We start from the raw sequence: 72,089 nt of genomic DNA, 5'->3' as shown, positions 1-72,089 counted from the left end.
TCAACTAAGGCTGCGTTTAAGCAATTGTGCCTTTGTATAAATTGTTAAAATTCTATTAAATGTACATTCAAGGTTAAACATGGTTCTACTTATCAGGGAATTTGTTTGACAATAGGGTCATGTTGATAACGCTTTCTGCAGAATATGGTGACTAGTCTAGCAGCCTGTGGAATCGATCAAATTGAATAATGCAAACTAAAAACTATCATCTTGTGTTGTTTTAATTTTTATTTTTCTTGAAGTATCAGTGTTTAACACATTCTCGAACATGGGTATAGCATATGACTCTCCAAATACATGAAAATGTTATGTTACTTGGACTTCGGTGTAAGTGTTGGACATAGGCATCTGACTTGAGTATTTTTAGTTTTTTTACTAGAATTGCATGTATTGGGAGGACTCTTGGAGGACCATATCTCGATGCCCATGTTCGAGCATGTGTTGGAGATGAATTGAGACACAGTAGTACAGATGCAGTAGTTATTTAGGCAAAATGAAGAGTTAGGTTAATATAGTGAAAAACTTACCCAAAAAAAAGTCAAATATACCCATATAAGATGCGTGCCTCTACTCACACCAACTTGGGTCCAAGTAACATATCTATAATCTATTTGCCCATGCTTTTGATGTCACATGTACTGAGTGTTGGTACACTCATAGTCTTCTGACTGTCTTTTTCGCTCCAAACTATCAAACTAGATGAATTCTAATGTTTGTTAGTCAGTTGTTTCAACTTAGTTTTTCCCTTTTATTTTTATTTGATTAATATGGACTATGCCTAACAAGAAATCTGGAGGAACCTTCACATATTTTATCCATGTTTGACTATTTATGGTCTAAAACTATTGCTACAATATTATGGCCATTGCATGTCTTAGCAATTCAATTACCAGAAACATGCAGAACCCTTCAAAGGTTCTGAAATTTTTAACATCATTTCTTAAATTAACGAACATCAAAAGGCTTAGAACCTTATCAACTCACTTTTTTGACTCAAACCTCATGATTATCGCTCCATACAGAGCTTTTCGTAATTATCTTTTCTTTGGAGCAATTAAAGAAGAAGATGAATAAGAGAAGAAAATAAAGCGGAATTGAGAATAATTCACCCCGAGAATTCACTTCTTAGCTATTTATAGACGTTTACGCACTGTCGTTAACCATGTCAAAACCATCCATTGGCAATTATTTTGTCTCCCACTTAAGAACTAGTTTGTTCTCATCCAATTGAACCAAAATTGAAACTTAACTATGTCCAAATCAGCCACCAAATTTTCCTGATTTTTAATTAAAAATCAACTTACAAAATTTGTCATCGAAATTTCTTTTCACGATAAGCCTCAAAGGAAGACTTAAAGGAAATATTCCCTCTCTCTTCCCTCATATGGTTAACGGCAGTAATCACCTTTCATTCTTACTAGAACCATCGACATGACTTATCCAATCGTACATTTGCTTTATACCTGCCCTTTATAATTTGTGGATATCAACATGACAGATGCTCTAGGCGAACATCGCTTGACTGACATCTTCTTGATTTCAATTCTAGTGGATAATTTCGTAATTCTTACTTTTTTTCATGCGCTAACTCCACCCATCTAGTGGGTTACTTCCTTTATGTCACAAGGTGACTAAGCTCGCCCATTGAATTTTTTGCTACTACCTTGACGAGGTATCAGAGTTACCACCCTAATTCCAAAGTTTTATTTTAATGATAATGGCGACTTATCAGCCATTTACAAAAAATTGTCGTTTGACTGACTTGGAACTTACTCTACTTACCTAATGGTTACACATTAATGGTAACAACTGGCTTATATCCCTGCCTCAAGAATACTAAATGACCTTTCTTCTTTCGATGCCAACAAGTTTCCTTTATGCACTGGTGGACTTGAATGGTTCCTTTACCACTCTTAAATTTTTCACAACTTCTCATACATTCTTTTGGTTATAAATAACCAGAACATTGAGAGGGAAGTTCATAATTCCACAAACCTTTTGCTTGTCTAGTTTACTTAATAGCCCTCACCTTTCCTATTCCTATTCTTATTTTTCTCATATAATTACATTATTGGGTGTTATTCCCTTATACTTTCGACACCAGTATTTGAAAGATAAACCCTCTTTCCCTCTATCTTCCTATTTGCGAAGTAAAATTAAGCATGTGGCATAGGTAGGGTAAGGAATTTTAACTTACAGAAGCATATTCACCAAATATGATAGGGTGGCAACAATCCAAGAGAATTTGATTACCTTATCTTACTTTTACTTTCGGGGTGGCTCGAGAGAAGTATCAATTAGGCGGCGCAACTGACTACCCCAGAACCCCTTTCTAGGTATCTCTTTATGCTACCAACCCTTTCATCTCTTATAGTGATTTTAAACGAAGTTAGTGAGTTTTTTTACTACATTACTCAAAAATAGACCATGTCATGCAAGGGTAGTAAATAAAAAGAAACTAAACATATTTAACTCCCTGATCATTTTAGGAAGATTTCTCCTAGTTTGGAATGACAGTCTCTGATTCATTTTCCAAACTTATCTATTGGTAGATAGATCGTTAAGCGACCTTCCCCTAGTCAATCCTATCACTATTCACCTAGTTTTTGTGGTTTCTCATATGTCTTGCCATAACTCTGGACTTTGTCCTTTCTTTACATACATTCCTTCATTCATACATCCCATGTTCTAGATACCCATCTACTCGTAAATTTTATGTTTAGTCATTAATTACCAAATTTGATAGACGGTCACCAGTATGGATTTTTTTCCACTGTGTACTTATAAGGTTGTTAGCTTAAACTGCCACCTTAATGACCATTTGGATATGTCTTCATTGGCGGACATTCTAAATCTGACTAGATTTTAGCAGATTCATTTTTCTTACTATAGTCCCGAAGGATTTGCCAACATCTCATCAGTCAGGTTAACTAATGAGGACCCACGCCTCTTTGACAGACTATATATCTCATTTCACCTTACACTTGGGTTGAAAAGTTGTTTGGGTTGCTGTCTCGTAATTTACCCAATTTGTGATACCTTCTTTTTAAGATGTAACATGTCTGTTTGTAGTGGACCGTTTGGCCTACAAAATCCAACGAACTATTACCGAACGACCATTCGAGTTTATGATTTCTCTTGTATGATGGTTCCTTACGAAACTAACCCTTCTAACGTGTCTACCCACTATAGTTTCCCCTCAAAGAGAAATAGTCTTGACAGACATAACTATCACTTTGATAATCCCTATTAGTACCTCTTTCCATCTTTAGGTTCCAACTAACCCCGTTTTACACACTTGATTTTCTGAGGAACATACAATTAGTCCTCCTCGTAAAACTACGATTTCATCGAAGCCTTACATTAGGAGTAAATCTTTCGTTAACCTTCCAAAGTGTTCCTATAACATACAAAGTTTCTTAAGCACTTTCTTGTGGTTCTTGTGATTCTAGATGGGTCATCACTTTACGCCCTATCGGCTTTCTTATTTATCGCTTTGGAAGAATTTTCAATGATGTCTTAGCGGACTAACCCATTTTTATTGACCTGGTAGACGCGGACTACCCACGTTTATTGTCCCAATTGACTCTATATGTTGCTATAGTCGAGCTATGGTCTTACTTATCATGCCTCATGTTTAATGTCCTGACAGACTCTATTGGTTTCCATAGTCGAGCTATGATCTTACACCTGTAATCCTCATGTCTAATGTCCTGAAGGGCTCTATTGGTTGCCATAGTTGAGCTATGGTCTTACACTTGTAATCTCCATGTTTAATGTCCTGGCAGACTTTCACATGTTTACTGTCCCAGCGGACTATACTGGTTAACATAGCGAAGCTATGAGCTTACATATTAAACCTCTTTCAAATATCGCCCCGAAGGACCTTACCATCGTTGTAATGTCACTCCATACAGTCGATAGACCGTCGTTGTAATAGCCCATTTTTCAATGGTATCAAAATTGGTGGTTTTGAGACCAAAACTTCAACCAGTGAGTCAGTATTTTATTATTTATTTAATATTTATAAGGTTATTAAAATGTCGTATTAAAATTTGGTTAGATAATTTTAATGTTTAGATAGTTAATTAAGGAATAAGGGTTAAATTGTAAAATTTGCAAAAGTTAATTACTATTTAACAAAAGGTGCTAAATAGGAAAAATGACAAGATTAGATGGATTTATGTGGAAAATATGCCAAAAATTTTAGTTGGATGGTTTCATGCATGCATTTTGGTTCTTTTATAAGTTGATTTAAAGGGTAATTTAGTAATTAATGAATAAATAACATAAACAAATTTTGAAACTGAAAACTCCATAGATAACTTGGAAAGCTTTCGGCCAAGTTCTTTTTCATGTGCATGGTATGTATTTGTCACCTGCTTTTAGTAATTTTTATGTTTTTGAGATCGTTGTAGTTTAATCTAGCTGTTAAACGTTTAGAAATTTACCATGGATGAATTTGTGATGTTCTTGAATTTTTATGATAGATTATTAAGCTTGATAGTTAAATAGGATTATTTTGTAGAGTGATTTTAGTTGATTTTAAAGTTTAGAGACTAAGTTGTTAAAATTGTAAAATATCATGTAATTCTTGTGGTAAGTGATAAGTGGACTGTTTAAGGACCATATAGAATTCAGCATAAGGATTTTTGGGCTAATTCGTAATAATTGTGAGAATTTTGGTTTTAGGGATTAAATTGAATAAGAGGTGAAAGTTTAAGGTAAATGTGTAACATGTCATTAAAGGGTCAATTTTATAAATTTGATTATTTTAAGATCTTTAATTTGGTTAATTGAATTAAACTATTATATTTAGATCAAGAAATGGATCAGTCTGTTGATAAACGGGGAAAAGGAAAATTTGTCGAGTAATTCTCGTCACGTGTCGTCAGCTATAATGTATTGTTAAGTTTGTATTAGGTTTATTATAATCTTCTTATTATTGTGAATTTATTTACTAACATGTTTTTACGTATATATATACTATAATAAATATGACAGAAACAAGTAAGACCATAGTTGAAAGATGTTATGGCAACTTGATGAAAACAAGTAAGATCATAGTCGAAAAATGCTATGGCATCATGACGGAAGTGGGTAAGACCATGGCTGAAAGACGTATCGAAATCGTTGTAAATATAACTAAGAACATAGCTAAAAGACTCTACGACATCCTTTGACAATTGTTTTTCAAGTACTATGTACCGGTGATAGAGTTCAGTAAAGAAATAGTTAGTTTCATGTTTATATCTAATTTATAATTAAATTGAAAGGTATGATTTGTTTGATTATATGAACTTACTAAGCTTTATATAAGCTTACTTCTTTTGGTTTTATTCTTGTAGATTGTCGGATTTGCATCGTCGATTGGATCAGTTTTGGAGATCACACTATTTGTCATCACTTCGATAGTCTTTTTGTTCGTTTTGGTCCGATTATAAGTGGCACGTAAATATGGCTTTGATATGTTAAAAAGTTAATGGGTATCTTGATGATGTTTTGGCCAATTGAGATGTAAATATGTGTATGGTTTCTTGGTAACTTCAATTGGTAGAATTCTATAGATGCCTTTTTTGATAAATTGTTGTGAAATGTTAATTGTATTTTAGTAACTTATGAAACTTTGGTTTGGTTATATTAGCTTTTGGAAACTTGATATGAATGGATGATTTTGACATAAGGTATTTGGGATTTGATTGAATGTTTGAATAATATTAACAAGTTGATTATGTTTGGGGTTGTATGATTGATGTTATATTTGAATTGTGGTTTCAAAGAGGGCATATTGGTTAGGTACATAGGTTGAATGTGAATTGGTATTTTTTTTTACTCTTTTAGGTACATTTTGGATAGGTTTGATTGTTGGTGATTGTATTGCTTAGAACCCAAGCTTTTGAATGTGAATTAACTTGATTTTAAAGGAAATTTTGGGCACACACGACCGCGTGATTCTTTAATTTCCGTGTAGGTTTTTCCCACACGGTCACAGATTGTTACACAATTTGTGACACGATCATGTGATCCTATTTTGAATTGCACACGGTCTACAACACGGCCGTATGACCCTATTTGGAATTGCACATGGTATGGCAACACGACTGTGTGGCCCTATTTCGAATTGCACACAATCTAGAGACACGAATTGTACATGCTTTGGCCACATAGCCTAAGCTCTGTCACATGGTCGTGTGACCCCTGTTTACACATTTTACTCTAATTTTCATAGAAGTTTCAATTTAACCCAGCATTGATTCCGATTTGTTTTAAATGTTTAATAAACTTTAATTAAGTCCAAAATTGATTAAATAAAAAACATGGAAATGATTGCATATAAATTATTCGATTAAATTTGATTGAAATCATGAAAAATGTCCAAAGATTAATGTTGTAATGCCTTATAACTCGAGTTAGGTGACTGAACCGGGTATTGGGTGTTTCAGTTGTCACGAAATCGCTCTAGCGAGCTAATCGATAACATTCTGCCTCACATATAACCTTGATGCTTAAACACCACAGTGTCCCCTCCGCAAGGCTTGGAGCTCTGCATATCACGATTTGTAACCAACAACACCAGATTGCAAAATCTAACAGAAATTTTATTTTCCTATCCATTCGCCCATTCTTCCATTCCACCACTTTTAACCTTAATGTTTGAACATTGTAGTTTCTCATTCGTAAGGCCTAGAGCTTTTCACATCATGGTTTACACCTAGCAAAACCGAATTGCAAAATTGATTGTAGTAGAAAGAACATATGTTTTCTCCCTACTTATTGTTTAAATTGTTCCCATTTAGTTACACTTAGCATACATTTTAGCGTGTTCAGTTTAGTAAATTACATTTTATAACTCAGTGAATCCAAGCTTATTTTATCTTTAATTTTGCTATCTTTCTGCACTAATGTTGCTACATGAGTTAATTCCAAATTACATCCAGAATTGTTGCTGCAGTTGACAGATATCTATAATGTCGCCGCAGGAGTTAATTCCAGATGGCATTTAGAATTGTTGTCGTAGTTGACAGCTGTTTGATAAGAGCCAACCATGAGTGAGCTATCCAGTCCAATGTAACTACCCTGTACGAACAAGGACAGAAGAATCATAAGAGAATGACACATTTATTGTTGAGGAAAACATAAAAGGATAATGTGAGAAGAATGAAAGGGAAGAGGAATTTTTGGTGGACCACCATTCTCTTACCCTATTTTGAAGCTTGTGGCTATGGCAGCTTGAGCCTCCCTTGGGTGACCCAATGTGAAGACTGATGCCGATCCACTCCTGACGAGGAGATCTAAGTGTAGAATAAGGGGAAATGGATAGATTCAATCGAGTAGCCTAAGAATAATATTCTCCATTCAATTCTTTCTCATTTCTTGAAAACCCTGGTGATTACTCTATGTTTTCTACTATATGGAAGTACAATGAATGATTTGTTAAATGTTATCTTATTAAGTCTTATTTCTGTTGTTTAATCTTGGGGGTTTGAATGTTCTAAACATGAAAGTGTTATTGCAGTCACTAACACTGAAAGGTGCAGTGACAGTTTGAGCTAATAAGTTGAGTAAGGACTAAAAGAATTTAGTCCACTTATTCTTAATAATGCACTATTTCCATCATCGGAAGGTGAGGTTAATGTGCATGGTTAAGTCTCAGATTAAACCAAAGAGTGGCATTTGGTAAGATATACATTAATTTTATTACGTCGATAATCAATTATCTTTATACCGTGTGAGTACTTAGTATACTGCTGAAGATTCATGTTGGGGATCCCAGTTTATCCATAGCATACTTTATCTCATTAATTTTGAGTTATTGCTTCGACAGCTATACTAACAATCTACCTCGTTTCTATCTAGTTATTTCATCGACATTAATAGACAAAAGACAACCATCCCTGTGGGATTGATATCCAACAGACTCACATATGTCTATTATACTTGCATCAACAGTGTATGCTTGTACATTATTGCTGTGACATTTATAGCCGACAAGTTTTTGGCGCCGTTGTCGGGAATGACATTTGTTTGATGTTTATTTTTTTTTCTTGTGTGTCTTTTGTTTTTCTTATATAATATTTAGTATTCACTAACTTGTTTTGTCTTGGTTGTTATGTTTCAATTTCATCTTAGGTGTTTTATGACCCGAAGCAATTTGGATTTTCTTACCGACTTTGATCTAGAAATTGAAAGAACTATTCGGAGAAGAATTCAAGAATAAAGAAATATGGATTTACCAGGGGACAATGTATCCATACCCTAATACAACAGCAAAACGTTCATAACCCATTGTTGCCAAAAAATGCTCAAATCCACAATAGAACCATACGAGATTGTGTAGTACTTATTCTGGATGATCTACAACTAGGAGTTGTTAGACCAGCAATTTAAGCTGGCAACTTTGAACTCAAGCCAATGATGTTTCAAATGCTGAACTCCAATGACCAATATGCTGGACTGTCACATGAAAATGTGAAAGAACATCTTAAATCATTTTTATTGATTTGTGCTTCCTTTAGTCAAAAAGGTGTTCCTGATGATGCCTTGAGGATGCAATTATTTCCCTATTCCTTACAAGGGAGAGCTCATACTTGGTTTCTTGGGCTACCTACTAAATCAATCACTTATTGGAATGCTCTTGCCACGTAGTTTGTGTTGTGATTTAACCCACCGACAATGAATGCTAGTCTTCGAAACGATATTACTGCTTACCATCAGCTGAATGATGAAAATCTTCACACCACATGAGAACGTTATAAGTCTTTGCTTCGACATTGTCCCATTCACAACATTCAACTAGAAACAAAAATTGAGATTTTTTTATAATGGTTTGAATTCACATACAAGGAATCTTGCCGACTCATCAGCCAATGGACCGCTGCTGGATTGTACTTACAATAATGCTGTGAGAATTCTTGAGAGAATTGCTCAAAATGATTACCAATATCCCATCTCTAGAGCTGCACACGCAAATACTACTCTAGGAGTTATTGAATTGGATGCAATATCCGCACTAAGTGCCTAAGTCTCTTTGCTAACAAACATGATTAAAAATATGCAAGGGACGAGTGACGTTGCACCTATACAGGTTGCTCAACAATTGGATATTCCTACCTTTTGTTGCAAAATTTTTTGGTGACTACCATAGTTATGAAGATTGTCCGATGCAGAAAATGTCTGTTATGTCAGTAATATTCGCAACAATTCTTATGGCAACTTTTCCAACAACTCTGCAAACAACCAACAGTTTTGGGGAACTCAGAATGTTGGACAAAATGCTGTGACATTCAGATATGGGAATGCATCTACTCAGGGCAATTATAATCCATAACAAGGGAATTATACTCAAAAACGACAGAACTACAATCCACATCCTCAATGGTATCAACAACAAGGGCCGACACAATCACTTCAAAATCAGATGCAACCACAACATTCTTCAACAACGAATCAGAATATCCAAGGACAGCGACAATAATAATATACACACACTTCTACTTTTGACCCATTAACGGCTCTTGAGGCATTAATGAGATAGCATATTACTCGCATAGAAGCTATTATTCAAAGAAATTCATCATTCATTCGAGCATTTGAGGTACAATTGGGACAGCTTGCTTCAAATCTGAATACTCAGCCATAAGGCTCATTACCGAGTGACATCGAAAACCCAATGGGGAAAGAACACTGTAAAGCTATCATTCTTAGGAGTGGTAAACAAACTGGTGAGCCGATTACCGATTCTACTGTAGCATCCCCAGATATTGGTGACATATGCCCTGATGGAAAGGTTGATTCTGAAGAGCTTGTTGATGTACTAGACAAAGAAGTACCACCAACTGTCGCTCACATGAATTACATTCGACCCCAAAAATTGTGGACGCAACCAAAGGTATCGCCGCAACCGGATGTCCTTCCACCTGTACCTTTTCCACAAAGATTCAAGAGGAATGAAAATCATAAACAGCATCAGCAGTTTCTGGATACACTGAAACAACTGCAGATCAACATTCCTGTAGTGTACGCTCTGGTAAAAATTTCGAGTTTTGGGAAATTTATGAAAGACCTCTTGTCCAAGAAGGAAAAACTCATTGATGTTGAAACTATTGCACTCACAAAAAGTTGTAGTGCTATCTTGACAAACAAGTTACCCCCTAAATGCAAACATCCTGGCAGTTTTACCATTCCATGTTCGATTGGCAATCAATATTTGGGAAAAAATTTATGTGATTTGGGAGTTAGCATCAACCTCATGCCACTATCTACTTTTAGAAAGTTGAGAATTGGACATACGAAACCCACTGCAGTGACACTGCAACTGGCAGTGTAACAGACCAATTCTGGGCCTAGTCGAAACAGTGGTTTCGGGACCACAAATACGAAGAGGAAAAATATTATTATTATTATATTTTTATGATCTACAATTTCACGAAAAAATTTCGTAAAAATTTCGTTCGAAAATTTCGACGTTTGGGCACTCAATTTAGTCAAAAGGACTAAATTGTAAAAAGTGCAAAAGTTGAGTTCTACATGTTAGAAGTGTCTAATTATTATGAAATTATAAATTGGTGGTCCTTATATGGTAATTAGGCCATTAGATAATTGATGGACAAATAGACATAAGAAATGGGTGAAATAGATTTTTTTTAAAATGGGGGCATTTTAGTCATTTAGTAATAAAAATAATTAAAAAGGGAAAAAGATAGCAAAATGTGCTCATCTTCTTTATGGTGAACGAAATCAGCAAGGGGAAAGCCATAGTTAGGGTTTTTAAGCTTCCAAGCTCAATAGTAAGTGCATCCTAGCCCCGTTTTTAATGTTCTTCGCATTTTTGAAATCCTCGTAACTCGGTTTAGCTTATTCTACCATTAATTCATGTTAGGGTTCATATTTGGAAAAATACCCATAGGTAAAATGTGTTTATTTTGCTGTTTTGTGGTAGAATATGAAGCTAGAAATTATGTTAAACAACTTTTGCTAAGCGATTTTAAGCGAAAACGAGTAAATAGACATAATCGGTAAAAATAATTAATGTTCAAAAGTATGTGTTAGAGTGGGAATTTGATGTTGTCACAGAAGGGAAAAATTTTCAGCATGTCATAAAACATAAGAATAAGAGATGAAGTTTAATTTTCGAGCTTAGGGACAAAAGTGTAAATATGCAAAAGTTTGGGGGTAAAATTGTAATTTTTCAAAAAGTTGGGTGGAGGACTATTTTATTAAATGTGAACATTAAATGAGTTAAATTTGCTATTATAGATCAAGAAAGACGAGAAGACTACCTCAAACGGGGAAAATAGAAGATAGTGGAGTAAATTGCAAAATTACGATATTTTGCACCGAGGTAAGTAAACATGTGAATTAATGAATTATTTTGATATTATTCATTATATTTTGAGACTTAATTGAACATAAAATAAATACTTGGTATAGATACTAAAATTGTGGTTAAGTTGAGAAAGGTGGTAAAGTGTTGAAAAACACGGTTTTCGGTTGAACACTCGGAATAGGCCTGAATATAAAGGGGGTTGCTAATTGTTGATTCCCCTAAGGGGTTGCTAAGTGCTGATTCCCCGATTCGTTGGTGGTTGCTAAGTGCTGATTCCACCGTATTTTAAATGTGAAGGGGGTTGTTAAGTGCTGATTCCCCGATTCATTGGTGGTTGCTAAGTGCTGATCCCACCATATCTTAAATGTGAAAGGGGTTTCTAAGTACTGATTCCCCGATTCATTGGTGGTTGCTAAGTGCTGATTCCACCGTATAATTGAATGTGAAAGGGGTTGCTAAGTGTTGATTCCTCGAATCACTGGTGGTTGCTAAGTGCTGAATCCACCGATAACGGATAACATTCCGAGTGTTCAACGGGAAAATTTGAAAGGTGAATATATATATTTTGGACAAGATTATGTGAGAAATGTTTGGGTTTGAAACTTTATCAACCCATATGTAAGATGGGATGAAATATCAAAAGTACAAAAGAGCAAATTTAAATACAAAACTGTTTAAAACAACAACAGTGGGGCAAATTAGAAAAATCACTATAAATGGTGGAAAATGAATTAGAAGTTGAGTGATATATTAAATTTAAGATGAATGAGTCTATTTTCATATGGAAGAAAAATGGGAAGAAAAAGATTTGTATATTTGGGGATATTTTAATTTTATTGAGACAGGGTTTAAATTGATTTCGAAATCCCCTATTCCAAATTTTAAAAATCACCAAAAATTGTAAAAAAATAATTATGGCTTGAAATTTACATGCTTGAATTAATTAATGAGTCTATTTGTAAGAGAAAGAAATGAGAACATTTTTTGAATTTTGTACAGGGAGTTAAGTAAATTTTAGCAAGGAGAGGTCAGAACTGTCGAGCAGTGAAATAGGGGAATATTTATAGAATAAACTGTACTAATTGGCCAAACCAAAATTTATGAAAATTTTATTGTGGAAATTTATATGAATCTAGTTTCGGGGAAAATTTACAGAACTTAATTTGGAGTCCTTTAGCTCCAGATAAAAATAAATTAGTGACCATGATGCAGAAAAACAGCTTGCTGGAAATTGAACAAACAATGAAATTTATGTGTGATTAAAATTATGTTACTATGTAATCATGTGAGGAATTTATTTATTTGTCATATGTTTACTTACTAAGCTCTATGCTTACTCGTTTTTATTTTCCCTTGATTATAGTGACATCAATCAGCTCGGAACTTGGACGACGTCAGATAATCATCCACACTATCATCAACTTTTTCGGTATTTTGCAATTAATACTTTGGAAACATGACATGTATAGATGACTTTATGTAATGTGGTATAAATATGTATATATTCAGTATTTTTTAGTTTAATATGTTGGTGTTTATTAATGGATAAATTATGTCTGAACATATAACTGTAATTGGTTGGAAATATTGAAGTTGTTTGAAATTGTCTTTGAAAATTTGCAGGGGGTTTTATTTAAAAATAAGCAGAAATAATGTCAAAATTTTTATAAAAAAAATTATAAGTGTTTGAGGTCTAGTAATACCTCATATTCTGTTCCTGCAAGGAACAATGGTAAGGGGTGTTACATTTTATTGGTATCCGAGCTATGGTTTAGTCGGTTCTCGGACTAATAAAATATGCGTGGGAGTCAATCTATACATGTCATAAATATATTGTGATTGTGTGATGATTTCTGACAATTTAAAATTTTGTTTTATATAGTAAATAGATCCTGACCGAAGTGTAGCAGATGATGTTGAGAGTAACGCGCCGGCTCCCACACAAGGGACCGCGCATGAAGAAAGTAGACATGAGACGCATAGTCAGGATGAGGCTCAGGAAGCTTTCCTTCGAATGATGAGTAATTGGTATACAAACTTTGTTCGTGCAAACTCCTCCACCCCCTCCTATTCCTCAACCGGTCCCCGTAGCTCCACAAAGTGTTGATTTGGTAAGATCAAGTAAACCTCCCGTTGACAAAATCTGAAAGCATGGGGCTGAAGATTTCAAGGCTAATGTTGATGATGATTTAGAAAAAGCAGAGTTTTGGCTTGAAAACTGTATCCGGGTATTTGATGAACTATCTTGTACTCCTGAGGAATGTTTGAAATGTACTGTGTCTTTACTGAATGATTCAGTATACCGTTGGTTGAAAACATTAGTATCGGTGGTTCCAAAAGAAAGAGTTACCTGGGACTTCTTCCAGGAGGAATTTAGAAAGAAATATATAAGTCAGTGGTTTATTGATAAAAAACGCAAGGAGTTTCTTGAGTTGAAGCAGGGCCGAATGTTTGTGGCAGAGTATGAAAGGGAGTTTATTAGGCTCAGCAAATATGCCTAGGAATGTGTACCTACGGAGGCCATTATGTGTAAAAGATTCGAAGAGGGGTTAAACGAAGATATCAGATTGTATGTTGGGGTTTTAGAGTTGAAAGAATTTGTAGTACTGGTTGAGCTAGCCTGTAAAGCTGAAGAACTGAGTAAAGAAAAGAGAAGAGCAGAGATTGAAGCTTGAGATGTAAGAAAAAGGTCAATGAGCAGGACATTTCAATCTCAACCAAAGAAGCTTAAAGGGATGAATCCGCGATCAACTAGTTCAGCTGGGTATTCACGTAGAGATCGAGGGAAATCATACCCCAAAGCTAAAACTCAAACTACCTCGATGGCAAGTGTGGGCAATGTGGGGAATACTAGACCTGAGTGTCAACAGTGTGGCAGGCAACATGTTGGAGAGTGTTGGGGATTTAGACGAGCCTGTTTCAGGTGTGGTTCTCAAGAACATTATATAAAAGATTGCCCTGAGAGAATAGAGGAAGAAAGATTGCAGAGAGCTAGATCGGGTGATATTGTTAGTAAAGGTAGACCACCGAGGAATGTTGAGAGCAAAGTCAGCGGTAAAAGTGTGGCGAAAGATATAGTTGGGAGATCAGAAACTAGAGCGCCTGCCAGAACTTATGCCATATGTGCTCGTGAGGATGCATCATCTCCTGATGTAATTACTGGTACATTTTCTCTTCATGATATTGATGTTGTTGCTTTGATTGACCCTGGGTCTACTCATTCATATGTATGTGTGAATTTACTATCTAGTAATAATTTGCCTGTTGAAAATACTGAATTTGTGGTTAAAGTATCAATTCCTTTAGGCAAATATGTCTTAGTCGATAAGGTTTGTAAGAATTGTCCTCTGATGATTCACGGTTACTGTTTCCCGGCTAATTTGATGTTTTTACCATTTGATGAGTTTGATGTTATTCTGGGGATGGATTGGTTGATATTGCATGATGCCAAGGTAAATTGTAGACAGAAAATCCTGGAATTGAAATGTGAAAATGGTGAAATTCTCCGGGTTGAAGCAGAGGAGCCGAATAAATTGCCTATGGTGATTTCACACATGTCTGCTCAGAAATACTTGAGAAAAGGATGTGAAGCTTGTCTTGCTTATGTGTTGAATCTTGATATAAGCGGGTCAAGCTTGAATCGGTCTTAGGTAGTTTGTGAATTTTCGGACGTATTTCGGAGGAATTGCACGGTTACCTCCGATTAGAGAAGTTGAGTTTGTTATTGATTTGTTACCGGCATCGCACTAATTTCTATTGCACGATCGGATGGCTCGATCGAGTTGAAAGAATTAAAAGCTCAATTACAAGAGTTGACAGATAAAGGATTTGTGAGACCAAGTTTTTCTCCTTGAGGTGCTCCTGTATTTTTTGTGAAAAAGAAAGATGGCTCTATGAGACTTTGTATTGACTATCGTCAGCTCAACAAAGTGACTATAAAGAACAAGTACCCTTTACCGAGAATTGATTATTTGTTCGACCAACTAAAAGGAGCAACAGTGTTTTCAAAGATTGATCTGAGGTCGGGTTACTATCAGTTAAGAGTTAGGGAGTCTGATGTGCCAAAGACCGCTTTCAGAACGAGGTATGGCCATTATGAATTTCTGGTAATGCCTTTTGGGTTGACTAATGATCCGGCTATTTTTATGGATTTAATGAACCGAATTTTCCGGCCTATCTAGATAAGTTTGTGGTGGTGTTCATAGATGATATTTTAATTCATTCTCAGGATGAATCCGAGCACGCCGAACATTTGAGAACTATGTTGCAGATTCTGAGAGAGAAGAAATTATATGCTAAATTTAGCAAAAGTGAGTTTTGGCTTCGTGAGGTTGGATTCTTGGGGCATATAGTTTCAAGTGAAGGTATTCGGGTTGATCCAAGCAAAATTTCAGCAATTATTGATTGGGAGCCACCAAAGAATGTGACCGAGGTTAGAAGCTTTCTGGGCTTAGCCAGATATTACAGACGGTTTGTCAAGGGATTCTCGATGATTGCCTCTCCTATGACTAAGTTATTGCAAAAGAATGTCAAGTTTGAATGGATCGATAAATGTCAACAAAGTTTCGAGAAATTGAAGGCTTTATTGACTGAGGCACCAGTGTTGGTACAACCTGAGTCAGGGAAGGAGTTTATAATTTACAGTGATGTATCATTGAATGGACTTGGGTGTGTGTTAATGCAAGAGGGCAAAGTAATAGCTTATGCTTCGAGACAGTTGAAACAGCACGAGAAGAATTATCCGACGCATGATTTAGAATTGGCTGCCATTGTTTTTGCTTTAAAATTTTGGCGTCATTATCTGTATGGTGAGAAATGCCGAATCTTCACTGATCATAAGAGTTTGAAGTATTTAATGAATCAAAAAGACTTGAATTTGCGACAATGAAGATGGCTCGAGCTAATAAAAGATTATGAGCTAGTGATTGATTATCATCCTGGAAAAGCTAATGTTGTTGCTGATGCCTTGAGCAGAAAATCTTTATTTGCTTTGAGAGCTATGAGTACGAGATTAATTTTATCTAATGATGGTTCAATTTTGGCTGAATTGAGGGCTAGACCGTTATTCCTTCAGCAAATTCGGGAAGCACAAAAGAATGACAGTGGATTGCAAGCCAGGAGAGCTCAGTGTGAAGTAGGTGCTGATTCAGATTTTTGAATTAGATCAGATGATTGTCTAATTTTCTGAGATAGGGTATGTGTACCGAGAAATGATGAGTTGATTTGGACCATTTTATATGAGGCACATAGTGGTGATTTGACAGTTCATCTAGGTAGTGTGAAAATGTATAATGATTTGAAGAAATTGTATTGCTGGTCGGGCATGAAAAAGGATATCTCGGAATTTGTATCAAAGTGTTTAATTTGTTAACAAGTGAAAGCTGAGCATCAAGTACCATCATGTTTACTTCAGCCAGTAATAATTCTAGAGTGGAAGTGGGATAGCATCATGATGGATTTTGTGACGGGATTGCCTTTGACTCCAAAAAAGAAGGATGCTATTTGGGTAATTGTTGATAGACTGACAAAGTCAACCCATTTCATTTCGGTACGCATTGATTACTCGCTTGACAGGTGGGCGGAGTTATATGTTGCTGAAATAGTGAGACTACACGGGGTGCCTAAGTCTATTATATTGGATAGAGATCCGAGGTTCACATCGAGGTTTTGGATAAAGTTGCAGGAAGCTTTGGGTACAAAATTGAACTTTAGTACTACGTTCCATCCGCAAACTGACGGGAAATCAGAAAGAGTGATTCAAGTTATTGAAGACATGCTCCGGTGTTGTATTTTAGAATTTGAAGGCAGTTGGGAGCAATATCTACCATTGGTTGAATTTGCTTACAGCAATAGCTATCAGTCAAGTATACGAATGGCACCGTATGAAGCATTATATGGGCGTAAGTGTAGAACTCATTTATATTGGACTGAACTCGATGAGAACCGGATTCATGGAGTTGACTTGGTGAAAGAAACTGAAGAAAAAGTAAAAGTAATCCGTGACTATTTAAAGGTTGCTTCAGATCGACAAAATCATATGCAGATTTAAAGAGGAAAGAGATTGAATTTCAAGTGGGCGATAGAGTGCTCTTGAAAGTATCTCCATGGAAGAAGATTTTGAGATTTGGTCGTAAAGGCAAATTGAGTCCACGCTTTATTGGACCGTATGAAGTTATTGAAAGAATTGGACCTATAGCTTATCGGTTAGCTTTGCCGGCAGAGTTGGAAAGAATACATAATGTATTTCATGTATCGATGTTATGACACTATCGTTCTGATCCTTCACATATAGTTTCTGCTACAGAAATTGAAGTTCGACCGGATATGACTTATGAGGAGGAACCGATAAAGATTCTGGCTCGAGAGGTCAAACAGTTAAGAAATAAAAGTGTAGCCTTAGTGAAAGTGTTGTGGAAAAAACATGGAATGGAAGAGGCTACGTGGGAACCGGAGGAAGTTATGAGGAAACAGTACCCAAATCACTTTTTCGGTAAGATTTTCGGGGACGAAAATCCCTAAGGGGGGAGAATTGTAACAGCCCGATTCTGGGCCTAGTCGGAACAGTGGTTTCGGGACCATAAATCCGACGAGGGAAAATATTATTATTATTATTATATTTTTATGATCTAAAATTTCACGGAAAAATTTTGCAAAAATTTCGACATTTGGGCACTCAATTTAGTCAAAAGGACTAAATTGTAAAAAGTGCAAAAGTTGAGTTCTACATGTTAGAAGTGTCTAATTGTTATGAAATTATAAATTGGTGGTCCTTATATGGTAATTAGACCATTAGTTAATTGATGGACAAAAATATACATAAGAAATGGGTGAAATAGATTTTTTTTAAATGGGGGCATTTTAGTCATTTAGTAATAAAAATAATTAAATAGGGAAAAAGATGGCAAAATGTGCTCATCTTCTTTATGGTGAACGAAATCAGCAAGGGGAAAGCCATAGTTAGGGTTTTTAAGCTTCCAAGCTCAATAGTAAGTGCATCCTAGCCCCGTTTTTAATGTTCTTCGCATTTTTAAAATCCTCGTAACTCGGTTTAGCTTATTCTACCATTGATTCATGTTAGGGTTCATATTTGGAAAAATACCCATAGGTAAAATGTGTTTATTTAGCTGTTTTGTGGTATAATATGAAGCTAGAAATTATGTTAAACAACTTTTGCTAAGCGATTTTAAGCGAAAACGAGTAAATAGACAAAATCGGTAAAAATAATTAATGTTCAAAAGTATGTGTTAGAGTGAGAATTTGATGTTGTCATAGAAGGTAAAAATGTTTAGCATGTCATAAAACATAAGAATAAGAGATGAAGTTTAATTTTCGAGCTTAGGGACAAAAGTGTAAATACGCAAAAGTTTGGTGGCAAAATTGTAATTTTTCAAAAAGTTGGGTGGAGGACTATTTTATTAAATGTGAACATTAAATGAGTTAAATTTGCTATTATAGATCAAGAAAGACGAGAAGACTACCTCAAATGGGGAAAAGAGAAGATAGTGGAGTAAATTGCAAAATTACGATATTTTGCACCGAGGTAAGTAAACATGTGAATTAATGCATTATTTTGATATTATTCATTATATTTTGAGACTTAATTGAACATAAAATAAATACTTGGTGTAGATACTAAAATTGTGGTTAAGTTGGGAAAGGTGGTAAAGTGTTGAAAAACACGGTTTTCGGTTAAACACTCGGAATAGGCCGGAGTACATTGAATATAAAGGGGGTTGCTAAGTGCTGATTCCCCCAAGGGGTTGCTAAGTGCTGATTCCCTGATTCATTGGTGGTTGCTAAGTGCTGATTCCACCGTATTTTAAATGTGAAGGGGGTTGCTAAGTGCTGATTCCCCGATTCATTGGTGGTTGCTAAGTGCTGATCCCACCGTATCCTAAATGTGAAAGGGGTTGCTAAGTACTTATTCCCCGATTCATTGGTGATTGCTAATTGCTGATTCCACCGTATCATTGAATGTGAAAGGGGTTGCTAAGTGCTGATTCCCCGAATCACTGGTGGTTGCTAAGTGTTGAATCCACCGATAACGGATAACATTCCGAGTGTTCAACGGGAAAATTTGAAAGGTGAATATATATATATATGGTGGACAAGATTATGTGAGAAATGTTTGGGTTTGAAACTTTATCAACCCATATGTAAGATGGGAGGAAATATCAAAAGTATAAAAGAGCAAATTTAAATACAAAACTGTTTAAAACAACAACAGTGGGGCAAATTTGAAAAATCACTATAAATGGTGGAAAATGAATTAGAAGTTGAGTAATATATTAAATTTAAGATGAATGAGTCTATTTTCATATGGAAGAAAAATGGGAAGCAAAAGATTTGTATATTTGGGGATATTTTAATTTTATTGAGACAGGGTTTAAATTGATTTCGAAATCCCCTATTCCAAATTTTAAAAATCACCAAAAATTGTAAAAAAATAATTATGGCTTGAAATTTACATGCTTAAATTAATTAATGAGTCTATTTGTAAGAGAAAGAAACGAGAACATTGTTTGAATTCTGTACAGGGAGTTAAGTAAATTTTAGTAAGGAGAGGTCAGAACTGTCGAGCAGTGAAACAGAGGAATATTTAGAGAATAAACTGTACTAATTTGCCAAACCAAAAATTATGAAAATTTTATTGTGGAAATTTATATGAATCTAGTTTCGGGGAAAATTTACAAAACTTAATTTGGAGCCCTGTAACTCCAGATAAAAATAAATTAGTGACCATGACGCAGAAAAACAACTTGCTGGAAATTGAACAAACAATGAAATTTATGTGTGATTAAAATTATGTTACTATGTAATCATGTGAGGAATTTATTTATTTGTCATATGTTTACTTACTAAGCTATATGCTTACTTGTTTTTATTTTCCCTTGATTATAGTGACATCAATCAGCTCGGAGCTTGGACGACGTCAGATAATCATCCACTCTATCATCAACTTTTTGGGTATTTTGCAATTAATACTTTGGAAACATGACATGTATAGATGACTTTATGTAATGTGATATAAATATGTATATATTCAGTATTTTTCGGTTTAATATGTTGGTGTTTATTAATGGATAAATTATGTCTGAGCATATAACTGTAATTGGTTGGAAATATTGAAGTTGTTTGAAATTGTCTTTGAAAATTTGCAGGGGGTTTTATGTAAAAATAAGCAGAAATACTGTCAAAATTTTTATAAAAAAAAATATAAGTGTTTGAGTTCTAGTAATACCTCATACTCTGTTCCTGCAAGGAACACTGGTAAGGGGTGTTACAGGCAGATCGATCTTTAGATCAACCTGAAGGGAAAATCAAAGATGTTTTAATTCGTGTGGATAAATTTGTTTTTCCAGTTGATTTTTTCATACTTGACTGCGAAGCAAACAAGGAGGTTCCCATAATCTTGGGACGACCATTTTTAGCCACCATTCGAACTCTCATTGCAACACCCCTTACCCGAGATCGTTGTCGGAGTCGATTACGAGGCGTTACTTGACTTAACTTTCTAGATCGGAGTATAAAAATTTGCTTTTAAAAATTAATTCGCTCACGTTCAATTAATATGTCCCTAAAAAGAGGAGACCCTAAAACATGCAACAAAAATGATTCGGGTCAAAACTGGGAACATTAAAAAATTTTCGAATACTTAAACAAATCAAAATAATTTTATTTCACTAGTCACAATAAAACAATCCACTTGCGTAACAGTCACTAATTTAATTATAACTCGAGTTACAAAACTTAAAATTTAGATCCATAAATTTTTCCTGAAACTAGACTCATATATCTTCTTATCATAAAATTTCTAGAATTTTTGGATTAGCCAAATAGTACAGTTTATTTGTTAAAGTCTCCCTTGTTTCATTGTCTGACGGTTCTGACATCTATTCACTAGAAATCAATTATCTCATTGTACGGGCTTTATATAGTGCTTCCGCTTGTTTCTATTGAAAATAGACTCACTAAGGAATCTAGAAATATAAATTATGACTCATAATTCTTTCTGTACAATTTTTAATGATTTTCTGTCTCACTAAAATTCAAATATTACAAAATATGAAATTTCTTTGCCTACACCGTTTCTTTCATGTGAAAATAGACTCAATAAGCTTTAATTCTATATCTCATTCACTCTCTAATTCCATTTCTACTATCCTGGGTGATTTTTCAAAATCACTTCAATACTGCTGTCCAGAAACTGTTGCATTGCAAATTTTTACTCTTTTATAATTTCTTTGCATTAACTTTCATTTAGGCATACATAACACCAAAACATGTTCTTAAATAGCCATTTCAATAGCTAAACATTATCGAGTACTTATATGCTATTCATTAGCCATATCATAAGGACACACACAAAATGACTAAGTCCCTATACATGCCATAACTTAAAACATTTCGAATCACAAAATACCGAGATAATCTATTGATAGTGTGAAACGATCTCCAATGTCTTTACAATCCCTGAATTGGCTTGGCGATACTATAAAAAGAAGGAAAATAAAGGGACTAAACATAAAGCTTAGTAAGTTTAGAAGCAAATAAATAACAACATTTATCATAAATAATTATACTCATAAATTATCATCAAGTATCATGGTCTTTGCTTCTTCTTTACTTACTCTCTTACTTGTTTACTTACTTGCTTACTTAAATAACTCATGAATATAACTTACTCCTCCCTTGCTTAAATTTCTTTTTCTCAATTGATAACTGAGATATTGTTAACCCTTATAACTAACCTGAATCTATTTATTATGCTTTTACCTAAAATTTCATGTAACATAGTCTATTTACTAGCCTGTTGAACCATTTGGAATACTAAGGATACTCGGGACTCCTGTCTGATAATAACATGCCAAAGCCATGTCCTAGACATGGTCTTACATGGGATGTTTCTTGTACTGCAAATGCCATATCCCAGATATGGTCTTAATGAGAGTTCTCATAACCTTAATAATGCCAATTCCATGTCCCAGACATGGTCTTACATGGGATCTCATCCCCCTAATGTCATGACATTTGTATTCGATACATTCCTAATGTTTTAACGAGACTTTTTAACACTGATTCTCTATCATCTCATACTTGAGTCAACATTAAATAATTTCATGAAATATGTACATAATTTCTGGAAAATAATAACATTAATAATAATTATTGAAATATTGCATTTATTTACCGTAAACTTACCTTGGTACAAAATACGATCAAATCTAGCAACTTAGTCCTCAACCTTTTTATTTCCTTGGTCTAACTCTGGATTTCGTTCCTCTTGATCTATAATAGCAAATTTAGCTTATTTAAAACTCACATTCATCAAAACAGTCCTTGACTCGAACTTTGGCAAAATTATGATTTTCCCCTAAACTTTTCTACATTTACACTTTTTTCCTAAAGCTCAGAAATTAAACTTCATCCTTTATTCTTATGTTTTATGACATGCTGAACATCTTTTCCTTCTATGGCAACATCAAATTCCCACTCTAACATTTACTTATGAACATTAGGTATTTTTATCGATTATATCGTTTTACTCGTTTTCACTTAAAATCGCCTAGCAAAAGTTGTTTAACATAATTTCAAGCTTCATATTCTACCATAAAACATCAAAATAAACACGTTTCACCTATAGGCATTTTTTTCAAATATGAACCCTAACATGAATTAATGGTATAATAAGCTAAACCGAGCTACGAGGACTCCAAAAACGTAAAAAAAATTAAAAGCGGGGCTTGGATGCATTTACTATGAGCTTGAGAAAGTGAAGAAACCCTAGCTATGGAGTCCCTTGAAGTTTTGGCCCTTATGGAAGAAGATGAGCACATTTTGCCATCTTTTTCCCTTTTTATTCTTTTTATTACCAAATGACTAAAATGCCCTTCATTAAAACTTTAGTTATTTTTATCTATGCATGCCCATTTTTTTCCATGAAAATCTAATGGTTTAATTACCATTTAAAGACCTCTACTTCAATTATGCACTTTTATTAAATTCTTTATCATCTAAAGCTCATATTTACCCACTTTTGCAATTAAACCCTAATATGCAATTCAGACATGCAATCGCTGAAATTTCTTATCGGTATTCTAACACATGCATCCAATCAATCGGTAAATCATAAACATTAATCACAATAAACTTTTCTATCTCGGGTTCATGGTTTCACAACCACTGTTCTGTTTAGGCCCTATTTTGGGATGTTACACTCATTGATGTTTATAAAGGAGAACTCACCATGCGACTGAATGATGAGCAAGTTACCTTCAGTGTTTTTGAGTCTGTTCATCACAAAGATAAAGCAAAGTGCCATACTATCAATGTGCTCGATGATTTGATTGAGGAAGAATTCAACAACCAAAGCACAATCATTGCTGAAGAAATTGCAGTGACATCTGAGGCTGAATCCATAGACAATTGTGATAGCACGGTTGACGCTAGTACTGTTAAAGTCAAGCATAGATGGCAAATTGAATTCTTATACCTAACCAACAGAACCATTCCAATTTTCAAACCATCAATTGCAGAAGGTCCCACTCTAGAATTGAAACCACTACCTCATCATCTTAAATATATTTTCTTGGGTGATCACAATACTCTTCTAGTTATTGTCTCCGCAACACTGGATGCAACACAAGAAAAGAAATTGACTTACATTCTCAAGAAGCACAAACAAGCTATTGTCTAGAGTATTACAGATATTCAAGGTATTAATCCTTTTTGCATGCACAAAATCAAGTTAGAAGATGAAAGCCAGCAGTCAATTGAACCGTAAAGAAGGTTAAACGAGAAGATGAAGGAAGTGGTCAAGAAAGAAATCATAAAATAGCTGATGTAGAAATTATTTACCCGATTTCTGATAGCAAGTGGGTGAGAACACTCATCTTGTCTTGAATTGGGAAACATGTCATTTTATGGCAACTGAAGGCATTGTGTTGGACTATCGCATCTCTAATCAGGGTATTCAAGTAGATAAAGCTAAGGTGGGAATCATTGACAAATTACCCTCATCGACAAATGTAAAAGGTATTCGTAGCTTTCTTGAACATGCAAGATTTTACCGAAGGTTTATTAGGGATTTTTCAAAGATTGTAAAACCATTGTGCTCATTGCTGGAACAGAATTGAAATTTTCTCTTTGTTGAGGCATGTCTGGATGCCTTTATTCAGTTAAAGAAGCAGCTGGTTAATGCCTCCATTGTCATTGCACCCAATTGGTCTCAGCCTTTTGAAGTTATGTGCGATGCAAGTGACTTCGCCATGGGTGCAATGCTAGGAAAACGCAAAGGAAAAATTTTTCACGCCATTTATTATGCTAGTAGAACTCTTACAGAAACTCAATTCAATTATACCACCACAGAGAAAGAATTGCTAGCCGTCATCTTCGCTTTCGACAAGTTTCATTGTTATCTTGTTAGTGCAAAAGTTACGGTATTCACTGACCATTCAGCGTTGCGATATCTCTTTGTGAAAACAGATGCCAAACCAAGACTGATACGATGGATTTTATTATTGAAAGAATTTGACATTGAGATAACAGACTACAATGGGTCAGAAAATCAAGTTGCTGATAATTTGTCCAAATTGGAAGTTGGCAGTGAAGACGAGAATATACTTCAAATTATCGGCGCATTCCCAAATGAGATGTTATTCACTGTCGATGTAACTCTTTGGTATGCAGATTTGGTTAATTACTTGGTGTGTGGTAAACTCCAATTGAGTATCAAGGGCCATAAAAAAGAAAGATTTGTTCGTGATGTAGTGAAGTCCCATTGGAACGAGCCGTATTTATTCAAAGTATGCAATGACAACATCATTCGTCGTTGTATTTCAGAAGAAGAGATGCCTTTAATCTTCAAGCACTGTCATGATGCTCCTTATGGGGGCCATTTCGGTGGTATGAGAACTGCTGTTAAGGTTCTACAATCAAGATTCTATTGGCCATCATTGTTCAAGGATGCTTATAATTTTGTGAATCAATGCGATAAATGTTAGCGCACCGATTCTATTTCCCGACATAATGAAATGTTGCAACAGCCAATTATGGAAGTTGACTTATTCGATATTTGGGGGATGGATTTTATGGGACCATTTCCAAGTTCATTTGGAAACTATGTTTCGAAGTGGGTAGAGGCTATTGATGTCCCAAAGGATGATGCAAGGACAGTGCTCAATTTTTTTCACAAGCATATACTCACCCGTTTCAGCACACCAAAGGCCTTGATTACTGATCAAGGTATATATTTCCATAACAACCAAGTGACATCCGCATTAAAGAGATATGGAGTCAATCATAGAATGCCCACTACTTATCAGCCACAAACCAATGGACAAGCTGAAATTTCAAATCGTCAAATTCAGAACATTCTTTAGAAGGTTGTGAACCCTTCGAGAAAAGATTAGTCTTCCCGATTGGATGACGCTCTATGGGCTTTACGGACAGCATAAAAGACTTCTTCGGGGATGTCGCCATATCAATTGGTTTTTGGGAAATTATGCCACTTACCAGTTGAATTGGAACACAAAGCGATGTGGGCAATTAAACAAGTGAACATGGACTATGACATTGTTGGAAAGAAAAGGCTATTAGACATCATCGAGCTAGAGGAGATTAAAAAAAATGCATATGAAAATGACGTGATTTATAAGAAAAAGACAAAACAATGGCATGAAAAGATTATTTTGCAGCGACAATTTACCGCAGGACAACAGGTTTTATTGTTCAACTCTTAACTTAAATTGCACCTAGGTAAATTACGTTCACATTGGCCTGGTTTGTACGAAGTTGTCGACGTATTTCCCCATGGTGCAGTCACAATTTGAGATTTATGTAATGGACACTAGTTCAAAGTCAATGGACAGAGATGAAACACTATTTTGGAAATAAAAATCAAGAGCAGGCAGAGACCATTAATTTGGTCCAAACATCTTAAATTTTAAATTTATTATTTTGAGATTTCATCTTATTTTATTCTTGTTTTCTAAAGCTTGTTTTTTTCCCTTTTTGTAGACTAATAAGGTACCAATGTCGACACAACAAGATTTGGTTGTCAACACATTCTGTACCACTGTGTTACTATTAATTAGAATTAAGGAACTTTAATCTTCACTGTTGGATCAAAACCAACCCAGCCGTTTGATCCGTTTGAGCAGGCACAATTCTTAATAGACATTACTCTTCCCGCTAGTTTTGTACCTCTCCACAAAACATCACGACTCTACATATTCCTCTTTCACCCCTATAAAATCTACACCACTCTGCCGACTACAAATCATCCAATCAACCATTTTTATTATTTTTCCTCACTCAAGATCCCATATTTTTCACTTAAAATCATCTTTCCTCCACATAAGATGGCAAGAACAAAAGTTTTGACCAAGAAAGCCAACAGACTTACTGAAGAACATACGTCTTCCGCCACCGCAGTTCACGAGTCAGAACCCCCTAGGCCAATGCAGAAAAAAAGAACCAGTAATTTTTTTGAATAAAGTGGCAAGGGAATGATTTCAAGATAATATATTGCGCCAAAATTTTCACCCCGAACAAGGCATTTCCCTATCGCAACAACAGGATTTGGGAAAACAAATTCACCGAACCATTTCTAAACTGAAATGGGGAAATTTCTGCGTACACCTTGGAAGCTATTCCCCTTACCTGGTACATGAATTCTATGCCAACTTCTATGACCAAGATTTAGAGTTTATTTTTGTTTGTGAAGGTCTACTCCCATAGGATGCCAACACAATCAATGAACTGTATAACATTACTGTCGATGTCGATGAACACTCCAATTTCTTTGTGAAAGTGACGGACGAGAAAAGGGACCTGCTCGTACAGGATTTGTGTATTGAAGGAACACAGTGGATAGGGTCGCATCCAAAGAATTTTACAATGCATCGCCATTTTTTAACATTGCACAACAAAATATGGTTTCACTTTGTTAACTGCAGACTACTGCCGTCTACCTATAGCACCATCGTCAACCTTGACAGAATGTGTCTGATACATTTCATTATCAAGGGTAGAAAATTTGATGTAGGCGCAATTCTCCATCGAGAAATTACTAAATGTGTCGCTTGGCAGACCGATATTTTGGTTTTCCCATCATTGGTAATGTCACTATGTCAACAGAAAGGTATTGTGCCTTGGGAAGATAAAGAAATCATGGAGAATAAGGGTCCAATTAATGAAGCTTCTGTCGAGAGGATGACTTATGGTATAGAAACACCATTACTAAAAAAGGCAGGAACTTGCAAGACGAAGAAGGGTAAAGCCAAAGCCGACAGTAAAGGAACAACCCTGCATACAGAGACATCCTTATGGCGCAAGATGAAAGATGTTGAGAAAATGGTTACTTCCATCAGCAATAGGCAAATAAAACTTGTCGCTACAATTGAGGACATGGAGAACTCTCAGAATCTATTTTATGCTTATACTAAAGCTTGGAACAATTCCATTGTAGCCACATTAAGCCAATTGAGCCCATCTTCAATACCGGACTTCCCAGTGTTTCCACTAATCATTAGAAACTATGAGCATTCATCTATGATTGACGACTTCGAAGACCGAGACCGATCGGTGGCATCTTTTCCCATCGTGTAAGTCTCCGATAATAACAAAGATGAAGAATCTAGGGACATTGAGGAATGTCTGCGCAAGATTGATAGCTTGTTCGAGGATTGTATTTTTGCTTATCAAGAGGACACTGTTCTTGAGAAAGAAATTGTTGCTACCGAAGACGAAGTTTTTATCGAAGCAAAAGTTGTTGCTAAAGAAGAAAAAGTTGCTAAAAATGAGAAAGTAAAAAGTAGAGGAAAATTTTGTTGAGAAGGTTGTCACCGCACCCGGATCTGTGGGTGCAAATCTTGATCATTTGGAGCAAACTAGAGTGAGACCAGCGGAAGTTGTTGGGGTCACCAATGAGGGGCAATGTAATTCATGGGCAATAGTGGTCTACACTGGACCACTAAAAGTAACTTCTCCTATACAAACAACAGTCGATGATGTCGGGGCTGAGCCAGGAACTGAGGAGCAATCTGAAAGCTGCGCAAAGCCCAACGAAAAGAAAATGAAGCTCTCCAATGATAAAAAACAAAAGAAGGAAGAGAAAAAAAGGAGAAAGAAAGCATCATGCAGCCACATCGACGACTGCGGATAACTGAGTTAGTTTGTTTTAAGCTTTAGTTATAGTATTCATGCATTGCCTATAGCTGTAGGTTTTATTTTGATAAGTATACATTGTCATTGCATTTTCATTGTCATTATATATTCCTGTCAATGTATTGGGGACACTACAATATTTAAGTTTGGGGGAATTTATATAGAATTGGGAATATTCCCACATTTCAAATTTATTTTTTTTGAAGCATACAAGGTTTATGCATAATTGTTCAAAATTTTTTTGTTACATTCGATGCTTAATTCTTGGATAATGTGAATTGTCAATGAATGAGTTGGATAAATTTGACTGGATGTTGTATCTTCAATACTTTGATGAATGATTTAGGTTGTATTAGTAATAAATGACTAGTAGTATTCCTTGAATCTTGAATGAAACTGCCTTCTACAGCTACTTATATATATAGTTATAAATAAGTGACACTCCAAAGTGGGTGTATTGAGGAATGTTTAAAAGGGAACACTCCAATACAAGCGTTAGAAAAATGAATCTGGCCAAAAGCCGTCATTGCATGAGTGTGTGTCGGTGCAATTACGTAGTCTTGGGGGTTTGTTGCACCCTATCGTTACTTCTCAAGAACAAGGGTACAATAATACAACGATATCCCTTATTCCGTAAAAAAAAAAACTCATTCATATTTATAAATACTTAGTATTGTAAAATAAATGTTGTATTGGTAGATGGAATTTAGGATTTGAAGCATGATGCTGGCTTTGATAAAAGTGCAATCTTACTCATTCATGTTTATGTATTGTCGATGCAATCTTCTTTCATCTGAATGTAGCTCATTCATTGGGATTTTAGATGATTCAAGTCGTTAGAATGTTCATATTCCTTACCTAGTAATGTTTTGTTGCCTTGCTGGCTTCTATTTTACTTGAGGATAAGTAAAACTTCAAGTTTGGGGGTGTGATTGTAGTAGAAAGAACATATGTTTTCTCTCTACATATTGTTTAAATTGTTCCCATTTAGTTACCCTTGGCATACATTTTAGCATGTTCAGTTTAGTAAATTGCATTTTATAACTCAGTGAATCCTAGCCTATTTTATATTTAATTTTGCTATATTTCTGCACTAATGTCACTACATGAGTTAATTCCAAATTGTGTCCAGAATTGTCGCTGCAGTTGATAAATATCTGTAATGTCGCTGCATGAGTTAATTCCAGATGGCATTCAGAATTGTTACCGCAGTTGACAACTGTATGATAAGAGTCAACCATAAGTGAGCTGTCCAGTCCGATGTAACTACCCTGTACGAACAAGGACAGAAGAATCCTGAGAGAATGACGCATGTATTGTTGAGGAAAACATAAAAGGATAATGTGAGAAGAACGAGGAATTTTTGGTGGACCACCATTCTCTTACCCTATCTTGAAACTTGCGGCAATGGTAGCTTGAGCCTCCCTTGGGTGAGACAACATGAAGATTGATGTAGATCCACTCCTGATGAAGAGATCTAAGTGTAGAACAAGGGGAAATGGATAGATTCAATCGGGTAGCCTAAGAATAGTATTCTCCATTCGATTCTTTCTCATTTCTTGAAAATGCTAGTGATTACTCTATGTTTTCTACTGTATGGAAGTACAATGAATGATTTATTAAATGTTATCTTATTAAATCTTATTTTTGTTGTTTAATCTTGGGGGTTTGCATGTTCTAAACACGGAAGTGTTATTGCAGTCACTAACACTGGAAGGTGCAATGACAGTTTGAGCTAATAAGCTTTTCAGCGGAAGTTGAGTAAGGATAAAATGAATTTAGTCCACTTTTTCTTAATAGTGCCCTATTGCCATCATCGGATGGTGAGGTTAATGTGCATGGCTAAGTCTCAGATTAAACCAAAGAGTGGCATTTGGTAAGATATACATTAATTTTATTGCTTCGACAGTCACTTATCTTTTATACTGTGTACTTAGTATACTGCTGAAGATTCATGTTGGGGACCCCAATTTATCCATAGCATACTTTATCTTATTGTTTTCGAGTTATTGCTTCGACAACTATACTCACAATTTACCTCGTTTCTATCTAGTTATTCACCGACATTAATAGACAAAAGACAACCATCCATGTGCGATTGATATCCGACAGACTTACATTTGTCTATTATACTTGCATCGACAGTGTATGCTTGCACATTATTGCTGTGACGTTTACAGCCGATCAGAAATCTAACAGAAATTTTATTTCCCCAACCATCTATCCCGTAAACAATTTCCCTCCATACTCCAAAATTCATAAACAGGCAATCACATGCATATTATCACATAAACATAATAACATGGAGTATAGTAAATTATATATATTTTACCACAACCATTTCATGCATACCGACATACTTGCGGATACACATATACTTACTCATCCTTATGCATACAAGGCAGTCTCAAACAGCAAAGGTCATACAAGTCATATAGCATTCAAAGCACATTCATGTATGGGGTATAAAAACTCATCTGATGTTTCTTTGCCTCATCATCTTAGCTTTTCTGAAAGTCAGTGCTTTCATTCTCCTGGCAGTTAAGCATGACAACCAAAGTCATAAATCAAACTTAACATTCCAGCTTAAAAACTCAATTTCCAATAATATGCAGAACCCCTTAAAGGTTCTGAAAATTTTTAACTTCATTTCTTAAACTAGTGAACACCAAAAGACTTAGAACCTTACCAGCTCACTGGATTCCCTACTTATTTGACTCAAACCTCATGATCATCGCTCCAAGCAGAGCTTCCCGTAATTATCTCTTCTTCGGGGCAACCAAAGAAGAAGATGAAGAAGAGAAGAAAAAAAGAAGCAAAATTGATAAGAATTCACTCTGAGAATTCACTTCTTAGCTATTTATAGACCTTCGCGCATGGTCTTCAACCTTATCAAACAATCTATTAATAATCATTTTGTCTCCGACTAAAGAACCAGTTGGTTCTCATTCAACTGAACCAAAATTGAAATTTAACTATGCCAAATCAGCCACAAAATTTTTCCTGATTTTAGTAGAAGCCGTCAACTTACAGTTTCTTTCAATTTAACACTCAATCTGTTTTATTTGCTTATCAAGTAACTAACAAATGTAAGTCTCCCAACAACCACTAAATGATCGTCAATGCCAACCTCAAGATAACCCCATCCACAGATTCTCAAGATAAGAGTTCGCGTGACCAATATGCTTCCTTGGATGAGAAAATGAAGTACTTAAGACAGAGTTGCTACAGAAACTCTGAAGTGTCTATTAATAGACAACTTTGCAAAAAAAAAATGGTTTTGTGAAGTTTTGATTGTTTCGGGTTATGTGCCAATTTAGGTTAGGAGCAACTCGACTCCAAGTTAAATGAGTTTAAGTTTGTTGATCTAAATGAATTAGATTTGAATTAATATTGATTGAATGAGATTTTTTAAATTCTAATAAAAGTTAAAATTTTCCTTATAGCACTTGTAATGCCTAATTTTTACCCGACCTACATGAAGCAAATAAATAATCCTTTTACAATAAACTGGGCCCAAAACCCAAACCCAAAATACAAAGATAGTGGCCCAAATTACAATGGCCCAAAATAGATGAAAAACCCTAGGGTTTCTAAGCTTCAGCCACCGCAACTCCAATCTTCCACGCAGGCCGAATCTTCTCGCAATCTTCACCTTCACGACAAGGAAAGAAACAAAATGGAAAGAAAATCAAAGATTGAGAATCAAATCCAACAGATTTACTTTCTATGCTATTATTTTTATTATAAAAAAGCCATTAAGAACATTGTAAAGGGGATCAGATTTTTTTTTAAAAACAGAAATAAAAAAAAAGAACTATTATTCACAGCAAAATCCTGAGAGTCTAATACGAAGAGCAAATTGATTTAAGGTTAATACTTGTAACTTTGATTTATTTTTCTGCTGTTATATTTATTATTTTTTTAAAGCGAATAAAATGAAGTAAAAGGAAAGAAAAGGAAATACCTGGAGAAGCTACAGATCCGTGTGAGAAGGAACCAAAAAGCCCTTTAGGGTGAGGTTCCGACCACCGTTTGCGGTGGGATCGCGGCGGAGGTGCGGCGATGTAGGAGCTAAGGTCGAAACCCTAGCAGAGGAATCAAGCTTTTTTTTTATTTTCCTTCTGCTACAAATGTTTTTTTTGGGGAAAAATTGGTTTAAATAGTGGTACTAAACGGTACCGTTTTGGAGAGCTCACCTGACGCCCAAAACGGCGTCGTTCTTGGAGCTGGCCCGAATCCGATCTGACTCGGACCCAGGATCCGCGTGTTTTTATGCAGAGGGGAAAATTGTACTTTTAGCCCATCCGCCTTTTAATATATTTCCAATTAAGTTTTTTTTAATTTACCCTTTTAATTTATTTTAAATTACTATTTGGTCCAATTTGAACGGCACCGTTTTAGAGGAGAAGGGATAAATTTCCTTTCCAGCCCCTCTATGTAATTCGCGTGTTCAATTTAGTCCTTTGGGCTTTATTTATTCGCGGATTTACCCCAAATTTTTCATATTCAGTTCAATTTAGTTTTTTTTATTTTATTAATTTTTTAAATTAATTAACTTCAATAATGTAATTATTTTTTATTTTTTTATCTGTAATTATTTTTTATTTATATATATGTATATTTGTTGTTTTATGTACATATTTATTTTTTATAAGTAATGTTTTTTTATATTTATATATATACGTATATTTATTTTTATCTTGTAATTATTTAATATTTTTACATATTTTTATGTACACTTATATATTTAGTTTTTAAGCAAATATTCTTTTATATCAATAAATACGTATATATATTTTATTTTATTTCTAAAATGCCTAAATACCTATTCATATTTTTTAACACATATTTTATATGTATATGCTTTTTTATAAATACATTATATATATATTTTATAATCCAAAGATTTACATGTAAATTCATATGTAGGCCTCTATTCTTCATAATTTTAATGTATATATTATATGCTTTCTATTTTTATTTATTTTGTTTTCTTTGCTCGCTATTTATTTATGTTTACATTCATGTATTTTTTATTTATTTTTCTCATTTATTTGATATTTTATATGTCATTAGTTATTTTTGCTTTTGTATTAATTTAGTTTGTTTACTATCTATGTTATTACACCATTGATGTATTTATTGTTGTATTCGTTATTGTGACATTCATGCATACATTCAATTTAACATCACATCATCTTTTTACTCGATTTTCAAAATAGAAAATTTTCAAAATATAGGTAATACTTGTATTTAGGATTTTCAAGGAAATTGAGCCCTAACGCATTGGGTTCTGATTTTCTTCGTGAAATCTAAAAATCGGGGATTGCTTTTTAATAAAATAAAAATAAAAACTTGTCATCGGGAATTCAATGTGTTGTGTCCTAACGTATTGGATGTGACGCGTCGATTTTCCGAGATAAAGATTTTCTAAAAATAAAGGAAATATTCAATGTTTAGGATTTTAAGAAATCGTGCCCTAACGCGTTGGGTTGTGATTTCTTCATAAATTTTAAACGATTAAATATTTTCTTAAATTTTATTACACGATTTTTTTGGACCAACTCGTCTTGGAAAAATAAAATATTGTGCCCTAACGTATTGGGTGTGATGTTTTCTGTTTCAAAATGAGGGCGTCTTGATAAATAATTTAATTTAATTAAGGATCGTATTTTTCAACTCTCGACATTAAGACATTAATTAATCAACTTGGTACCAATTTTTGGGCGTTACGAGAGTGCTAATCCTTCCTCGTACGTAACTGACTCTCGAATCCGTTTTTTCTAAAACTCGTAGAGTAAAGTCGTTTTTAGATGGTCCAATCACACTTAATAAAAGATTGGTGGCGACTCCAAATTTCATCGACAACTAATTTTTGTTTTTCTTCCAAAAATAAAAATGGTTTCGACAGCATTCATTTTATTATTGTCTTTTTCTGTTTTTTAGAAAACTTTTAGAATGGGTTTGGACGAAAGATTTGATGGAGGAATTTCATTTCTATTAAGGGTTTTTTTTTTAAATGAATTAACTTGTTTGGTAAAAATAATGAAGAATTTAAAATGCCTAATAAACTTCAAAAGGAGATTTAATTAACTCAAAGTTCCTATTCAAATTCCACCTAAAGAAATGGTTTTTTTTAGAAAATAGTCACAATCTTATTTCATCTAGAGTACATTTGGATGTGGAATTTTAAAATTTTAGAGACTTTGAAAATTTTAGTATTTTACATATCATTAATTAAAAAAATCTATCAATTTGAATTGCATTTTTGTATAAATAATTATTTTAGGAACAAAGTAGTTTATTAGAATTTTATAAATAATAAACGAAAAATAATGATATTAAAATAAATAATATAAAATATTCAATATGAATATCATTAAATGAAATAAAGTCATGAAGAATTTAAAATAACACCTCTTCAGGTGAAATTTGAAAAAGTGATTGAACTACCCGAATACCATGTTGAAAGTCCTCACAAATTTTGTAATTTTCCATTATTTTTAATTGAACAACAAAAATCATTTTTATAAATTTGAAAATGTCGATATAAATAAAATTTTCATTCAAATCTTTTATCCAAATACACCCTTAAAACATATGGCCCCACTACAAAATTTTAAAAAAACCTTTATACTTTAAAATATAATTTTATTTAATCCTAATACATATTATTATATTTTATATTATTAAAATTTTATATATTTTTATAAATTTAATGATATTCAGATTGCATATTTTTATATTATTTATTTTAATATTATTATTTTTCTTTTATAATTATTTTCTTGACTCGTGAAAGCACATTAACCTAAATTATTCTAAAAAATTATTTATCCAAATAAAATAATCACAAATACTAGTATTTTAAGTGATGCATTGAGCTAAGTAAAAACCAAAACCAAAACCAAAAACCGATCGAACTATAATATTTGGGCGTTTATAGAATATAAGTTAAAATTGTAATTATCAAATAGAACCATATTCTATTTTTATTTAATTTATAATTAATTTATTTTTATGATGAAAAATAAATATTTAAAATTTAAAATAGAGAAAATAACTTAAAAATACTAAGGGTTATTGATTATTATATTATTTACTTGAAAATTAACTTTTAAAAAATATATTTATAAAAGGGTTTTGAAACATTACCACATAATGCCAAAAATCTATAAAATAATGTTTAATTTGTTTAAATGAAGTCCAATAATTCTAAACCTAATGGTCCGTTTGATTGCCAAGTAAAATGTTTTCCGTAAAATGATTTCGGAAAATATTTTACTTTTTTGTAAAATGAATTCTTGGAAAATATTTTCGGTGTTTGATTGAATCATGTAAAATATTTTTCATTGTTTATGATTTCGAAAATATTTTCCGAAAAAGTTATTTTTACATATATTAATATATATTAATAAATTTTTATATTTTAAATTATTTTTACATATATTGCAATGATTTATTTATAAATAAATAAATTAAATTAAATATATAATAATATTCAATTATTAAAATATAAAAGCATTGCAAACTACTTCCGAAATTTACTAATTAGTTGTGAATCAATTGTAGTGATCTCATGATGAAATTACGCTCAGCATAAAAGCAATTTTTTTGTTGTCTTACAAACAACACAGATAGCATCATTATCAAATTTCAGCCACTCTCAAGTATAACCAATTCCTTAGCCAACCAATCTACATTGTAACACAAAGCTAACTCCTATAAAATTTATCCAAATGTACACATTTACAAACATAAATATGTATATATGTATGCATTCAACAAATACATAACCATATGCATGCAATCAACTATGTTCTTTGAAAGCTACTACTAGATCAAGCATTGCCCAAGGAAACTGCTGCTGGAAGGCCAAAAGTAGTGTGTTCTCTATTAGATTGATTCCTCATGCTAGTTTGTTCAGTTTGACCCTGTGATGATTCTGGCATGCCACTACCAGATGTTCTTTCATGCCTTTGTGAACCCTGTTCCTTTGGTATCCAAAAAACCCGAAGAAGTAAGTTCATATCAATTGGAATTTTATGTATTGGAATTTTATCATCACCAGTCCCGCCCATTTTCTTCTATCCTGACAGACACCTGTAATACAAAAACACTATGAAGCTTTTTATAATAGGCAAAGTAATAAATCTATTTTTGTAAGACTAAGTTTCATCATTACTATGCAAGTATTCACTAGAAATAACATAAACAAAACAGATAGCCAATCCTGCTTCACTAAACGAAAGCACCAAACTTTTGAATTCTCTTCGCCATTAGAAAAAAAAAGCATAATTAAGGAATCATCAAAACCGAAGAATGTAGCCATCAACGAAAATTTCCATCTCTTTTTTATTTCTTCTACATCCTTTTCTCACCTCCAAAGGACAAAGGGTTTTCAGTGCACGAACGTTAAGGTTTGCTAGGATTGTAATAAAGGAAGGAGCATAGGGGAACGATATCCGCTCCCTCGTTAGAGAGACATTTTAATGGAACATAATGGATTCTTCAATAAAAGTTCCATTTTGTACAAACAAATTAGCAATCTAATATAAACACTATTAAGAACATGTAAGCAATCTTTTTATTTTCTACTCATTAACCAAACTAACAGCTCTTACACATGAAATGTAAAAACAAGAGGGCTACTGTTATGAAAATTTTGATGTTATTTGTCATGGAATGCAAACTTAGATACAATGCAATCGCCTGTGCATAAAAAGGCAATATAATTAATTTTATGATCCGTTTGGTTCCCATTACCATAAAGAGCAAGCAATAACTTAAAGAGATGAATAATGCATCATTCGAAAATGAGAAAACATCTAAAGCTCAATATTGCCCTAGGCACAAGGCACGCTATAGGCAAAATGAGCACTCACCTGATGCCGACAACCACAAAGTTCAGCACTTTCATTTTTCCTGATGCCGACAACCACAAAGTTTAGTGGTAGAGCAAACAATAGACAAAAGTTGTGTTCCTAACCCAAAAAACAGACACAAGTTTGTAGTTTAACTTGTGTTATTGTTATCTACACATTGTGATCTCTCATGCATACGGATATTACATAAGAAGTGGACCAAAATTAAGCCTTCCCACACGTAAAATATATATCTGTATTTATTAAACTTTCTGTTAAGACTCAAGAATGGTCACTCAAGAATTGAAATTAGTGTCAAAGCAAGAATGGTGGATACATTTTTAGTTCAACTAGTGCAGCAAAAGCATTAAAAGTGCCTTAAGTGCATTAATGCAAATCCTATGAGTTTCAAACTTGCAGAATTACTAGTTCTGCTTGACATTGCATCTCAATTGTAAATTCAACCCCTTAGTTTACAATAAGCAGAGCGCTTCCACAGCAGAAAGAAATTTGTGTATAGAAATAACATAAATATATCAAATATTCATAACAATACTCCAGTGAAATATACATTGCCAATACTCATTTCAGTTCAAATAGAAGCCAGTGAAAGAAGGCAATAAATAAATTTTTATCACTGAGATCATAAATTCTTAATCAAGAGAAAATGAATCAATTAGATCAAGAGATAATAAGATTTAAGTACTAGAAAAATCCAGTAAATTTTGAACAAAATTTCAAGATACCAAGTGCTCGAGCAATTAACGAGAGATCAAAGCAAACGACGACTAAAGATTACGAGAAGAAAAGGAAACACTCAACGATTAGTAGGAAATTGGAGGTTAGCCAAAGCAAATGAGATGATCAAGGGATGAAGCAAATCCTCTAGGACTAAAAAAGAAGGAAGAATTCGTGTATGAAAGTTGGGGAATTGAGCGAAGGAAAAATAAGGCAATAGTGCGTGAATCTAGGGATACATGAGTGGCTTCATTCCTTTACCTTTTGGCTTTTGTTGCATTTGGAGAGAAAATGGCGAGAGACAGAGATAGCGAGGCAGAGATGAGGAGGAGAGGCGGAGGCTTTGAGGAAGGGAGAACCACTGCTTAGAAGAGAAAGGAAAATGTCTTATGGCTTAGAAATCGGTAAGACATTTTCCGAAAATTGGCTTTGATTTTACCCGTGTTTTGGAGTTGATTTTCCAAATGGAAAATCTTTTCCGCTAAACAAACACCGGAAAAGTTGGAAATGATTTTCTGGAAAATCATTTCCGTCAATCAAACAGAGCCTAAAATTAATATGAAAAATACGGAAGATTTGGAAAAGTAAAAAACTGACCAAATTGAACTCACTATTAATCATGCCTTTTAAAATATTAGCATATTAGAAAAAAAACTCCAAAATTTTAAAATTGAGAGTGCTGAAAAATAATTGCAAGTAAACTGAGCATAGCTAGAAGCAATGCTTAATAGTAGTGTCAATTGCTTCACGCATTGAGCATGAACAAGGCAGAAAAACAATAAATACTCGATATGTTTATGTAGTTTGATTTCCTTATGTCTAAACAAAATCTCTAAAAAGGTTCAAACAAAGAACCAAGATAGTTTGGTCAAACATGCTTACAAATAAACTAAGTTATGAATTTGAGTAGTGCCAGACACCCTTTGGCACTCCTCATAAATTGCCTCAACAAAAAATTTTCATCCAAGCAAATCCTTAAAAATCTCTAGAGGTGCAAGTTTTGTACAGTTGTTGTGTTTTGAAAAAATACAATTTTTTATGTGTAGTTACAATTTTTTTTTATGGAGAATTATTAAATTTGATATAAGTAACATTAATAATTCTTAAAGGGCTTAACTCGCAAATTGATACCTAAACTATATCATTTTTCTCAAGCTATTTTTTGATGAAAAGTAATATTTCATTACCCATTTTACTCAAAACTTAAAAAAGAATTCACCGCTTTATTTATTATTTTCTTCCCCTCTTATTTTCCCTCTCTTTCTCTCTTGTCTTCTTCCCCATCAATTTAAAAGAAGGTTTTATTGATAAGGAAAGGACGTAGCCAGTTTTAGAGATCAACAAAGACTTCTAACTATCGAGGCTTTGAAACAAGTCTACATTTAAATGTATACTTACAAGGAGAAAATGATTAAATATACTCCCTCAACTTGGCTGAAATTCTCAATCGTTTTATTATAATAATCTCTTTTATTTGCTTATCAAGTAACCAAGGAAGCTCACTTATATATCATTTTAATGGCTCTTTGTTGGGTTTTTGTTAAATTTAATGACAAAGAGAATAAGTTGAACAATGGATGGTAACAAAGAATAATAAAAAATAAAGTTTATTTAACTATATTAAATTATAAAAATTTACAAACAGTCTGCTGAATAGAGATTATCTTGAAGGTTTGTTTTACATAAAAAAAACATGAATGAACAGCAAAGTGGACCCATTTTAAACCCAATCATTTCTAGCTTTGAACCAACTATCAGTCCACTGTTGACGCCATTTTGTTGTTTTCTCTTTTCTTTTTAAGGTTTAATTATTTAAAATTAATTTTTAACAAGTTTAAAGTTATAGATTTGATCATTTGGAACTTCATTTCTCAATAATATATGTAGCTAAAGAGATTAATGAATGTTTTTATTTTAACATATTAATAATGTTTCTTTATCATATCAATCCAAAGAACACAAAACAATTTTTGCGGTGAGCGTGGATCGAACACGCGACCTTCAGATCTTCAGTCTGACGCTCTCCCAACTGAGCTATCCCCGCAAGGTGTCATATTCTTCCAAATATCTCTATTTAGCGTATATTTCGTAGACAAATTTGCATCCTTATATATCTTAATTGATATATTTAATTTTGGTAACGAAAGAAATTAATATATATTTATATTATATAAAAGAACCGGTTAAATATATATATATATATATATATATATATATTAATGACTGTGAGTTGTTGATGATAACCATGGCTAAAAGGTAAGAAGAAAAAAGTTTTGGGTGAAAATATCAATCTTAATTTTTATGAAAAATTGAGTTAATTGAGTTTGAGTGAATTTAATAAAATATTAGTTGACCTTTCAATTGATTGATTTGATCGTTAATTGTATTAATGTAGTTGATGCAAGTCATCGGAAGCTATGACATGACAAGTACATTAATGTTACGTGTCACATAGAAAAAATAAAAGTAAATAGTTTAAAAATTTTAAATTATCTTAAAAATAATAATGTGTATGTTGAATGTATTTGGATAAATGATTGACACTTAATTGTCCATGTTCATTTTAGATGAATGCAAAACTAAATTCTTTAGAAACTATAAAAATATTAATAATTCTTAGAAAATTATTAAAATCAAGTATGGGAAAATTCAAAAGAATGAAAAAACTATAAAAGAAAACAGAAAAACCCTAATGAAAAACTGTATTTAGAATGCACTTGGACAAAATGTTCTCCTGATTCAGTTAAATTTAGACAATTATTTGTCTAGATTCATTTGAGATGAGTTCAAAACTATAAAAAGTTTAAAATTATTAAAATATTAATAATTACTAAAAATTGTAAAAGTTATCTAAGAAATTGAAATATGAAAAACTTAAAAACTTAATTTTATTAAACATTATTTGAATTTTTATAATTATAAAATATTTTGTCCATATTTCAATTCATCGTGGAATCCTACTTTTGTATAACTTTTTGAACTTTTTCTGTTTTAGCCTAAAATTTTAATTTATGATCTTTCAAAATTTTATATTTTATCTCTAAGTACTAACATAGTCTTAATTTATTACTATGTGTACACTAAGAATAAATGATAAATTTTTGAGTTTTACGACTTTAAAATTTTCATATATTTTAAATAATTTTTTATAATTTATAATTTTTAGTAGAATGACTTTGGAAATCATTTATGAATATTTTTATTATTTTTAATTTTTCAAAGTTTTTTATTATTTACCGATGTGGCATGCCATATCAAAAATACTATCATACGTGGTAATTTATGGTGACTTTTGTTAGTCACATCAGTATGGATAACGGTCAAACCGATCAATTGATGATTTTCATTAATAGAAGGGGCCAATTGATATTTTTGAGGTTGAGTGTACTTTTTTCACAACTCGATTACTTTTTTTCCATTTTTTATTAGGAGACTTTTTAACCTTTTAACTTTATTTAATCGTGTCAAGTAAAATTACAGTCTAACTTTAAAAAAAAAAAATCAATAAAAGCAGAAGGATTCTTTAAAAAATAAGTACTGTCATTTAATGTTGTTGAAATAAAAATTACTTTTCATTTAATGATAAAAATTGAAATGATATTGACAATTTTGATAAAAAGACAATTTTTGGCAACGGTTCCCATCGAGGTGCTACATTATACGCAAATGCAAGCACCCTAGCATGCACCTCTTTTTTCTTTGCAGTATATGATACAAAAACTTCAATTGTATTCATACATTCAAGTCATAGATGAAAAGAGTTTTACATAACAAAATTTCCCTAATCTTTCAATAAATCATTTATATCAATGGTTTGGAACTGGAACTAGATTTATATAAAGATCAATCATCAATGTATACATCACAATGAATTTGCTAACATATTGAATCACTATGCCAGTGCTCCGATTCCGCACCTGTATGAACCACATCATTTATGAAAAACAAGTGTCAGAAACTTCAACTCTGCAACTAATCGTGATCTTATAATCACAGTTAAGAATAATATTACCCCAGATAAGCATCATCGATGTTTAAGCTTCTTTCCGAGTTATCCTGTTATTTTAAGCAAGGAATACTATGATTAGAACACTGAATTTTCGCAGAAACGGACCCGAAGAAAAGAAAGTGCAGAGAGCAGGCGACTAATGTTTGCTACACTTTAGGAGCCTTAAAACCTTATTTTATGAGGGCCATTTAGATCACTGCAAAGTACATTCCATGATGGACAGTAAAGTATTCCTCACCTAAAGCAATAAATTCCCAAAGCTGTCGTGATTTCATGGATAACTGATGTGGAAAAGTGACAGTAGAGGGATCCTATTTGACCAAAAAACACGAGAGAAATGTTAGGCAAAAAAATGTTACAGCATACAAATCGATATGTTAAAGAAACATCAAAAGAAAAGATCTCAATCTCGATACCAAAATCAGTTCAACATTAAATCGATGTATGAACAAAACCGCTTAAGAGTAAAATATTTGTTTACTTCCAAACTAAAATGACAGTGGTCGTACCTGTAAATACACAGTAACCAAGAAGAACCAAAAACTCATCAACTAAAGGAACACTGCAGAAAAATAAGATTAGATTCATGTTCTTCAGAAACAACGGCTAAAACTGGAACTGCAATTGTGGTTAGAAATCGAAATCCAGCACACTTACCCATCATTTAATCTTGCTGTAAGAGCATTTGCAATTGCCAATGGAAGATACAAGAGTGACTGCAAATAAATAGAGAACAGTAAACCATTTTGTAACCATGTAATCAGGTCCATAAAAAATGTAGTTAAAGATGAAATAAAAATAACATTCATTTTTCCCATTTTTTTATAACAATGCTACTTACCATGCACATGTTAGTTTTCAGTCCCTTGGGTTCATCACACAGGTGAGCCAAAATCATCCGTCCCTGTCAAAACCATTTTCATTTAAAGATACTGATTCCAGTCACGAAGAGTACAAGGCACATTAAAGAATTTAAATCACTGGATATCAATTTGTTTTTTTTTTTTCACAAACTAGGAATTCAAAAGTATTAGAAGATTCTCATCAACAGACAAGCAAACCTTACCACAAGGAACCCAAATGCAAGTCCTGTTCCCAGTATAACTAAATGTGGATAATTTCCCATAACATCAGAGGGCGACAGATGATCCCTTCATGGCAAGAACAAAAAAAAAAAACAGGAATAAAGTCCATGTAAGGCCAAATGCAACAATAGAATAAAGAAAGAAGGTGAACGTTGTTACAAGAAAAGAGGACAAACTCAAATTACCAAATGAGCACTCCTCCCATGAGTACAACAAAAGGATAAAGCTGACAAGGAAGAACAAAAAACACCGATTAATCATTTAAGCATACATGGAAGGAAGAAAGAAACACAGAATTTACAGAATTACCATTGCTAATGCCAGTAACATGCTTCCTTTTCTTGCCTTAACGACCTTATGGACATTGCTTATACTGCAATACAACCATACAAGTACATAAGAGAAGCTTATGCGGACACTAAAAGACAGCAGTACTATGAACAAAAAATAAATGCAGGATGGACTAAAACGAGGTGGTCTCATGCATAGAAACCTTGGCCTCTGCATTATCATTTAACTCAGCCTAATAATCCATAGCTCTAGTATAAGGCTACAAGCCAACAAGAAGGCAAAAATGAAAGCATGAGAAGCTTCAGCTCTCACATTGGACTACTAAAGTGGACAGTTTTCCACAAAAGGTCAAAGAATAAGTAATTCAAAGCACTAGCATGAAACTACAAGAGTGCCAAATAGAAATTATAAGAAGCTTCAGCCATGAAAGCTGAAGTAAAATTTGACCATTTAGGATGCAGATAACCGCTTACTTGCAAGCCACTGTAGGTAAAATAGCAATTGGTGTCAACAAATACACAGCAGCTTTATATGTTGGAAGTTCTGGAAAAAAAAAAAGGTGAGTAAGTAATAAAATGGTCAAAGAAAAATGGCAAAAGCAACAAGAAATCCAATATAAGGTGCTAACCCTTTCTTAAACAAAGAACTTACCATTAACATAAGGTATCCAACTCAAGAAGGGTATCGATTGCTGAAATGGCTGAGCCCACCACTGGGCACCTTGAGGGGAAAAAGGTAAGCAATTATAAAACGTGAAAAACAATAATAATAGAAGAAAAGAATTCAAAAGAAGTTTCAAATTTTTTATACGTGGAACACAAGTAATATAAAGGTTTAGTACAGACTGTCAAAGGCACCCCCATAACATCGAGTGAAGAAACATACCAACAATTGCTGTCATAAAGTGCAATCCATATATCAGCGCAAGACCCTCAGTCGGCCCATTGACAACAGGAAGGATAAGTGCATTGGTGAAATAGCTGCAGAAAATGACACAACAGAAGTATCAGCATTGGTAAAAGAACCTTCCACTGCATGCTACAAAAACCACATTAGAAACTCCCTTCTAAAATTTTATGTAGAAAGGATGGAGACATTCAAGAGGAATACATATCAAACAGAATATTTAGAATACCTCAAATATAAATCACGAAATTATCACAAAATCCTTTCAAAAAATTATCTAACATTGAATAAAGTTTGATAAAAAGAGATTGAAAACAAAATTTATAAACCCTCTATAGAATAAACCAAGTAATTGAAGAACTGCAAAGTGTATGGCAGGATTTCTTAGAAGGAATACAAAATACAAAACTAAATTACACTTTTGATTACTTACTGTTCCCATGTAGCTCCATAAAATGGTATAGATGAAATTACCCAGAACCAGAAACTGTCCCCTCCGCACATGGCAGTGCTCCCAAAAGCCATGGTTTCGAACTGAAAAAGAATCAATATTGTATAATGGCGGAATTTTATTAGACATTGTTATGTAATGAAACAAGTTAAATACATACCGCACATGCAAGTGCATCACACCCTGCAATATTTCAAGACCACCAAAAATAATTACTCCATCAGAAAATTTTCTAATAAAAATAGCAGAGGATGGAAAGAAGAGATTATAAAGTGAACTTACCATGGTCAAAAAGTTCTCCAAGTGGACTTGAGGAGTTTGTTCGTCTAGCTTGTTTCCCATCAACAGCATCAAAAGTCTAGCAGGCAATTACTAATATGTGAAAAAGATCCCATACTTTGAATACATTGCCAGAGAGAAAACATTCATGCTCATCCCCCTTCCCCAACACACCAAGGAAATAAAGAAAGAATAAGGTGGAGGTATAAACCTGATACAAAAATAGAAGCAACCCGTGTGCAAGATGAACCCATCTTGGTGGAGGTGAATCCAAGCGAGGGGAATAAACCTGAAACAGTAATACAAATAAAAGAACTGAATGGAAAGATAATAGCAAAAGAACATGTACCATTCTCCCGAGCCTTCGAAGATACAATCATACACATAACCAAAATGTTTCCTGAACTTTATGGTTATCCCTGAGAACTACACAAACTAAACAGACAAGCAAGGCAACATTAATTGTGTATCTAATACAGAAACTGACATATGAAGAAACAAAATTTATTCTATAATAAAATGCAAATGCATGAGAAAAAGAAAGAGAATTTATGGTTCTTGCAGGTTAAATCAACATACTCAAGTGACACCTATACCTTCAATCGTTTAAATCATTTACATACAAATTACAATGCAGAATTTCTGGTTCTTCAAGGTTAGACCAACATACTCAAGTCATGTAAATACCTTTCTCATTGTTTAAAGTCACCTAGCCTTTCAGCTCTTTTTTTTTAAACTAATACATTATATGTCAATGAAAAAAACATCATGATTACAAAAGCTATCATATTTGGTAAAGAAATCCAGTTTATCAATCTGTTCAAGTAACATTCAACCAACCACACGTAAGGAAATGGTTAGAAAGTACAGAATATAGAACACACTTCTCATCTCCTTTGATCTGAACATGAGATGTTCATTGGTAAAAATGAATTGGAAACGAAAGATTAACGTCAGTGTTTTCCCAAAATGATTAATGAAATATAATTTGCAGAAAATCGGTATAATATCAAAACTTGCAGAAAAGTGTTTAACTTGCGACAGAAATAAAAATAAATATAACATTGAAGAAAATAAGGAGAGAGAGAGAGAGAGAGAGAGAGAGAGAGATTCCCACTCACATAACCGAGCAGTGCAGACAAAACCAAGAACATAAATCCTGTAAGTGTTATCTTAAGGAAGAAAAGCATAAACAAATTAGTAACAAAATAAGGTAGGTCCTACATGAATATGCACTCTGTTACACGTATATTTACCTGCAAGCTTGCATGTACAGTGAAAAATGAAAATCACAATTTAAGAGTACTTAATAATTACATACCATGTTTGGTCTGGTGGAAATGCCAAGCCGGAAACATGCACATAAACAAACATAAATTTATTAGTGCCAGAAAAACATCACTAAAGGTGCCAAATGTTTAAAATCCAAGCATAATATAGTCATTAAAACTTATAATCCGACTGCATGTACAAGCATGAAGTAGTCCATACAGGTATAGCAAGGAAAAAAATGTGACAAAATATGAGTATTCAAATCATGGCAGAACTTACGGCATCCAAAGAGGGAAGAAGTTAACAAAGCGGTTCCAAAAGGGTTGCAATACATATTTAGCAAGGTAAGAGTGATCCACACCACTGTATTTGTATCTATGCAAAGCTGCTATACCATGTGCCCCTATATACCCCATTCTTCCTTTTTGACAAAATTTCCAAGACCTGCTAAACATGAAGAATACAAAAATTTATCTGATTTCTGTAAGAAAACAATTGGATGTAAATGAAAATGACTCAAAACAATAGGAACATAAAAACCCAATAAGGAAATCAAGGAAAACAATCGAAAAAACTCCAATGACATGACTTTAAACAAACCTTCAAGTTGATCTTTAACAAGTAGTTATTTTTTGGACTGCAAAAAGATTAAAATTTCTGCTAAAACAAGCCTTAAGAAATCATTTGAAAAAAAAAAAAGAGTATGAAAAGATGGGTTACTATCGATCATGAAATAAACATATTCTGTTTGAAAAGTAAGGAACAGAATCATTAAAAAAAAATAGAGAGCTGCGACTTAAAAGGGAAACAATAAAAACAGAAGAATGAAAGAAAAAATATTAAAAAAAAAGATAGTTTTTTGTATACCTATTTGAAACAGAGATCAAACGAGAAAATTAAATCTTAAAAGATTGTGGCTTCTGATCAATTAAGGCAAAATAAAGCAATGGACTTCTTTTTCTTTTCGGTTCTCTCCCGCCTTTCAAACGAACGTAGCAGTAAGGAAGAGAGAAAAGAAAAAAAAACAGTTTTAATAATTTATATTAATTCAAATGAAAAGGGAAAAACAGAGAGAAAGGGGCCAAAATAAAAGTCAAAAACAGAATAGCGAATCAAAGGGAATTTTATTTTATTGTCTTTATTTATTGGATGCCTATAAATAAAAGTTTATTTGTATTAGAGTTGAAGAAAATCGAAAATAAATATTTATATATAAATTAATGAAAATAATATTAAAATAACCATTATTTTGAATTAGTGAGAAATACAGTTTGATTCAATTTTTAAAGGTTATAATATTTTTTTGAACAATCTTATTATTGATTCTTCTCATATTTACTATTTTTACACAATAATTAAAACTTCATAGTTCATCTCCAACCCATAAATAGTAAAATAATGTGTTTTAATATACTTAGCTCACGCCTTCCTATATAAGTTTTAAAATTATTTTGTGAAGGGTTTATATTTATTAATTAATAAAATAAAAGCGTCCCAAAAGGGGAAATGATAACATTTTTTAATGTTAGATGGTGCGATAATGGACCGGGAATCGTATTCGAATGCATGCAGTATGTTTCTTTTGCTTTGTTGATGATTCCTGTATAAAAAATTACTAATTAGATTATGAAAAATGGTAAGATTGAGTAAATGAATAACAACCCTACAAACATTTTTTATATTTTAAATTGATAAATTTTATTCTCTATATTTTTGGACTAGTTAATTTAGTCCTTCACTTTACAAATTTTAAAATTTTAATCATGATCCAAATAATAATAATTAAATTCATTTCGCTAAAATTCTGCTATTATTCTTATACTATGCGTAAATTTGTAGATTTATTTAATTTTCTCCAATTTGATCATTATTAGTCCCTATACTTTTGAAATTTCAATCTTAACATAAACGGTAATTATTAAATTCATCAATTGACTTTTTATGAGCAATATGTGAAAATGGAAGGTTAACATGACATTACATATTTGATAATATATTTTCCACGTACATTTTAGAAATAGTAGAACTTAATGAATTTAACAGTTACCATTTGATCAAGTTTGAAATTCCAAAATTAGGAAAGCATAGGGACTAGAAATGATCAAACTAAAGTATAATAACTAAATCCACAACTTACGTATAGCACAAGTTGTATAGCAAAATTTGACAATCTGATTTTTAACTCTTTAGTACACTATACATAATTGAGAGAAAAAGGAATAAAGCAATATTTAGTCCTTGAATTTGGGATTTTTTTCTCAACTTGATCCCTAAAACCATTTTTTGGTGCACATTAGTCTCGAAACATGGAAGTTTTTTCCAATTTGATCCATGAACTTGAATTTCATTAAGTGTGATGAAGTGCATTTTAAGACTATATCACATCATCGCCTTTTTTTTTAATTTTTTATATAAAATCTAAAAATACAAAAACTTTATAAAATCGTTAGATTAGTATGACTTAATTTCAAAGTCTCGTATCATCGCACTTAATGGAATTCAAGTTGAACGATTAAATTGAGAAAAACTACTACATTTTAGAATTAATAAGAAAAATTTTTAGGGACTAAGATAAATTTTTTATGGGGACTGAATGTTACTTTATTCCAAAAATTTAACACTTAATAAGTCAATTATATCTCTAAAAAAGTCAATTATAAATTGTTTATTTAATTCTATGGCTTAATTTTATACAAAGAGAAAGCGAAAAAAAAGAGTTAAAAGAAGGATAAAACTATTTCAACATACATCCCACAACAGGAAGCTGCCATGCCATTTATAACTGCTAAGATGAGGAGTTGATGGGTTGTGTGAGGATGAGTATCCCAACCCATTAACCATAGTTCAACAATTGTGAGTTTCTTTTTTCCATTTTAATTACTATAATATTCAGACTATTATTTCAAAATTCTTTTTAAATATTAATATAGCAGTTTGTGATGACAATTTTATTCAATTGGATTTGTGTCAAAATAAACATATAATATTTGGAGTAATAAAGAAAGTATTAATAATTGGGAAACCAAAATCCAAAACTACCCACAAGAGAATAATGCGTTTCAACATACTCAAATTCATCTCCTCCTGCATTGATAACAATACTCATACCAACCGAAAACTTGATAATTGAGATTTAACATTTATGTATTATTCAAGTGTTATTTTTATTTGATAAACAAAATTTCCAGTGTACATTATATGTATTTTCAATACGCACTGTAATATAATTAAAAAGTTTTAAAGTTATAATATTGACAACATTTGAGTGTAAATAGGTTTTAAAATTTTAATAGTAGTAAGTATTCTTGTAAAATCAATGTCTTGTTTTTGAATTGTTGAAGAGATTTAAATAGTAAGGACTAGTACCGTAATTGTAAAGGCAAAACACCATTTTAAAAAATAGTGATGATGTTTATTATGCAAAATTCAAATTTTAAATCTGGTGACACCAAATATTTCCAATTATGATAGATAAAAGCAGTGGGTACCAAGTATTTGAAATTTTGTAGAGGCAAACAAAGAATTATTTTCCATTTTGATTTTTCCAAAATCATATTACATTTATATTTAAATATATAATTGTGTTTTTAATTCTTATTATAAATAAAACATTGACAAAATATGTGTTTGTATTTAAATTTTAAGCACTGTTAAATATAAAACCATAAGTCAACATATGTTTTGCCATGCAAGATATTAATCAAAATCTATTAACAATAATAATACGAATTTTTATTTTTTAATATAAATTTTCTCTGAAATGATTTTTAAATACATATGTGTAGAAAATTTTAATAAAATGAATAAATAGTTTTAGATGTAATTTCAACAGTAATAGTTAATATCTATAATTACCAAGGCATGGATAATTGTAAATAAATATTATTAAATTAAACCAAGTATATTATGATGCAAATCAACAAACAACAATTACATATCTGGATTTTCTTAAAAAAAATAATGCTCAAAATAAAATTACTTAATGTCTATAAATTTCATTATTTAAGCTACTCAAAATAATCATCATTCAATATGTAATAATGTCTAATGTATTTTGTAAGAAATTGGTAATATATTTATTATAATCACATTTAAAATTTTTGGAAGGCATTAATATAAATGCACATTTAGATTTAATGGTTTTCAATTTTAATGATTTTTTGGGTTTTAAAATTATCTATTAGAACAAGTCCAATGATTAATACTTCCCGTTTATAGCTTCATTAAGCTATTTTATATCGAGTAATAATCGAACCCTTAACCACTAGTTTTTTTTTTTTTGGCTTTTTAAGGTTTTATGTCTTCTTCCTTTTTTTGTCTAAGATTTTATTATTTTCAAAATGGGTAAACTATTAAAATAGTCACTTTTGTTTACCTCAAATTACATTTTAGTCACTTATGTTTGAAATATTACGTTTTAGTCACTTACGTTAACATGTTGTAACATTTTACTCATCGAATCGTTAATTCATCATTATGATGTAACGAGAAGTGACGTGGTAGGTTAAATCATCATTTCAAATAAAAATTTTAGGTTAATTTTTTTTTGATAAATAAAATAGAAGATTACATAGGGCTATTCATAAATGAGTTATCAAAAGTGTTTTCTTCTTTCAAGATCTCTTTAATCTCCAACAAGGGTTCCTCAAACATATGCAACACTTCATCACTTGAAAGAGCCATTTTTGCTAACGTATCAGCTATGTGGTTGGCCTCTTTAGGAACATATCTCAAGAATCATTTTTCTTTAAAGGATAGAATTTGTTAGATCCTCCTTATTAGATTGTTCTTTTGTCCCGTATGCTTCTTGTCGCTAATAGATATAACATTCTTGAACTTGTCTGATTGTATAATGACCTCATCATAACCTTGTTTCTGTAGAAGAACTAAGCCATCCAATATGCCCCAAAGCTCAGCAACTGCAACTGAGCATTTCCCCAATAACCGATTGTATCCCAAAATCCAAGTCCCCTTCTCATCATGAATTACTCCACCTGTAACAAAAAAACCAAAAGCGGAGTGAACAACACCATTAGTATTAAGGTAAACATACATACTTGACTTTGGATGAATGGGACTCTATTACATATTAATCTTTAAAGCTTCTTTGTGAATAGAAGTGAAATGTTTTGCCCAACAATACGAAACTCTGATGACTTCCTTCGGATTCATAGCTTTTCCTTGAAAGATGTAAAAGTTGCGATTTTTCCAAATGCGCCACAAAATTATCCCAAAGTAACAAGCCCAATCTGAATCATTCAAGTTATTGGCCGTACAGACCTACAAATTCACAATCAGCCAATCTGATATATTACCAGCAAAGAAGCGCACAATATGACTAGGGGGATGACTTGATGCCAAATTTCCTTCACATAGGAGCAATCTCTAAGGACATATGAAATATCCTCAATAATATAACCACAAAGGTGGCAAGACTCATCCTACGTAATACCCCTCTAAACCCTTTCAGAATTTGTTAAGAGTTGTTGTTTGAGGAGTAACTAAATGAACTACCTAACTCATTGAGGGCCCGGTATTTTCTAAACTCTATTCCAGATGCCGTCCTTCGGATTCCAGGAATCCTCCTTAAGCATCTAATAAGCACTTCTAATTTAGAAAACACCGTTTGTTGTCCTAGACTAAGAGAGAGTGTCTGGGCCTGCTAACTCCAAGGGCAGAGGGACACTAATGATGCATTGGACAACCTCTTCTGGCAACCAAACCCGAAAGAGGTCAAGATTCCATGCACCATTCCTCAAAACTATCTTGTGAACTTTCCACTCAGTAGAAATATTTATATGGCTCGAAATATACTTAATAAGAGGTCCCACATCAGGAACCCAGTTATCTTCCCAACATCGGATAGACCGCCCATCCCCAATAGACCAAATCATATTATTATGCAATAAAGTTCAAACCTTCGCAACAACCTTCCACATAAAGGAACATTTACTCCTCAGAATGCAATCTGACATACTTTTCTAAATACCATACTTAGCTTTAAAAACTTTAATCCATAGGGCTTCAATCTTAGTGACAAGGCTGTATCCAATTTTCATCATAAAGACTTTATTTTTGTCTCCCAATCTCCTAATCCCAAGGCCACCATGTGTGTAATACCTCCTACCCGTATTCGTCACTGGAATAGAGTACGAGGCATTACTAGATTTTACCAAATAAATTTTTCGTTATTACGAGTTAAATAATATTCATTTATCGAAACATGTCATGACGTCCCTTGGATGGGCCTCCGAAGCCCAAAACCTACATCGGAACCAAACCGGGATTAAATCGAAACCATAAGAAAATTTTCGCAAAATCTCCAAGTTTTTTTTTGAACTCAATATAACCCCTTTATAAATATCAAATCTTCCCTGCAATTTTAAACTGAGACCAATCCAACACAACCAATCCATTTCAATATATTTTCAAGATAGATTTAACATATTCATAATATAACCTCATCACATACCAAAACCAAAATTTGTTAGCCATACGAATGGCTAACCTTACATTCATTTCACATTAACATTTACTTTATTAGCTTATACATGCCATTGATTTCCAAAATAAAGTTTCTTTATGTACCGAGATCTTGAGGTTGATAGTGTGATGCGTTCTGACCGAATCCGACCTCCGAGCTCTTAACACTACAAAACAGGGGAAAAAAGAAACAGGGTAAGCACTTTGTGCTTAGTAAGCTCATGTAACAAGAATTATACTTACCTAATATTTTCAATACAATGCAATAAACATTCATACATCCATTCAATGCATTATTCCCTTAACATGCACAAACTCAACATTCAAGTTAGTTCAATAATTTTCATGTATCAATAATATATATACCATGATTGATGAGCTCATCAATACCGTGATTTCCATTCCCTTGTTATTTTTCCATATTTATCCCATTGAATTTCTCAGAATTTCGATGGATTTTCAGAGGTACACTTTAGTGTACAAATCTGGGTCCGTCAATTCATATTCATGTACGCACATTTCCATTTTAAAGAGCACACTCCCGTGAACCTCATCTTTACAGCGAGATTACCAGTCCAGGCTAAATACTCTACAATGACAATTACTCTAATGAGCTTGGATCTGAATTACCAGTCCAGGCTAAATTCAGGCCCTAATTCAGATTACCCGTCCGGGCTAAATCCATTTTCCACATATTCTTCGGGAGGGCTATATCAGAATAGGATCACCCATCTGGGATAGATCCTTTTTACCGTCAATTCCTTTTCAGAGATCCATCGAATTTTCCTTCTATTCAACCGGGATTTCTTCCCATTTTTATCAAATATATCAATGTTTCATCAATTTTCATACAATGAACATTCAAATCATGTTCACATCAATAACAAACATTTCAAGCATTTAAGAATATAATTCAAGTTACATGAACTTACCTCAATACTTGTTTGTAAACAAAAATATACTAATCCCGAACTTTTTCTTTTCCTCGATCTAGCTTCGTATTTGAATTTTGTGGATCTAGATAAATAAATTTAATCATTAATCTAATACATTTCATGTTCATATGTAACATTCTCTATAATTCCATTATTATTTATAGTGCATTCAAAGCTGTCTCACTGAGTCATAGTCACTAAATTATTTATATCTTGATCTACAGAACTCCAAATTAATATCCTATAATTTTACCAAAACTAGACTCACATATCTTCTTACCATAAAATTTTAGAATTTTGGTTTAGCCAATAAGTACAGTTTATTCTTTAAAGTCAACTCTATTATGCTGTCTGACAGTTTCGACTCTTCTTTACTAAAATTAATTATCTCCTTGTACAAGATTTAGATGATGTTCTCATTTATTTCTTTTGAAAATAGACTCATTAAGGATTTTAAACATATAAATTTAAGCCCTAATTATTTTTCTCCAATTTTTATGATTTTCCAAAGTTAGAACAGGGAACCCAAATTCATTCTGACCTTGTCTCACAAAATCTATTATATCTCATGTTTTACAATTTCATTGCTTACAACGTTTCTTTTATAAGAAACTAGACTCAATAAGAGTTAATTTCATATTTTATTCATCCTCTAATTTGATCTCTACAATTTTTGGTGATATTTTAAAGTTAGACTACTGCTACTGTCCAAAACTGTTTTAGTGCATGATGTTAATTACCATTTTTCCCTAATCTTTCAATAAATGATAATTTCATCCCTGCTCAATTAACCTCTCAATTGAGCTGATTTTTCTCAATTAAAACTTTATTATATCACTTTAAACTACTTTATAACCTTTTGAAATCATAATTTTAGCACTAGACTTTAATTCCAAACTTTTTCACAATTAGGTCCTACAAATCAATTTCTATTGAAATTACCTAATAAAATCATCTCATAAACAAATTAAAGCTTAAATTTCATGCTATTTCATCATAAACTTACAGCACTCAACCATAGTGACTTTCAATTTCATCCATGAAATCAAAAACTAATGAATTTAGTAATAGGACCTAGTTGTAAAAGTCATAGAAACACAAAAATTACAAGAAAAAGGCAAGGATTAACTCACTTGGTGCAAAAATTATGAAGTACCAGCTCGAATAAACCCTTAGGATGTTTTTGGCTGATGATAATGAAGAAAATATGAAGAGAATTCTAGATATTCCAATTTGGTCATATTTTTATGTTAGTAAAATTTGTTATTTTCCCATTTTACCCTTATTTCACCAATTCTCCTGATTTTCCAATTTATGTTAGTAAAATTTTTCTCAGCTTATGCCGCCCAAAATATCTCCTTTTGGGCTTATTTGCAATTTATGTCCCTCCTCATTTAACAATTGAGCTATTTAATCCTTCTAGTAACTTTTATACCCTTTTCAATTTAGTCCTTTTCACTTAATTAACTACCCAAACGTAGAAATTTTCTAACGGAATTTTAATACCATATTACTAACACTTCATAAATGTTTATAAAAATATTTCTGACTTGTTTTTACAAGATTGAGGTCTCGATACCTTGTTTTTATCCAATTTCTTCAATAATTTCTTTTTCTAACTAACCACTAAATCGGTAAAATTTTTCTATCGATATTTTCATACGATTTTCCTATCATATAAATATTCATGCAAAAATACTAAAATAAATTTCTCTTTAAATTGGATTTGTGGTTACGAAACCACTGTTCCGATAACCTTTAATTTAGGTCATTACAATGTGATCTTGACTGACAAATATTATCCCACCCAACTAAGGCCATTTTTCGCTTACCATTAGAAGCACCCCAGATAAATTGTCTTGTCATCTCTTCGATTGAGTCACAAATTCCCTTAGGAACCAAAGTCGATTGCATAAGATAGCTCGGAATAGACATCAGAACAGTCTGAGCTAAAGTAACCCTCCCAACAAAGGAAAGATTTTTAGTATAATTTTAGGTTAAATTATACAATTGGTCCCCATATTTTTTTCATTTTGAGTAATTTAATTTTTTTCTTTTATGTTCTTTTAAATTTCTTTTTTTTTTCCTTTATTTTCCATTCTATTCGCTTCTCCTTTGTTTTCCTCCTTCTCCATCTCTTTTAACATAGTTTTTTTATGTTTTTCATTTATTAAAACTAGTCCCTATACTTTTATTTTTTGAACAATTTAATTTTTTTCTTTTTTTCCTTCATTTTCCTTTTCTCTTCCCTTTTAGTTTTAACAAATGAAAACATAGAAAAACTATATTAAAAGAGATGGAGAAGGTAGAAAACAGATGAAGAAGTAGAAGATAATGAAAAAAGAAAAGGAAAGTTAAAAGAACATAAAAGAAAAAATTAAATTCTCAAAATGAAAAAATATGGAGACCAATTGTATAAATTAACTTAAAATTTTGTTTGAAATGATGATTTAACATGCTACGTCGGTTTACGGTACACGTTAATAACAATTAACGACTTAGTAACTAAAATTTTACAATACGTTAATATAAGTGACTAAAACGTAACATTTCAAATATAAGTGACTAAAAGTTTACCTTTTTCAAATTTTGATATGATGGCATATAAAAATTAATAAAAAGAAAAGAAAATTAGCATATAGAATCAAATATATTAATAAATTGTTTTGATATTTTTGGCCTTTAGGATTATATATTAGGTTTTACGGGAAAAACAATGAAAAATCATTTTCATTCTAATTTTTTATATTGATTTTAGGCTTAAATATAGGGTTTTCATTTTAATTTCAGTCTTTCAAAAATATATTTTAATTTTATAAATTAATAATATTGAATATCAACTTATACATTACTTTTTTTGGGATTACTCTTCCATAGTTGCTTCATGACTTATGGTCAAGGATTCTCAAATTAAATATTAATGCATTTACTTTGATGCCACAAATAAACTAACTGTAAAAATCAATTTTGGCAATAAAATATTTTATTATTAATATCAAAATTTTAATATTATACCTTGGAAATCAGTATCTCTTGGATAAATTGAATATCATTATTAACATGTATTATGAGATTTTTTTATAAAATAATTATATATAGATTCAGCAACTGTACAATCAAAATTATGAACATAATTTTGTAATTCCCAACTTAAATTCTGCAAATTGGCAAAGCTATATTAAAGGTTGTACAAATTTTACATTGATTATTTACTTAATATAGTCAAAATCCACATGTCATAGTAGGGTGTCAAATGGCATATAAGTTGCCTTTCCTGTAACTTAATTGCTTTAGCTCGTACACCAAAAAATTTTGCATCACCAAAATATTAATATTAATTTTATTAAAGACTAAGGCTTAGTTTGGATGGGCGGTGTGTTTAGCTCCGGTGAGGTTAAAAATAGCGGTGGCGGTGAGATTGGGTACTGTAGCGGTGAGATTGGGTACTGTAGCATTGAGATTAAAAACAACGGTGGAGTGTGTGTTTGGATTCAAACGCAGCTGTAGCGGTGAGGTGAAAATACAAAATGACTTTTAAGGACATTTGATTAAAAATGATATATAATATAAGTTTTTAAAATTATTTAACAATTACAAAATTAATAAATGATTAAAAATTATTACAATTATATTTATTTTTAATAATAAATAATTAAAAATGAATTAAAACTAGAGAAAAATTCAAAAATTTATTTTATTTAATATTTCAAAATTAATCATATATTTAATTATAGGGGATCAATTCATTATTGAAAGATTATTGAAATTATTGAGCCTTTAGAAAAATAAAACATTATTGAAAGATAAAATAATAAAGCAACACTAGAATAAGGGTCTTAATGCATGTTATTTCAAATGTTTTCCATTAGTAACTCAATGCAAGACATTGCTAGCACCAAATAACTTTAAAACTAAAATCAACCGTTGGCTAGTAACTGAAATAGCCTATGGCCACCATGTAGAACGTGCAATGTCGAGCATTGAGCTGGTCATCAATGCTAAAGGGAAGAGTTAAAAATCACAACTGTTGGGGTTTTGACAACAGAGGAAGAAAACAGAAGCAAGTAACCCGGATGATGTAAAGATTAACTTCATTACTTGAATAAGCAATATGCCATATACATAAGTAGTCCGGATTACATGTGTTGGTTTTTTTAGCAGAAAACTAAGGAGAAAAAGAAAAACGAATGCAAAGAAGTTTGAACAATAAGAAAACTGAATTCGATTTCCAAAAATCAGATCTTTTTCATAGACTTGAGAAGCATTTATGTTACAATGAAATATGGCAGTTAACTAATGTATAACTGCTCCCACTAATACATGACTAAAGCCTAGATAGAATTACAAACAAAATGCAGCTGACATACCAGCTATAACATCAAACATAAATCCAACCCTATCGAAATGTATTATAACAAGAGATAGATGTCTAAGGTGTCATGCTACTAAAGACATCTAAAATTGAACGTCCAAGTAAAGAAGCACAAATCTATGAATGTTTATTTAGGTACAAAAAAATTCCTGAAAAATGCAGGCACAAAAGATGAAAATATATTATCTTTGCATATTGCATGCCAAACTAGTCTAAAACCTTCTGTCCAAAAATACCAAACCTTTTAAGGAAGCAGTTTTCAACTGATCTGAACAATGGAAATCGAGTCGTAGCAAAGTAAGGTCATAATAAATGGTTGATAACATGAAAGCAAGAATAAGGTCATAATAAATGGTTGATAACATGAAAGCAAAAATAACCATGAAGAAATAAATCTATCAAGTGAACCTCTTCAATTGCCGAGGTATGTTCCTCTAGGCGCAAATCATGTACTTTTGGAAGAGCACTAGCTGCACATTTTCTAACATAGACAGATGGATCTCTAGCACACTTGCCCACAGCCACCAGAACAAGAGGTGCAATAACATGAAGACGAATTCCAGCCATGGTGCGAAGTGCCCATGCTCTCACCAAGGGATTAGGGTCCCCCAAATCCTTCTGGAAACAATTAATTGACAACAATGCTTCGTTGGGACGCCTACAAAATTAAACACAGAAACATTAATAATAAGTTCAATCTACCTGCTTAAATACAAGAAATACAATCCAGGTCACTCATCACCTCTCCTTTGAGCCACTATTATTTTAAACTAATGAGTTTCCACCACCTTAAGCACTGCTTTTATTAAGAAAAAGAATAGTTCTTCAAAATGAATTGTAATTAATTAAACTTGAAAAGTGCTTAAAAACCATGATCTAATAACTACTCTTATCTAATAACTAGTTAAACTTGATACCGTTTCTATCCGGTGCAATTAGAGATAGATTTCAAGCAAACATGTTCTTTGTTCATACTAATAATTCCCTCATTTACTAATATTGCTTCTTAACATATGGAAGCAACCATAGGAAAATAAAAAGAATATTGTAAGAGAAGTTTGCGAAACATACTTTTCAGCATAATGCAGTAGATACAAATAAGCAAGTTTCTTTACTTCCAAAGATTGAGATGCCACGTTTTTAACAACCTGTAATTCAAGCAACCAGAGAGATGAAAAACATATATACACCTCAATTAACAAACAAATATAAGATTTAAAAGTATCCATTACCAAACCCTGATTTCATATCATGAATGCAATTATGAACAGCTATCTGTATTTTATCCACAGTCCTAGACCCGATTCAACCATTTCTTCACTAATCAGAGTACAACTATCAATAAAGATCCAATGAATTATAACTACAACACTCGATAACTTAATTTTCTTTCTCAATTATCCTGTGATAAGTTCACTACACCTATTAAACAATGATATTTAAACTTTTAGACACTTAAATTTATTTACACTTTCCAGAAACCTTATCAGCAGTCAAAATGGTGCTCTGAATGAAATTAAAAAATCCAGATCACTTCAATATTAAATTTTAAGTAATTTTTTCAGAGTTCATTCAATAAAAAGAAACCAAAAATGAAAAACAAATTACCTGAGGGAAGTAATTGGAGACGTCGAAGCCTTGAGCGATGAGAGCGAGGAGTCGCTTGAGAGCCTCACACTTCTCCGAATCGAATTTACTATCTAAAAGCGGAGCTATGCTGACATCATCTGGATCGTCGTAGAGGTGAGCATCGGTTTCGATCCGGAACACCATCGTCGACGCCTTGCTCAACGTCTCCGCCGTCGCTCCGAACTGTGGAAACATTTTCGATTAGTTTTTCCTTTTTCTTCTTTACACAAATTAAGAATTCATCAAAATTGAATTTGAAAAATTAATTTCAAGGGGGAAATTGAGAAGACTTTGTGATCTCTTGATGTACTAATAGAAGCATTCATGGTAGATTTTCCTGAGAAAGAGAGAAAGAGAGGAAACAAAATAGAATATGCTAAGAAGAGAAGATGAAGAACGGAAGAAGAAAAAGGAATGAAGAACGGAAGAAGGAGAAGGAGCTTACCTGGATGAAGGAGGAACCGGAAGAAGTCCTTAACCAAACTGATTTGCAACCCAAGGGGAAGGGGAAAGGGAAGGGGAAGGGGAAAGGGGAGAAGAAGGTAACCAAACATCAGAAAAGCCTGAAGAATGCAACTGAAGAATATATGGGTAAAAGAAGAAAACAAAAAGAAATTGAAGTTGCCAAATTTTTACTGGAACAAAAGGCTCCAGTCTGGATTGGAGACTCCGGTGAGGTGAAATGCATTTTCAACGCACTGAAGAAAGCTTTCCAAACAGCCTTGCGTTTACTAACATTTCAGTTGCAATTTTTTTTAGCGTTAAAAAACCAACGTACTAAGATGCAGTTGCATCCAAAGGGAGCCTAAGTCATCTGCTCTTTGTAGCACGTTTGGTCTGCTCTCTGTAGCACGCTTTTGTCATTATTTTTTTCTTTGTTAAAAGTTTCTTTTATTGTTGCTTTTAAAAAGGTTTTTACTACCTGTTCTCTTGAAAGTGCTTCTCACCATGGAAAAGGAGTTGGAAGGTCTCAATATAGATGATGGGGAAGAGGAGGAGGCAAATTTGTTACCAATTAATCCGGTTTTACAAAAGTCGGCGTATTAATATTGCTTGGTGGGATGTTTTCTGACATCGAGTGTGGTTCATTTCACTGTAATCAAAACCACAATGGCAAATCTGTGGCATCCTCTCAGGGGTGTTTAGATTATGGATCTTGAGGGAAGACGATATCTATTCAAGTTTTTCCATGAATTGGATGTATATCGAGTGGTCAGTGGAAGTACTTGGACATTCAATAAATATCTTTTGATTATCCATAGGTTGAAAAACGATGATGAAGATCCAAAGTTGGTGCTGTTAATTTATTCGACTTTCTGGGTTCAAGATGATTTACCCCAGGTTTTTTCTCAAAAGCTGTTGCTAAGCAATTAGACAAATTTGTGGGTAGATTTCTGGAATTTGACTCGAAGCAGCTGAATAGAGGGCTAATGAGTTATCTGAGAGTTCGTGTAGAGACAGATGTCAAGAAACTATTGAAAAGAAAGAATAAAATTATGCTTCCTTTATCAAAATTAACTTATGCAAATTTTTGGTATGAAAAGCTTACGCTGTTTTCTTTCTTATGTGGATGTTTAGGTCACAATAATAAGTTTTGCCCTGCTAGATTGAATCTTAAAAGAGAAATCATGGAGTTTGGATGGAGATTTCTTTGAAGGTGGTAATACGAAGGGCCATTACTACAAGTAGTGTTTGGCTTCGGGAGGAAGGGGATGATGTGCTTAAGGAAAGAAATTAGACACGACATGATTCAGGAAGTAATCAAAGGGATGAATAGAGGAATGTTTTTGGAAATCATATCAACCCGACTCCAGGATTTAATTTGGAAGGAAATCATAATATTGATTTTTCAAATCAAAGTGGTTCATCTAGTTCAATGGACCAAATTAATATGGACCATGATGTTGAAGATGACCCACTAGTGAATGTTGATGAGAAGAAAATACCTAGAACTGAAGAAATGGTTACTAATGTTTCTAATTTTATTGATTCATTTGGAGCTTTAGTTTAGCAAAATAATGCTCACTATAATCAAATATTGACGATTGCCAAGGGGCAAGCAGACCGGAAGCCATAAAACTTTTATCGTGGAATGTCCACAGATTGAGGAGTTTACAGGCTATTCGAAGGCTTTGATTTATGTTGAATTCTATTAATCCTCAAACTTTCTTCTTAATGGAGACGAAGTTAGATGGGATGCGAATGGAGAAAGTGCGAAGAAGATGTGGATTCAAGAATGGGATTGATGTTTAAGTGGAAGGTTCTAAAGGAGGTCTTAGTATTTTGTGGAATGGAAATGCGTTGGTTAGTATTCGGAGTTTCTCCAAAAAATCATATTGATGCAAATATTCAAGAGGAAGATGGAAGCTTGAAATGGAGATTTACAGGTTTTTATGGAGGCCTAATCATTAGACATAGAGAAGAGAACTAGAATCTACTTCAGTGCCTTAGGGAAAATTGTGATGTACCTTGGCTAATAGTGGTGATTTTAAAGAGATTCTGTATGCACATGAGAAGGTTGGATGAATCCCAAAGGAAGAAAGCGCATGGAAAACTTTCACAAGGTGCTCAAGGATTGTCAATTATTTAATAGAGGTTTTTCGGCTCTTGGTACTATTGGGAAAGAGGTAATTTACCAGAAACAAATAATAGGGAACAGTTGGATAGATGAGTGATAAATATAGATTGGTTAAATTTATTCCTTCATTTTTCTATTGATCATTACCCCATTCTTTCTCGGACCATTGTCCACTACTAGTTCGAACGAACTAGGGAGAAAATGGAAAAAGGCGTAAAAAGTTCAAATTTGAAGCATGGTGGGTTTTGGAGGGTTTGTGTATAGAGATTATTTGTAAGGTGTGGGAGCCTAAATCAGGTGATATTTTATCGAAATCGGATGCTCTCAAAAAAACCTTATAGAAATGGGAGAGGAATATAAAAAAGAAACGGGGCGAGGAAGTAAAAAAAACTGAACAATAGATTGGAATTACTCACTGAAGCTAAAAGAGACTATGAAACGCTTGCAGAAATTATTGATATTAAATTGCAGTTAAATTGGGAGATGGAGAAACAAGAATTATATTGGGAATAGAGGGCCCAAGCAAACTGGTTGAAAATGGGGGACAAGAACACACTGTTTTTTCACAGGTTTACGTCTCAAAAAGACACGTTAATTGCATAAGAGGATTGGAGAATGAATTGGGCGTGATCTAGCATGAAGAAGAGGATATGGATGCGATTGCTCGTAATTATTTTAAAGATTTTTTCTCTTCAAAATGAGTGAGAAATATGGAACATATCCTTTTTAAAACGGAGTGGAGCGAAAAATCATAGAGGACATGAATCAGATGTTAACGGCAACTTATACGAAGGAGGAGATTTTTACTGTTGTGAAAAGCACGGAACCAACGAAGGCAGCGAGTAGAGACGGTTTCTTGACGATTTTCTATAAGCAAATTTGGCATATTATTGGATGGGATGTGAGCAATTTTTACCTGAGTATTCTGAATGAAGGTATGTCTCTAGAATCTTGCAATGCTACTAATATTGTTCTCATTTTGAAAACTGCTCAGCCCACGAATTTATGCTTGGTCCTTTATAAGATAATTTCTAAAACGGTAGCAAATCACTTCGAAAAAGTTTTAGATTGATGTATAGATGAGGCTCAAAGTGCCTTTTCCCCAGGCAGATTGACAACTAATAATGTACTACTTGCATATGCAGTCTACATACGTTCAAGCAAAAAAGAACACGAAGGAGAGGTTTTTTGGCGTTAAAATTGGATATGAGTAAAGCGTATGATCATGCTGAAGGGCCTTTTTTACGTTAAATGTTATTAAAGATGGGTTTTACTAGTTTATGGGTAGATTTTATACATTGCATTGGCTCAGTCTCATATTCGATTGTGGTGAATGAGTGTGAAGGTGAGAAATTTAAGCCAACAAGGAGGATAAGATAAGGGAATCCTTTGAGCCCTATCTTTTTTTGGTGTGTATTGAGGGGTTATCGACTTTAATGCGCTTAGTTGAACGGGAAGGGATTGTGAAGGGAGCTAGAGTAAGTAGAAGGGCCCTTTCGATTTCCCATTTACTTTTTGTGGATGATAGTATATTGTTTGGGGAGGCTTCAAATCAAGGGCCACAAACATTCAAAATGATTTTGCAAGAGTATGAAGAATCTTCAAGTTAGTGTGTTAACTATGAGAAGTCTATGATCTTCTATAGCACAAATACAATTGATCAAATCAGGAGCTCAATTACGTAATTGTTGAATGTTAGAAGCTCATTTAATCCAGAAAGATATCTGTGTCTTCCTAATATGATTGGGCAGGGAAAAAGTTGGCATTTCGAGGTTTAAAAGATTGTATGAAATAGAAAATTGCCAATTGGAGCACTAAATTTCTATCGCAATGAGGTAAAGAAATTTTCATAAAATCGGTTCTCTAGGCTATTCCAACATATTATATGGATTGTCTTTTATTGCCAAAATCATTATGTTCTGAGATGGAGAACATTTGCGTATCCTTTTGGTGGTAAAAAAGCCATGAAAAGAGGGGGATTCATTGGTGCGCTTAGAGATAGCTTTGTGAGCTAAAGGAGAATGGGGGCTTGAGTTTTCGCTGTTTAGATAAATTTAATCTTTCGTTACTTGCTAAACATGGTTAACGATTAATTAATTATCCTAATTCATTAATTGTGCATACTTTGAAAGTAAAGTATTATCCGGATTCAAATTTTAAGAGTGCAAGGTTAGGGAATATACCTTCCTATACCTAGAACAGTATTTGGGCTGTGAAATGAGTGCTCTAAGAGGGGTTAGGTTGGAGAGTAGGGAGTGAAACCAAAATTCTAGTTCGTGATTTATCGTGGGTATCAGGAGCTGCAAACTACAAAATCCAACACATTGAATGATGTTAGGAAACTCTTTTGGTAGCGGATCTGATTGATAATGTTAGCAGGGAATGAAAAGTGGATTTAATAAGGAATACCTTCAGTGACATTGATGCTTGAAGGATCCTGAATATCCCACTGTCTAAATTCCAACATGATAATTACCAAGTGTGGAGAGGGGAGGCTTCTGGAGAATTTACAACTCGAAACGCATACAAAGCTCTATTACAATAGGATATAGAGGCTACCCATTTACACAACCAGACAGAAAATGATAATTTTTACAAAAAATTGTGGGGCTTAAATTGTCCTCCAAGCTAAAAATTACAATTTGGCGAATCTCAAAAAATTATCTACCTACCCTATGTAATCTACACTATAAAAGAATTACTAATTCAAGTCTCTGTCCGGGATGTGCAGGTGGAATTGAAACCAATATCCACATTCTATGGGAATGCCCTGTGACAAAAGATATATGGCATCATTTAGGCTAGACCTAGCTTGAAATGGTATTAAATATGGAGATACTGGAAAATATTACCTAGTTCTTTGAACAAAAGACCACTACCTAGTGTAGATTGTTTTCATGTGCTGTGTGGACTATTTGGACAGAAAAGAATAAGTGGCTTTATGAAGGTCAGAAAAAATCTGGAAATACTATAGCAGATTCAATAAGAAATTATGTTCGAGAGATTGATAGGTTACAAATTCCTTTACTTGTTCGAAGGATGGAGTTGGAAAGTTGGCAACCGTCGAAGCCTTTGAATAACAACCCGATTTTCAATGGTGACGGGATAGTGGTTTCAGAACCATAAAATTCTATCATATTGACTCATAAATATTATTTTTAGGATATTTATAGAGACATTAGAGTCATATTGAAATTTGATTAAGAAATTTTAACGTTTAGATAGTTAATTGAAGAAAAAGGACTAATTTGTAAAATGTGCAAAAGTAAGTAATTATTACAATTAGGTGATCAAATTGCTTACTTAATAGTTGAGTAAGGACTTAAGTAGATATTATGCTATAATTATCATGGTGGGACGACATAATGGTTGAAATGAATTAAATAATATAATTTCAATGGCAATTTTGTAATTAAATGGAAATTAAAACAAATTAATGAGAAATTAAAACATTTTAACTTCATTTCTTCTTCTTCAATCGATCAAACACCATATCTAGGGAGTAAGGTTTCGATTTTGCTTTGTTCCTTTGCATGTGAGTATAATCGATCCTATTTCTTGTCATTTTTATGTTTTTAAGATCGTTGCAACTAGGTCCAGCTAGCCCGTACATTCGTTTTTGGATCTGTTTAAAATTTTAGAAGTTTCCATTGATGAACCTTGATTGTTTTTTATTGTGTTGTGTATTTGAAGCTTTGATTGTGTTATTTAATGATTTTGTGAAGTGATTTTTGTTAGATTTTTATTTTAGGATTAAATTGTGAAAATATCAAACTTTTGGGGTTTGATAGTGAATTTGATGTTTGGTAGGGACTGTATAAGGTCTTAGTATATTTGGCTATAATTTTGACTTGAGAAAACAATTAATTTGATGATTTTCGGTGTAAAAGTTTAGGGTAATCGTGTAAATTTAAAAAATAAAAGGGTATAAAATGTAAAGTGAATTGGAAGGTGAAATGTAAGCTAAAAATTTAAGAATTTTACATCTTAGATCAAGATCCGGTAGGTACTCGTGGAAAAGAAAAAAATTACGAAATAGTCCTTGAACTTCTACAACTACTACAATTCAGTCCAGGTAAGTTTGTACGGTTTAAAATTTAACATCTATATGAATTGTTGAATAATTAATATGATACAAAAGATATATTTAATTGTTGTTGATGAAATGTTATGTGAGAAAAATTATTGAATTTTGATGTTTGGATCGGATTGAATGCGAGATATAGTACAATTGAGATATTGTGTATTATGGGGGTTTAGAGTGGAGATTGTTGTGGAGACTATTTCCCGAGTAGACTAGGGTTTAGCATTTGTTGGGAACTCTCATGTTATACTATCTACTTTGGTGTTTTCGAAGGGATTAGCTCTTATGAGCATTGGCATGTCCCAGATGGATTAGCTCTTATGAGCATTTGGTGTGCTTTGGTTGGATTGTCGATATACTCTTTTCCATAAGTTGTTCATTGAGTTGAAAATCTCGGTAAGGTAACTTGTTGAGTAATTTGATGGATTTGCCATATATATTGAGTAATAAATTGAGCATTTATGATTTATTGGTTGAGATTGTGGATGAATTGTTATACTTAATTTGGTAAGATTTATTGTTTTAAATACGTCGAACTTACTAAGCTTCATTGAGCTTACTTGTGTTATTTACTGTTCTCGTAGATACTCAAAAGGTTGGACGATCGGATTGGCACTCAAGTTACACTATCCAGCATAAATATCTGCAGTTTTTGAATGCCTTGACAAATGTTATAATGACATGTATAGGTGGACATATAATGATGTTTAGTTGAATGTTTGGATGAAGTTTTGGTATGTTTAAGCTATTTGGTTTAGTACATTTGATGCCTTGCTAGTTTAGGTCAATGTGGCTAAGCTGTTGCATGTTTGAATGGCTCAAATGGTAAGTGTTAAGTTGGTTTGATTATGGTTATGATGTGGCATGTTTCAAAAATGTATTGAGCTTGATATTAATGATTGAAATGTGGTAATATATATGTTTAAGTAAGTTGTGGATGAATGTATTTGAGGTGCCTTGTATGGAATATAGGTTGATTGATCTTGGACTATTGAACTGGTCATTACATGTAAGTTTTGGTCATGTTTTGATGTCTTGATTATGTGTACAAAAGGCCTTTAGGTATATGCATGATTTGGTGTTGGAATTGACTTGATTTTGGGCAACTTCATGTCCACACGACCTGAGACATGGGCATGTGACTCAGCCGTGTGTGACATACGACCTGGCGACATGGCCGTGTGTCCCCTGTATGTTCCATTGCATACAAGTTAGGTCGTTACACGACCTAGCACACAACCTAGCACACGGGCGTGTGGGTTTATTTTGAGAGTTACACGGGCATGTGACACGGCCGTATGACCCTACTCAGAGAGTTACACAGGTGAGGACATGGGCTGGGATACGACTGTGTGTCCTTATTTTAAAGGTTACACGGCCTGAGACACGGGCTTGTGTCTCAGCCGTGTGAGGCACATGACCTGGCCACACGGTTGTGTGATCCCTGTAGTCAACTTTTTCTAACTTTTTCTTGAACTTTCCAAATGTTTCCAATTGGTCCCTAATTGTTTCTAAGGTGTTTCTAAGGCCTCGAGGGCTCGATTAAGGGGCGATACATAGGTGAATGTATGTATTTTAACATGTTCTCAATGATGTATGAAATGTATGTTTAAGATTTTATTTGTACAGTAATGCTCTGAAACCCTAATTCGGCGACAGATACAGATTAAGGGTGTTACACCCTGTTTGTGAAAATTAACTTTGACGCAACCTACAAAAAAAAAGAGAGGAAAAGTCATGCTCTGGGATTGTGATTTAAAACTTAGAGGGACAAGTACTATGCTCGAAAGTGGTCGTTAACGAGAACGTACCTTTAGTCTTTGTGGCAGAAGCGCTTGCATGCATTCAAAGTATCCAATTGGGAATGGATATGGGATTAATGGAAACGAAGATTGAAGGAGATGCACTCTCTATCATAAAGAATTTGTTAAACGAGAGGGAGGAAAAATAAAAAATTGAGGCCTTAATCAGAGATGGGATGTGTTTGGGTAAGCAGTTTCATACTTGTATATTCAAATATTACCCTAGAACGGTGATCAGAGTCACACACTTGCTGGATGCTAAGGGTTTGAAGAAATGAGAACAGTGGCTTTCATGAGATGGTGTCCTTAAGTTGGCAAGAGAAGTGATGGAGAGGGACAGAAGAGGTCTGCTTTTTTTAGTTTCTCTGGGTGGCTGTGTAGTTTTGGGGAGAGGAAGGGACTTAGGAGGGAATGGTTGTGGAAATATCGGAAATGATGAAAAACGTTACACTAGTTAGCTTTCCAAGTATTTGGTGCTTTTCAAGAGTTGGGATTTTTGATTTTCTCGGTTGAAACTAGGAAGTTCCTAGAGCACCCTTTATTTTTTAGTTGGACTTGGGCTCGATTTTGGGCCTTTTATGTTTTGTTTCTCTGTAACGTTTTTGTTTTATTTTGGATTTTTATTTTGGGTTGTTTATTTTGTTTATAATAATGATTTAAACTTAAACTATTTAGATATAAATAAACACCTAATCGACAAATTACAACTTGAGGTTTAGTATCAAATCGACATAATTATGATTTATTGTTGAGATTTCATTTTGATTCTTTTAAAGTGATCTCATTTTTTATGGTACAACTGTGTTGGGCATGAGCTAAGGGTGTCTAACTATGTGTGGGAAGGCCACAAGCCCTTCGTGCCCTATTATATTAAAAGAGGGCAGCATTTTTTTTTATAGAAAGAGACAACAAGAATCACAAGAAAAGAAAAGGAGAGAGGGCAATACTTTTAAAAGCATATTAGTTTTTGTATTTTCTTCGGTCGAAAATTTATCCGATGTCTGTTGGAGTTTTTTTTCCTACAATAGCTAGTAGGTTCAGAGATCTTTAAAATATACAATCTGATTTTCGTTTAAGGTATTTTAGTTTGGATATTTAACTTTCAAAGTCAACTTCTTTTTGGTGAAATTCTCAACTTTCTTCTTAAAGTTTGCTTGAGATTATTTGTTGATAGCCTTGTTTGAGTTGTATGCTCTTTATTGTGGCTTAGATTGTGATATTGTAGCAAGATTTTTGATATAGATAAGTTTTTGGTGGGCTTTCAAGTTTCGTGATTTTTACCTTTTGCTTTAAGGGTTCTTTACGTAAAAATTGTATGCTTCGATTTTATTATTTTTACTTGTGATATTGTGGTTGATTTGTCTTGATTATTGATATATTGAGTTATTGAGTTCTCATAATTATCGAATTGATTTAGTGGGAGTGAAAGAGCATAAATTATGCTTCCGTGGTGTTTCGTCGGGTTTAGTTTTGTCTCAACAAACTTGTATTAAAGCTTCGATCTCGTGTTTGGTAATCATGAAAATTAGCACTATTAAGATGATTATGTTGAATGACACAAATTGATCAAGAGACACATGCAAGCACATTACTGAACAAACTAAAAAACTTGTACGCCTTAAAGTCCAACGATAATAAATTGTTCATGTTTAAGAGAACGATGGTGTTGAGTTACAAGTAAGAGACATCTATAGTTGACAACTTGAATAAATTTCAAGATTTATTTACTTAATTACTTGGTATGAGAATTAAATTAGATGATGAGATTAGAAAGTTTCAAAAACATTTAGACTTTCGCTCATTAAATATGACTGAGGTGCTTAAGACAATTATAATTGCTTTATTTATTTTTATTAAAATAGATGGTCTTTGTATATTTTAAGGTAACTCATAATCGGTAAATCTATTAAAAGTAATTTAAATATTACGGTCTAAAGGTTGAAAAGACTTTTAGTAAAAGTTGAAAAAAATTCAATTAAGTCTTTATAAAAAAGTGATTAAAAATTAAGTACACCATTTTATTAAAATGGTTACTTAATGATTTGGCTATTAATAATGTAGACATGGCTGACAATAACTACAAAAGGATAACACATGACATGCCACATCAGGAAAATTTAAAGAAAATTATAAATTAATTTATAAATAATTAATAAAAATTACATTTGGAATAAACCTTAAAAATGATTATCTAATAGATGAGTTTAAAACTATAAAAATAATTAATACTTATTTAGAAATTATAAAAAATTAAATATAAAATATGAAATTTTAAAAATAAAAATTATTAATAATTTATAAAATTGTAAAATTCATAAAAAAAAATGCACATACTTTTCATGTATATTTCAACTTGGAGTTGTTTATATTATAAAAATATTAAAAGATCTAAAAAATAAAATTATAAACTCATTTCTTAATAGTAAAACTTAAGTTCTATTTTTATGTGAATATTAAAGTTGAATTAATTTTTATTTTATTTTTACTAAAACTTAGCCAAATATTTCCAAACATAATAAAAATATTTGAACTGATAAAATTTATACAACATAAATAATTTATATGTATTATATTACAAAGTTATTTTTATGATTGGTAAGTTTTACTCTAAAAATTGAGCATTTGTGGACTAACATAAATCCCTCTATAATTTTTATATTTTTTATTGGTGTTGTGTAAGTTATATTTTCATAATAAGTTATTTTAATCTGTTTATATTCAATAATTCAATTTACAGTGTACCTAATAAACCATAATGAATTTCAAAACTGTTTTAAAAATAAGTTAGAAAGTATATATAAAATAGAATAACACACAATCTACTATTATAATATTTATATTTTAAAATAATTTTAAATTCAGTCTAGTATCAATTATTATATTTTAAAATTAAAATTAAATATTATTATGTTTTAATTTTGTATCCATTTTATTAAAGAAATGTTTAAAAATTTATTAAATATAATTTAATTAATACATACACTCAACCCATACATCGCATATGAAAAAAAATCTAGTTCTTAATATATAAAACAAACAAAGTCATAGAATAAGGTAACTATTCAAGTTGATTTCAATATATTTTTTAAAATCCTATTTTTTTTCTCCAAGTCATTTGCTTCTTCTTCCTTATTTTGCCTAGTGATGGTGTTAGCCTCTGGGTTGACTACTGCTCGACTTTTTCTTCCTCCTGTCGACCCTCTCTTTCTTTTTTCTCGTCTGTTCACTCCACATGCATTCTCTTTTTTTAGTTTGCAAATATATTTAGTGGGTATCTTTGTTATCTTCACAAGTTGTGATGAACAAATGACGGTGCCTATCGTCACTAAAACTCCACCGACCATCATCAGTTTCTCTCGGAAAGTGGGTGGCTCTTCATATTTTTTCTTAATATGTTTATTTTAGAGTATTTCAGAATAATAAATAATTTTACGAGTCGATTTGGGCCAGTGCTGTCTTGAGTTTTATATGCTTTTTTTTTGTTTTTCATTGCTTAATAAGTCTTCACATTGAGTATTTTTTGCTTGCTCTCGTATCACTTGTTTTGGCCTTGTTTTTGCATGTATTATTGTTTTGCAAGTGACTTTAGGGATGGATTTGTCACTATCTTCTCCAGTTTGGTGAATGCTTAGTTCTTTTGCCGAATTTGCCTTCCCTTTGCTTTTGGATCATCCGAGGCTGATTTTCTTATCGTGATAGTTACTTGCAATCACTCTAGATATGCCGTGCTTGAGTCATGACAAAGCTGATTGTCAATGTGTCTTAATATTCTATTGATGCTGAAGCTGAAACCTTTTGTCATGTTGATGGAGC

General features: G+C 32.8%; 3 protein-coding genes and 1 non-coding gene across 10 annotated transcripts; 1 reads left to right on the top strand and 3 right to left on the bottom strand.

Moving 5' to 3' along the window:
* The first annotated feature begins 9,670 nt into the window (after window positions 1–9,670).
* LOC105781426 (uncharacterized) lies at window positions 9,671–10,327 on the top strand. Its single transcript, XM_012605968.1, has one exon. It carries the CDS (start codon window positions 9,671–9,673, stop codon window positions 10,325–10,327), a length of 657 nt encoding a protein of 218 aa, XP_012461422.1.
* Window positions 10,328–40,071: 29,744 nt separating this feature from the next.
* Window positions 40,072–40,144, bottom strand: TRNAF-GAA (transfer RNA phenylalanine (anticodon GAA)). Its single transcript has one exon. It is a non-coding gene; the product is annotated as a tRNA-Phe (tRNA).
* Window positions 40,145–41,724: 1,580 nt separating this feature from the next.
* LOC105784082 (choline/ethanolaminephosphotransferase 1) lies at window positions 41,725–47,415 on the bottom strand. Of its 7 annotated transcripts, none has more exons than XM_052626105.1 (20): window positions 47,261–47,415; window positions 46,673–46,837; window positions 46,243–46,452; window positions 45,471–45,556; window positions 45,333–45,410; window positions 45,125–45,200; window positions 45,003–45,025; window positions 44,825–44,925; window positions 44,371–44,465; window positions 44,137–44,205; window positions 43,959–44,028; window positions 43,504–43,567; window positions 43,380–43,420; window positions 43,176–43,260; window positions 42,951–43,013; window positions 42,767–42,825; window positions 42,619–42,671; window positions 42,348–42,420; window positions 42,113–42,156; window positions 41,725–42,017 (listed from the first exon to the last, which is right to left on the bottom strand). In XM_052626105.1, the coding sequence occupies exons 4-19, from the start codon at window positions 45,471–45,473 to the stop codon at window positions 42,135–42,137; spliced, it is 975 nt and encodes a 324-aa protein (XP_052482065.1). In that variant the 5' UTR covers window positions 45,474–45,556; window positions 46,243–46,452; window positions 46,673–46,837; window positions 47,261–47,415; the 3' UTR covers window positions 41,725–42,017; window positions 42,113–42,134. The 7 variants fall into 7 exon arrangements, with proteins under 7 accessions (XP_052482065.1, XP_052482064.1, XP_012465320.1 ...); XM_052626104.1 differs by lacking the exon at window positions 45,471–45,556 and having other exon boundaries at window positions 46,243–46,293; window positions 46,378–46,452; XM_012609866.2 differs by lacking the exon at window positions 45,471–45,556 and having other exon boundaries at window positions 46,243–46,293; window positions 46,443–46,452.
* A 10,660-nt stretch (window positions 47,416–58,075) lies between these two features.
* Window positions 58,076–60,136, bottom strand: LOC105784465 (uncharacterized). Its single transcript, XM_052626891.1, has 3 exons — window positions 59,792–60,136; window positions 59,255–59,331; window positions 58,076–58,841 (listed from the first exon to the last, which is right to left on the bottom strand). Exons 1-3 carry the CDS (start codon window positions 60,005–60,007, stop codon window positions 58,526–58,528), a joined length of 609 nt encoding a protein of 202 aa, XP_052482851.1. The 5' UTR covers window positions 60,008–60,136; the 3' UTR covers window positions 58,076–58,525.
* Window positions 60,137–72,089: the final 11,953 nt, after the last annotated feature.

This window comes from Gossypium raimondii, chromosome 13 (assembly GCF_025698545.1).
Source record: "Gossypium raimondii isolate GPD5lz chromosome 13, ASM2569854v1, whole genome shotgun sequence".
In the NCBI taxonomy this organism is placed as follows: Eukaryota; Viridiplantae; Streptophyta; class Magnoliopsida; order Malvales; family Malvaceae; genus Gossypium; species Gossypium raimondii.
This window is presented reverse-complemented; position numbering and strand designations above follow the sequence as displayed.

Excerpts from the sequence above, each read along its gene's own strand:
- LOC105784465 (XM_052626891.1), bottom strand. The coding sequence starts at position 60,007 with ATGTTTCCACAGTTCGGAGCGACGGCGGAGACGTTGAGCAAGGCGTCG. Across the intron at positions 59,332-59,791 it reads TCTCCAATTACTTCCCTCAG|GTTGTTAAAAACGTGGCATC; the intron begins GTAATTTGTTTT and ends CTTGAATTACAG. Across the intron at positions 58,842-59,254 it reads CTACTGCATTATGCTGAAAA|GCGTCCCAACGAAGCATTGT; the intron begins GTATGTTTCGCA and ends TTAATTTTGTAG.
- LOC105784082 (XM_012609866.2), bottom strand. The coding sequence starts at position 46,809 with ATGGGGTATATAGGGGCACATGGTATAGCAGCTTTGCATAGATACAAA. Across the intron at positions 42,672-42,766 it reads ACAGCAAGATTAAATGATGG|TGTTCCTTTAGTTGATGAGT; the intron begins GTAAGTGTGCTG and ends ATTTTTCTGCAG. Across the intron at positions 42,157-42,347 it reads TTGGGAATTTATTGCTTTAG|GATAACTCGGAAAGAAGCTT; the intron begins GTGAGGAATACT and ends TTAAAATAACAG.
- LOC105781426 (XM_012605968.1), top strand. The coding sequence starts at position 9,671 with ATGGGGAAAGAACACTGTAAAGCTATCATTCTTAGGAGTGGTAAACAA.